This window comes from Pongo abelii, chromosome 18 (assembly GCF_028885655.2).
Source record: "Pongo abelii isolate AG06213 chromosome 18, NHGRI_mPonAbe1-v2.0_pri, whole genome shotgun sequence".
Taxonomy (NCBI): domain Eukaryota; kingdom Metazoa; phylum Chordata; class Mammalia; order Primates; family Hominidae; genus Pongo; species Pongo abelii.
In genome coordinates this window covers 59,353,319-59,425,407 of record NC_072003.2, presented here as the reverse complement: position 1 = coordinate 59,425,407, position 72,089 = coordinate 59,353,319, and the positions used below count along the sequence as shown (strand labels likewise).

Below are 72,089 nucleotides of genomic sequence, written 5' to 3'. Positions count from 1 at the left end.
TCTAGCCAACCAGTAGCACCCAATTAAAATATTTTCAAACCAAACTTTTATTGAATTCAGAGTATCTAATCAGTGAGTGATTTGAGAGATTCAATGAATTAACTAATGTGATCCCCTTTTCCACATTGCATGCTCATTTAACTGAGAGACATGCATGCTAATTTTCTTGTCATTTTACTAGTATTTCTCCAGCATTCAATTCTCCAGTTGTGACTTCTCTAAAAAAAGTGCATATATTTACATGCACATATATAGCAGGCACTATGTCAAACATTTTGAAACACTCAGTTAAGACAATTCCTCTAGGGATGTTGTTTTCAAAAAGTACACATATCAGAATATGTGATCATTCTTATAATAGTTAAAACAACATTCTAAGTGATTGTTCCTAATAATAGGAAATTGAATACATTTATGGGAACCAATTTCATTTTGTAAAGACAAAAGAGACACTGGGGAAATTATTTACATATTAGCTTTTATTTTCCTTTAAATTTGGATTATTTGGATACTGATTGCAAGATGAAATTTATCTTATGAATTTGGTAATAATTGCTAAGAATTTCCTATATTTTTTGTCATGATAACCTCATTCTTCGAGGCAGAGATACTAGATTTACTAATGAACTAAATTTTATTTTCCAAATTCCTATATTACCTGGAATTTCCCCTTTCCAATCCCCACTATATAGACATTTCTAAGCTTGGAAAAACTTGACTAACGAAGAATTTATTTTTAGCTACTTATTTTCATCTTCAGCCTTCAAAGTCTCTGAAAACTGCAATATCTAGAGATAAGAAAAAATCATGAGAAATAACACTTAGCACTATTAGAATTTGGCAAAAACAAACTATTTGAGCTTCATTTTACTTATCTGTGTAACACGATCAGAATAGTGTCTACCTTAGTGGAAAATCTAGATGACTGGTTGACGGAATGTGTGTAAAACAACTGGCATGCTAATGGTTACTTCTACAAGTAAATTGTTTTGAAGCCTAATGAAGGTCTGTGAGTCCAGGACTCATAACTCAGATGTAGTTTTGTGGGAACAAAAGATAGTTAAGTGCAGTCTGGGCGTGGTGGCTCAAGTCTGTAATCCTAGCACTTTGGGAGACCGAGGAGGGTGGATCACTTGAGCTCAGGAGTTCAAGACCAGCCTGACCAACATGGTGAAACCCTGTCTCTGCTAAAAAAAAAAAAAAAAAACATTGTTAAGTGCAGAGCACAGGGTCAAGTTCTAGCTCTAGCTCTACGGAGGTCCAGACTAGATTTCCTTCACAAAATCGTTTTTATAGGAATCTGTGCTATGAACTAGTTAGTTTCATCAAATATGCAATCCCATATTTGATGAAAATCATATATAAAAGAACAAATCTATGTGTAATGACTAGAACAACTAATTTTGTGGTTTAAAAAAATAATTATTTCATAAGTATTATTTGAGCAACTGTGTATGAGATACTGTGCTAGAAGCCAAGAATAACACTGACAAATAAGGCAGACATTCTTCTGGAATTTGTTGTTTCTGAAGCTTGGTTACCATCTTCCTTTCTTTTTGAGATTCCAAAGAAGTGAATGATACTATGTATTATAACATGAATTATTTCAACTAGAAAAAAATTATTGCAACTTTGTGAACCAGATTTTTTAAATGGGCTTCTAAGTACACTATAAATATGAATAGCACACTTTACAGCTCATTGTGAACCATATCCACTAAGTGTTTTGTAATAGATTTCACTATAGGACATCTCTTCAGGAGGCATCTTTGGCTTTGTCTTGATCAAAAACTGGATAAAGTTATGAAAGCCACATGCAGTTTGAATTTAAATCAAAACCAAAGCCAACATCCAAAATAACATCAACAAGCTGTAGTGAAGGACAAAAATCAGCAGGAATAAATTTAACAGCTGAATGTTGTCTTGCTTTTATGTGTAATATCCCTCCTTATCACTGTACACGACTATCATGTGGAATGGCTACCTGACAACATTGCTTTGCATGAAGTCTAGAACTCTCACTAACCTCACACTTGCCCTGGTGGGGCTACAAACCAAGCTAGAACATTCAGAGAACATCTGTGCCTATCGTCTTGCTTGATCTGCAATTTACTCCCAATTTCATGGCATAAAAGAAGGCAGTTGTCCTGATTTCAAATCCTGGATCCACTATCACTACTTAATCTAACTATTCAGCAGTTAAAAAAAAAAATCATTTCATTCGCAGCACGATGGGTGGATCTGGAGGTCAATGTCTTAATGAAATAAGCCAGGAACAGAAAGACAAATATTGCATGCTCTCACTCATGATGTGGGAGCTAAAAAAATGGAACACAGAAGTAGAGTGTGGAAAAATAGATAACATGACTGGGAAGGGTGAGTAGGGGGGATGGGAATGAAGAGAAGTGGGCTAAAGGGTACAAACATACAGTAAGACAAATAAATTCAATGATTGTTGCAGAGTAGGATAATGATACGTAACAAAAATGTATTGTACTCAGGTGATGGACACCCTGAAGACCCTGATTTGATCACAACATATTATATACATATAACCAATTTTCTCATGTACCTCATAAATTTGCATGCAAAAGAATGATCTGTAGCCTTCTGTCAGAATTGAAGAAGATAATGACCTTAGTTCTATTGGCATACATATATACGTATTACCATTTATTGGGCATCTTCCATGAGCTAGAAGGAACTTGATTATCTTACTTTCCATATAAGCAGAAACAGAATCAACCAGAAAATCAGTAAACATTTCCAAGGTCCTACTGCTGGCAAAGCCATGAGTAGAATACAAATGTGTTATCCAAATCTACACTCACTTTAAAAATAAATGAAAATCTCTGTTCACTCTGATAAAGGTTAAGTACAGAGCTGTCTTTTTTAATGCTGCTGCAAACTGACAGTTCTTCAAATACTTGTCTTATTACTGCTTCTTAATAAGTGCTATAATTCTTTCTAAGGTGGCCATCTTAGCCCACTCTAAAGATTTTTGTTTATTTGTATAACAATTGAAGTTGTCCAATAATTCTGTGGATTTTCTAATGATGGAAAAAGTTCTGTATTACTGGCAGTTATGAAGGAGCACTTTCACAATTTATTCCACAAAGGAAAAAAAAAGGCTATTTCCTTTGAAAACAAACCGTGACTTTTTGATGGATAACATTGAAGAGTCTCAAAGAAATATTTTCTGTTATTTTGTTCCCTGCAAATTGAAATTTCACTATTTTGTGTGTTTCCCCCACAGCCTTGCATGAGGAATCTCTGAAAATAGAGTAAATGGAGGCAAGATACTACACCCTCACACACATACTAAAAGGGAATTTGGGAAATGATAAAGCTGCTTCATGGCGGGACCTAACGTTAATTCAGCACTAGCTGAATTCTGATAGAAAGAGTTCTGGTTTCTCTGGAAAAAAACAGGTTGCAGGAATTAATGCCACTTCCTGAGAGGAGAAGTAGGGAAAGGAACAAATACTGGAATACCTACAGCGTGCCACAGATAGTGTGCTAGGTATTTTATCCACATTTTCCAGTTCAATTCTTCAAATGCTTTGGAGATAGGTATTACTATCTTTATGCACATAAAGAAACCAAGAGTTTGGAGAATTTAAGTAATATACTTCAGTTGAAGTTAAGAAACAGCAGAGCTAAAGTCAAAAGGGAGTGCAGTATATCTGACTTCAAAGCTCAAGCTTCTTCTCTGATATCAGGCCTTCTCCTACCAGTTGGCTTCAACATCTTGCCTAGAGACCTAGGATTTGTAATTTGTTGGTATTCTGCTCCTCTGCTGTTTCATTTCAATTCTTCCTCTGTAACCTCAAATTTGATTGGGAGAACTCTTTGGATTTAGAAACAAGCTTGACCTTGTCACCTTTATTTTATCTGTACCCTTTTTACCCATTCATATGAGTTAGGAAAGTGACTGATATTTGGTTTAAATTTCTACCATTTAATTTCTTTGCAAGTGATTTTGTTCTAGTTAGCCTTACCCAAGTTTTCAAGGAAGTGCAGTCCTTTGCCATTGCTGTGTAAAACAAGGACAGTTCTACAGCGTCTGTGGGGATGCTGATGACTAGGAAATTATTTTATAATGAGAAAACAAGCATTCACCATGATCAACATGAACAATATGCTGTTTGCCTTCAAGCAAGAGAAAAAGCCGCTGGCATGTAATGTTGAGACAAATAGTCAAGGGAGGCCAAGGAAAGATAAATAACACACATACATAAAACATCTACAACAGAGGATGTTCAATATCCCATCAGAATCTGGAAGGATTAACTATCTATCTATTTTTCCCTCTTTAAAAATAATACGGAGTGTGAATTTATTGTAAATCAATTTCTTTTCTAATTTTTTGGTGATTATAAAGTAAATACAATTGACTTTAAGGTCAGGCTTACGTATTTATATTTCCTATCAGCTAAAAATGTGCATGTGTTATAATAATAGTTGCATTCTTGAATGGAATAAGTTTTTTTCTCTAGAGAAACAAAGGCATTTCTGAAGTCTATCTGTAATGCAATAGAGCTCTAAAAGCAGAAGGAAAATATCTGCATTTTGATTATTCATTTAATTGTAACAGAAATGAAATACACATGTGTAAAAATGCAATAATTACAAACAGGTGTAAAATGTTAGTTTTTTTATTTCATATAATAAGAAATTTTATTTTTTTGTAAAGGACAATTTTAAAGAAATGTAGCAGCCCTTTCCTGTAGTTTTTATATAAGTTTTAAGATTCCAGTTCATTTCATTTTCATATGTGGCATAATTTCACGAAATTATCTTGCCAACCATTTTTGTTGACATTCTAATATGATGAATAAAAGCAGCAATACAAAAATGACAATGGCTTAGGCTCCCCAAATTTAAGACGTTAAAATCTTCTTAAGCTTTCATCATTATAAAACACCAATTTTATTGGTGTTTTAAACGTAAGGTTTAGTAGACTGAATATGAAGGCATAAGTGTATATATAACTGCCCTATTGCCTCAACTAGAATGTTGCACAAGGATAATGGAAACAAGTCAACCACAAAGCATATGTTAGCACTGTTCTAATCTGTTTACAAAATTCTCTTATTTAAATATTCATAACAATTAGAAAATACAAATTTGGACAGAATGGATCTTCTCATCTGTTCATCATCTTCAAGGACGCTTATTCTTCCCTCTTGGTGGGACGTAGATTATGCTGTAGTTTAAGTGAACAACAAAAAAGACGATCTCAGCCTCATACTCCATATGTTGGAGATAAAAATCAGGGACTAGGCCCGTGTATGGTGTTTCACACCTGTTAGCACTTTGGGAAGCCAAACAGGGAGGATTGCTTGAAGCCAGGAGATCGAGACTAGCCTGGGAAACAAAGCCAGACCACTACAAATAACTTTTAAAAATTAACTCAGAGTGGTGTCATGCACCTACAGTCCCAGCTACTCAGGAGGCTGAGGCAGGAGGATCACTCAAACCAGGAGTTTGAGGCTGCAGTCAGCCGTGATAGCACCACCGCACTCCAGCCTGGGTGACAGTGAAATATCTTGTCTCTTAAAAAACCCAAAAAAACAAAAAAGGATCCGAGACTTTTGCAAAAACCACACACTAGAGCTCATTAATGTTAGGCAGAGAGATACTGAAAAATCATTAGCTCTTAATAATCACAAAAGTCTAAGAAGGATTTTTCATACTTCAATTCTTTTTGTTAACTAAATTACTGTTATGTTTTCACAAAAGATACTACAAGCAGAGGGGAACTAAGATATTTCTCTCTCTTCATGTCACCCCATCTGCCTATGTGCAGAACTGGAATTATTTCCAGCTTCATCAAAGGGAAATTCTTATAAATAGGAATGACTGATTGCCCAAGCTACAGACAGTGAAAAAAGAATGTGTCCTGGGAAAGGAGGGAAGACGGGGTAGGGTGAAGAGATGAAGACAGTAAAGGTTCAGTTGTCAATTTATGAATAATAAACTGATAGGTGACCCTAGGGAGTAAGGGTCATGTTACACCACCCATAAAGGATTTCAAAAAAATTTTTAAAGCACCCTTAAATTGAATGGAGTGCTATACAAGGTGACTACTGGTAAAGTTTATGATATCTTACAGAGTGCTAGTCTTTATTCTGGCGATGTCATATTTTATATTTTATAAATATTAGTTTCTAAATTTAATTAATCCTCACAACTACTCTCTATCATAGATACTCTTATAAGCCCAATTTCACAGATAAGAAAAAGAAGATTCAGGATGGTTAAGTTAGCTATTGAATGTCATATCTCCAGTAAGGGGCTGGACCAGGATTCACTGACAGGTACAGCTGTATTTAGATACATACCTCTTTATCTTCATGCAAGAATAGAGAATTTCACAAGCTGGCCTTCAGAGAGGCAGTTTGGCAGGGGTGGCAGGGTGGGGGCAGTTGTGGGGGAGATGCTTAGCCTTGAGGCGGGAGAATAGGTCTGGAGGCAGGGAACCTAAGGCCAATTCAGTCGGACTTCCTAGAACTGAATCAAAAGGAAAACCCCATCTTTCCACGCTCAAGTAACAAAAGGATTAGAGCTTACTTCTTTTGGAAGCCCCTGCCCCCTCACCCCTGTTTTCCATTTTTCAGGTGAAAAATGGAAAGTACCTCTGATTGGCCCCCTCCTGCAATTAGCTTGGTCAGGGGCCAAGTCTTTATGGGTAACTTCCTAACTTCTCTTCAGCCTGTGATTGGTCGCCTCCCACGACCAATCAGACTGGTCATGGGCCACTCCTTCATTTACATAAGGTGTAACCAAGTAACCAATGGGATACCTCTAGAGGGTATTTTTAAACCCCACAAAATTCTGTAACCAGCACTCTTGAGCTGCTTGCTTGAGCCCACTCCCACTCTGTGGAGTTTACTTTCCTTTCAATAAATCTGTGCCTTCCTTGCTTCATTCTTTTGATGCTTTGTTTGTGTGTTTTGTCCAATTGTTTGTTCAAAACCCCAAGAACCTGGACAACTCATATTCAAGACCCTCCACTGGTAACAGCCTGGGAACAATATCTCATGTATGTAATTGAGACGGGAAGAACAGAACAGGGATCCCTCCCGGTTTTTCCCTGCAAACTCCTAATGGACTAGCTACACTCAGCCTGGAAGCTGCACCACCACAGACACTTCCTCTCACAAAATCAACCAATTAGGCCTGAAAGAAACATAGCACTTTAACGCAAACGTCCTGGTTGCCAACTGTGGAGAGTTTCCAAGAAACCTTCCCCAATGGTGAGTAATATCTTAGTTTGTCCTAACTTGAACTTTGCTTCATTTTAATAGTAAAAGTTACATTTCTTGGTGGAGATTTAAGATGCAAATGAGACATACCATGCATGTAAAGCCATGACATGAGACTGTGCAGGCACAACCGCTGAACCACCCCAATAATGTCACCTGGAGGAGGCTCAAAGGAAAAGAAAAGCCCAAACTAACCTGATTTGGGGAAGCCAGGAGCAGGTTCCTTCCTGTTGTTGTCTCCCTTTCTGCTTAAGCTGAAAGCCCCAATAAACTGCCTTGTTCAAGCCCATTTCAGACTCTTGGTTTACTTTTTGTTTTTTTTTTTTCTGAGACAGAGTCTCACTCTGTCACCAAAGCTGGAGTGCAGTGGCGCGATCTCGGCTCACTGCAACCTCTGCCTCCCGGGCTCAAGCTATTCTCCTGCCTCAGCCTCCCACGTAGCTGGGACTAAAGGCACGCACCACCATGCTTAGCTACTTTTTTTGTATTTTTAGTAGAGACGGGGTTTCACCATGTTGACCAGGCTGGTCTCAAACTCTTGAACTCAGGTGATCCGTGTGCCTCGGCCTCCCAAACTGCTGAGATTACAGGTGTGAGCCACCACACCCAGCCTCTTGTTTTACTTCTATTTACTGAGGGTCAAGATCCACCACTGGTAACATTATAAGAAGAAAACGTTGGCCAGGGGCTACTGATATAGAAATGGTGGAAAATCACTAGGGAATGTGAGTTGCTCTGCATGAAATCATCATCCACATAGCTAAATCCAAATATCTCTGTGCGCTGGGACAGAGGAAACAAAAAGAAATTGCTATAGTTTTCTTTATTCTACATAGTGAAGGAACATGCATCTCTACACTTAGGGCAAAAGATCTGCAAAGCTTTTCCAGCCTGCAGCATCCAAGACACACACTCTTACAGGAACAAACAGGAAATTAATATTAGGTAACTTTTGCCAAAAACAAACTGAGGCAAAAACAAAGAGGATACTTAGGTGACTTTCCCAAACATGAATTAGCCACTAGAACTAATGCATGTTAGCAAGAGGGATACTGAAAGATGACCAGTGATTGATAATAATGGAAGTCTTCTATGTTTTTGCAAGATCCAGGTAACAGAGCTAGTACAAAGAGCAATGATTCAAACACATATTATGTCCCATCTCAGACACAATGCTCTTTGCTGTGCCTTTTTACATGCAGCTAGACAAAAGAGCAGGAGCTAAGCTGCAAATGAATTGAAGCAATTACTATAAGCAACTGTTATAGCATATCTCTGCCTCTTGCTGTGGAAATTATTCTTTCCTCGAGTAAGCATTTTAACACTTATATAATTAATAGGGGAGAAATCTAGCTCTTAGAATAATTTCTGCCAGAGCTTGTTTGTTGACAGTCTTCCCTTCAAGGTTGACTAGAACAAAACCTGATGAGAAAAATAGTTCAATTCATGAATTTTACAATCTGAATGAATGGACTGGAGAAATAAGAAGCTCAACATGAAAAGATATTCTACCCTTTTGAGAGGAAGTAATATGGGAGACTTTGAATAAGGGATTTATTTATTTTTTCCTACAAGTGATTATTAGGCAACTTGTAGACAAGAAATGAAAATGTTTTTCTGAAGCAGCTATTAAAGTCTTCTGACGAAGCACTACTGACATTTGCAATATTTACTTAAGGTTTATAAAGCACTTTTGTCTTCTGGGATTAAAGACACTAAAGCATTTGGTGGGTTTATCATCATATTAACATTAATGACTGGTATTCAGTTGCTCATCAAAAATAAGATGGTGTCCAGTGTTCCTGTATTAATTTTGTTTCCACAACAATAAATTTTTAGCAGAAAATAAAGAACGCATTTTCTCCAAAAAACCCCAGAACTGTGAAAGAGATAGTTTATGAGTGACAGATTGTAGGATAAAACACCATAATCAGTGAAAATGCATTATTTAGGGAAAGCAAAGTCCTTCAGTTTCTGGTGGCTGCTCTAATCATGTGAATAAAATAATGGTATGCAAATGCTTGGTCTAGAGTTTGACAAGGCTGTCACTTTCCCTTATCGGACACAGTGCTTTATCACAATGCAGTCAAAAGAAAGGAGGAAATGAGGTGGAAAATATTATTACAGGATTTTTAGGGTACTTTGATAGAAACTAGAGGCAGCTGTTAAAACTACAATATTTAAGAACAAATGTGAGTAATGAACCATAAAGTGAAATATGTAAGACAGGGAAATATTTCTGGCAACACATATGCTCTACATAAATTTTACTTACGTATAAGGATACTAAAGTGTAGGCTGAGGCTACATAGAGACATTGATTAGGCAATCAGCACCACCACTTTGTTTATACATTAGTGCTTGCGTAGTACTTTCTGAAGAGTTGCAGAGTTGTCCTGTGTCATGAAATATTAGCTATGTAACTTATCTCCTTCCTTCCTTTCTATTTTTTTTCTCCTTCTCTCTCTCACTCTCCTTGTCTCTCCCTCTTTGCACTGGCTACCAGGGAGCACAGAGTGTGATATACTGAGCAAATGGCTCAGCTCTGCCTTGGAGCGAACTTATCACTTTCTTATTAATGATATCTGTTTTTCTATTTTTTCTATATCCTTGCACACCATTTACAGTGTTATACAACTGATTTTATTATGAACAATTTCAAGTACCTTTTAGAGAAACAGATTGCTAATTCAAAGCAAACATGAAACAGATACCAGCATTTGTAATTAATTTTGAATAAATTTCAAAGAATACAGCAGGATGGTGATCTGATTCTTTTCCTTTTGCTTTTTTTATTCTCTTTGCTGACTTTAACATACAATGAGGTGGTGCCAACAATGCAAACGTGCTATGTTGTGTTCAGAATCATTGCTAACAATGTTTTCGGGCAAATACGTGAGTAGCAACACATTGTACTGATGGTCGTTGTATTGATTATCACTGCACAGTTTTTTTTCTGTTAAAGTTTTCTTATTATTTTTCTGGCATTGTCAGGGGGAAATAGAATTTTTAAATTTATTATAAAAATATGCTTATCATTTGTATAGGTATTTGTCTCCCTAGACAATATTTTGAGGTTGGTGTAAAATAAATATCTAATACTTCAAAGAAAGCCCATTGAGTTGGAAAGATTTATTTTGATTTATAAAATACTCTCTTTTGATTTTTTTTATTTTAGATGACTGATACTGGCATTTTCTTCTATTTAATTGTTGTTTTACTTCTGAGCAGTGTTTTTTTAATATTCGTTGGGGGTAGAAAAAGAAAGAATATTGCTAAAGAGTTTGCTAGATGTATGAGACGGTAGGAGGAAATAAAGGCAATAGTACTTATGCTTAAGGAAGCAGAGATGTTTTTTAAAAGCAAGTGAGACTACCTATAAAAAAAAAAAAAAGGTATCTAGGAGTCACTGTAGTCATTCTATACACTAAGAAAAGGAGGTTAGAAATAAAACCTCACCTACTATTATCAAAGACGGAGCTGCTTGGCCAAGCGGCTAGCAAATCTTTCTTCCCACAGAGAATGCTGAGAAAGGAAAACACAATACCTCCAGTTTGAATTCCAAATAAAACTTGGCCCAACAGTCTTAAAACCCTAGTGGTCAAATTGAGAAGAATCTGGAATGAAATTTCATTTTAAACTCGGAAGCAAGCATCTGTCTTGCAGGAGTCAGAGGCTTGAATGCTCCTCTGGGGTGGGCTGTCACTTCTTCGTGGAAAACAATTTTAGGTGCACAAATGTGAACGCAGCCAGCACCCATGAGGGGAGCCCTTATCACTATCAACCTCAACTGTCTTGCTACCAAGAAGATGTTTGAGTGCATGTGATTTACATGAAAATCACGAAAGAGCTCATTTCGTGCGTTTTTATTTATCTATTTATTTTTAATAAGCATATGTATATTTATTACCTTTTAGGGTAGTTATATAATTCATCTCCAAAATCTAGATATATGTGAGGGTAAAATAGGGCTCTATTAGCAATGAGGGCAGGAAAAACGAACTGGAATTAACATGGGAATTTAATCACGCTAACTTTGTTACCTTAAATATAAGTTTTCATTTGGGATACAATCATTATCATCATTTTCAGTAGAAGGTTTAGATGAAGCAAACGTCAATATTCCAGAAGCAGGATCTTTAACTATCAGAATCTAAGAGGTGTGACTAGACGCTGAACTGATTCAGTATTTAGCCCAAGCCATCATCCCTAAGATTTGCTAGAGTGTCATAACTTGTTCTTGTAAGGGTGAAAGATTTCTCTAAACTACTGCTCTTAAAATTAATGTGCATATGCATAGACCCAGGGAGGGGAACAACACACACTGGGACCTGTAGGGGAGGCAGGAGAAGAGAGAGCATCAGGATAAATAGCTAATGCATGTGGGGCTTAATACCTATGTGATGGGTTGATAGACGCAGCAAACCACCTTGGCACACGTTTATCTATGTAATGAAGCTGTACGTCCAGCACATGTATCCCAAAACTTAAAACTAAATATAATTAAATTAAAAAGAAAAAAATTAATGTGCGAACGAATCACCTAGGCATTTTGTTAAAGTACAGATTGTAATTCAGGAATATTGTGGTAGAGCCTGAGATTCTCCATTTCTGACAAGCTCCCAGGTCATATCAATGCTGCTAGTGTACAAACTCCACATTGAATAGCACTTCTCTAAATTATTTTAGTCAAGTCACAAATCTTGTTTATCCCTAATATTGCCATTGAGAGCTCATTTCATCACCCTACTTTACAAGATGCTGCTAGATTCCCCCAGTGAAACTCCATGATAGTATTCAGTAAACTAGTTAACAAAGCATTGGCTACTGATGATAAATAGGAATCTTAGGAAGGCTTCTGTTAGCCACCTCTGGAGAAAAGCTCTTGAAATAACTTTTTAAATTAATTTATTTTTAGTTGAAAACTATTAATTATGTATATCTTTGAGTACAACATGATGTTTTGACCTATTTGGAAAACACTGTGGAAAACTGTAATCTAATTAACATGTTCTTCACCTCACTAACTTATCATGCATGCTGACCATAGATAATAATAATGTATTATATATCCCCAAATTGCTAAAGGAATATAATCATTTATAATGCATGTCATGACTATGGATTGTTTTGAATCTTCTTCCTAAAACATTTTTATATTTTTGCTTGTTTCTCTGATCCTTTCCTCTAGATGGTAATGAACTTACTCTTTGTATCAGAATTCCCCTTCTTTTGTTTGCAGAAAGTAAATTTCATCCATTATCGTCAATCTCAGTTCTGAGATTTCAAAACCATGGTGTCCTCTCCACTAGAAAAATGCCTCAACAATATCAACCCTTCCTCTTATGAAAATAATCTTCTGACACTACCCTGCTTTTGTCAGTCCCTTTTGGATTACTTTTATCTTGGGAAGAAAAGAAGCATATAGGAAAATTGGAGAGGTAGGGATTGGTAAGAGAACAGACTACTTATCAGTGTGGATTAAGGGGCTGCCAATTAGCTACCTCTTTGTTTAGAGACATCACATGCAGATAACCTTTATATCTCTCACAAAAGCATGCATTTGAGACCATTGGAGAAATGAATAAATGTTTATAGAGTTATCTTTATATGGTGCTCTCACCCCTAGCCAGTAAATATATCTTGACACCCTTAATCAGCAAAAGCAGGTATACTCTTTGACATATCCATATTGTTTTCAGGAAGAAGAAACACACACCTACATAAGCTCACATAAAACTCCCCATGTTTGGTACATAGAGTCAATGCCAGTACATTTATTAACTTTCTTGTTCAGCAAATATGTATTTCATTGTATGAGAAAAAGAATAAAAATATTTTTATTCCAAACAAATCAAAATAAACAGAATCATGATAAAATGAGAGTTGAAACAATCAGATTAAGGAATTTTAAAGAATTATCTGAGGTATCACCCTCATTCTAGTTCCAGTTTACTGCCAGAACTGAGATAGGTTATTGATCTGGCCTGCTCCCCAAACATCTTTGTCAAACTATACTCAAAATACTTAAGATTCTCTCAAATATACCTTATTCTGTACACTTTAAAATTAGGTACTCCCTATTTTTCTTAATGTAGGCACATTCATGGAATCTGGTGATGACTGAAAAGTCTATTTTTCATTCACTGTGTTTTCTGGACATCCTTGCTCATCTATAAAAGCCATAACTAACAGTTTATATACACTCCTAATATGTATCCACATTTTTGGTTGACCGTTACAAAAGTCATCCTAATAAAAATGAGGAAAAGATCATATCAGTGCTTCCCTACAAGTCCAATGTGCTGTGGCAAAACACCATCACTTACAAGCCAGATTAAATGATTAGAATTCAGTCAATCATGATATAAGAATAAACAAATGGAGACTGGTGACAGGACAAGATAATTGAATAGAAGCCTCCACTGATCGTCCTCCCTGTAGGAAAACCAAATTGAACAGCTAAAAAGCATCGTCATAAAAACCAAAAATCAAGTGAGTCATTACAGTACCTTGTTTTAACTTCGTATCACTGAAAGGGGTACTGAAAAAAGTCTTAAATTGCATATGCCACCACTTGCCCATCCCCAGCAGCAGCTGCATGGCATGGAGAGAGAATCTGTGCATTTGGGAGAGAGAGAACACAGTGACTATGGGACTTTGCACTTGAACTCAGTGCTGCCTTATCACAGTGGAAAGCAACACCAGACAGAAATCAGCCATCATCCATGAAGAGAGCATATTGACCATCCCTAGCCAGAGGGGAATCACCCATCTCAGCAGTCAGAACCTGAGTTCTGGCAGGCCTCACCACTGTGAGCTAAAGTGCTCTGAGGTTCTAACTAAACCCCCAAAATAGTCTAGGCCACAAGTAATGCAATTCCTGGGCAATTACTGTTGTTGTGTGGGGCTCAGGGCCAGTGGACTTTGGGGGGGGGGGGCACATGACAATAAGACACCAGCCAGGTTAGTCAAGAGAGTGCTTGTGCCACCTCTCCCCTATCCCCAGGTAGTGCAGCTTACAGCTCCGGGAGAGATTCCTTCCTACTGCTCGGGGAAAGGAGAGAGAAAAGTAAACAGGACTTTGTCTTGCAACTTAGATACCAGCTCAGACGTGATAGAATAGGGTACTGGGCAGAGTCATAAGGCCCACATTCCAGGACCTTGCTTCAGGATGACATTTCTAGACATGCTCTGGGCCAAAAGGGAATCTATTGTCATGAAGGGAAGGACACAGTCTTGGCAAGATTCAACATCTGCTGACTAAAGAGCTCTTGAGTACTGAATAGTGAGCAGTGGTGCCCATGTAGTACTCACCGTGGGCTTTGAGAGAGGTTCAGAGACATGCTGGCTTCAGGTGTGACCAAACACATTCCCAGCTGTGGTGGCTGTAAGGTGGAATGCTGGTTTGAAAATGAAGGAGGAAAGAGTAAAGGGGACTCTTGCAGCTTAGGTACAAGCTTGGCCACAGTGAAGTAGGATACCAAGCAGGATCTTGAAGTCACAAATTCTAGGATTTGGTTCTTGGATGGCATTTCTGGACATTCTGTGGGCCAGAAGGAATCCCACTGGTCTAAAGGGAGAGTCTTAAACCTGGCAGAATTCACTGAAAGTTGACTGAAGGTCTTTTGAGCCTTGAGTGAACATTGGTGGCAGCCAGGCAGCACTCACTGCAAGCCTGGGGCAGTGGTGGCCACAGGGAGAGACTCCTCTACTTGTGAAAAGGGGAGGGAAGAATGGGAAAAACTTTGTCTTGTGGTTTGGGTGTCAGCTCAGCTGTAGTAGAATAGAAGCCTTAGGTAGATTCCTGAGGTTTCCAACTCTAGGTCCTGGTTCCCAGATGGCATCTCCGGACTCAACTAAGACCTGGGGAAACTCACTGCTCTGAAGGTAAGGCTGGTTTCACAACCTGCTGACTGTAAAATCCTACAACCTTGAGCAAACTCAGCCAGAGAATTCTTCAAGATCTTATCTATGACCATTAAGGCAGTATATCTACAAGTCTGCAGGTGCCACATCTTTACTGGGCTTGGGGTACCCCTCAGACAGATATAGCTGCAGTGACCAAAAACCTAGTTTATAATACTCAAGTCTCTTCAAATACCTGGAAAGCCTTCTTAAAAAGGATGGTACAAACAAGCCCAACTTGCAAAGACTGTAATAAATACCTACCTTTTCACTGTCCAAACACTGATGAACATCTACAAACATCAAGACCATTCAGGAAAACATGACCTCACCAATTGAACTAAATGGAGCACTATTGATGAATCATGGAGAGACAGAGGTATGTGACCTCTCAGACAAAGAATTTGAAATAGCAGTTTTAAGAAAACTCAACAAAATTCAAGATAACACAGAGAATGAATTCACAATCCTATCATATAAATTTAACAAAGAGATTGAAATACTTTAAAAAAATAAAGAAATTCTGGAGTTGAAAAATGCAATGGACATACTGAAGAATGCATTAGAGTCCCTTAACAAGAGAATTGATCAAGCCAAAGAAAGAATTAGTGAAGTTGAAGATAGATTATTTGAAAATACACAGTTAGAGGAAACAACAGGAAAAAGAATAAAAAAGAATGAACATGCCTAGGACATCTAGAAAATAACCTCAAGAAGGCAAATCTAAGCATTATTGGCTTTAAAGAGGTGGCAGAGAGGGAGATTGATATAGAAAATTCATCAAAGGCATATCAAAGAACTTCCCAAACATAGAGAAAGATACCAACACTCAAGTACAAGAAGGTTATAAAACTCCAAACAGATTTAACTAAAGAAGAGTACCTCAAGGCATTTAATAATCAAACTCCCAAAGATCAAGGATAAAGAAAAAATCCTAAAAGCATCAAGAGAAAAGAAACAAATAACATACAATGGAGCACCAATACATTTGGCCGCAGACTTCTCAACGGAAATTTTACAGGCCAGCCAGGAGACAGGCATGACATATTTAAAGTACTGAAGGGAAAAAAAAACTTTTATACTAGAATAGTATAAACTTAAAGAGGAATAAACACTTTCCCAGGCAAACACAAGCTGACAAATTTCACCAACACCAGACCAGTCCTACAAGAAATACTCAAGGGAGTTTTTCAGTCTGAAATAAAAGGATGTTAATAAGCAATAATGAATCTTCTGAAGGTGCAAAACTCACTGGTGATAGTAAGTACATAGAAAAACACAGAATATTATAACACTGTCACTGTGGTGTATAAACTACTCATGTCTTGAGTAGAAAGACTAAAAGATGAACCAAGCAAAAATAATAACTACAGTTACTTTTAAAGATACAGACAGTAAAATAAGATATAAATAGAAACAACAAAATGTCAAAAAGGGAGGGGGACAAAGCCAAAGCATGGAAATATTATTAGTTTTCTCTTTACTTGTTAGTTTGTTTATGCAATCAGTGTTAAGTTGTGATCAGTTTAAAATGGATTATAAGACATCATTTGCAAGCCTCATGTAACCTCAAATTAAAAAACATACAACAAGAAATTAAAACAGACCATCAGAGAAAATCACCTTCACTAACAGGAAGACAGGAAGGAAGGAAAGAAAGGAGAGAAGACAACAAAGCAGTGAGAAAACAAAGAATAAAATGGTAGAAGTAAGTCCTTACTTATCAATAATAATATTGAATATAAATGGACTAAACTCTCCAATCAAAAAACAGAGTGACTGAATGGATTAAACAAACAAACAACCAAACAAAACCAAAAAACAAGACCTAGGATCTGTTGCCTACAAAAAACACACTTCACTTATAAAGACATGTATAGACTGAAAACCAAGGGGTGGAAAAAGGTTATTCACACTAATGGAAACCAAACAGGAGCAGGAGTGCTATACTTATATCAGACAAATTGATTTCAAGACAAAAACTATAAAAAGAAACAAAAAAGGTCATTATATAATGATAAAGGGGTCAATGCAGCAAGAGTATATAACAATTACAAACATATATGTACCCAACAATGGAGCACCAAGATATGTAAAGTAAATATTATTAGGGCTAAGGAGAGAGACAGACACTATGATGGTTAATACTGAATACCAACTTGATTGGATTGACGGATGCAATATTGATCCTGGGTGTGTCTATGAGGGTGTTGCCAAAAGAAATTAACATTTGAGTCAGTGGGCTGGGGAAGGCAGACCCACACTTAATCAGGTGGACACTATCTAATCAGCCTCCAGCAAATATAAAGCAGGTGTAAAAACTTGAAGAGACGAGAATGGCCTAGTCTCTCATCCTACATCTTTCTCCCATGCTGGATGCTTCCTGCCCTCTAACCTCAGACTCTAAGTTCTTCAGTCTTGGGACTTGGACTGGCTCTCCTTGCTCCTCAGCTTGCAGACACCCTAGTATGGGACTTTGAGATGGTGTAAGTTAATACTTAATAAACTCCCCTTTACATATATATATATATATATATATATGTCTTATAATTCTGTCCATTTAAGAGAACCCTGACTCATACAGACCCCAATACAATAATAGCTAGAGACTTCAACACCCCACTTTAAGCATTAGACAGATTTTCCAGACAGAAGTCAAAACAGGAACATTGGACTTAATCTGCACCATACACCAAATGAATATAGTAGATATTTAAAGAACATTTCATCCAGTGGCTGCAAAATACTCTTCTCAGCCCATGGATCATTCTCAAGGATAGAACATACGTTAGGCACAAAACAAGTCGTAAAAATGTTTAACAAATTGAAATTACATTAAGTATCTTTGCTGATCATGATGAAATAATACTAGAAATTAATAATGAAAGGAATTTTTGAAACTATGCAAATATATAGAAATTAAACAATATGCTTATGAATGACCAGTGGGTAAATGAAGAAATTAACAATGAAGTTGAAAATTTCCTTGAAACAAATGATAATGGAAACACAATATTGGAAACAAAACCTGTGGGATACAGCAAAAGCAGTGCTAACAGGAAAGTTTATAGCTTTAAGCACCTATATCAAATAGGTAGAAAAACTTCAAATAAACAACCTAATAATGAATCTTAAATAAATAGAAAAACAAGAGCAAACCAAACCCCAAATTTGTAGAAAAAAAGTGATTGTAACGATCAAAGCAGAAATAAATGAAATTTAAATGAAGAAAATAATACAGAAGATTAACCAAATTAAAAATCATTTTTTTAAAAGATGAAATTGACAAACTTTTAGCCAGACCAACTAAGACAAAAAAAGAGGAGACCAAATGAGTAAAATTGGATATGAAAAAGGAGACATTACAATCAATACTGCAGAAATTCAAAGAATCATTAGCGCGTACTGTGAGCAACTATATGCCAATAATTTGGAAAACTAGAATAAATGAGCACATTTTAGACACATACAACCAACCAAGATTGAGTCATAAAGAAATAATAAGAACTGAACAAACGAACAACAATTAACAAGATCAAAGCTGTAAGAAAAAGCCTCACACTAAAGAAAAGCCTGGGACCTGATGGCTTCACTGCTGAATTTTACCAAACATTTAAAGGAAAACAAATACCAATCCTACCCAAACTATTTCAAAAAACGGAGGAGAAAAGAATGCTTCTAAATTCATTCTGTGAGGCCAGTATTACCCTGGTACCAAAATTAGTCAAAGACACATCAAAAAAAAAAAAAAAAAACACTATAGGCCAATATCCCTGATAAACATTGATGCAAAAATCCTCAACAAAATACTAGCAAACCAAATTCAACAACACATTAAAAAGGTCATTCATCATGACCAAGTGGGATTTATCTCAGGGATACAAGGATGGTTCAACATATACAATCAATGTGATACATATAGATAGAATGGAGGACAAAAACCATATGATCATATCACTTGATGCTGAAAAAGCCTTTGATAAAATTAGACATCTCTTCATAGTGAAAATAAAACCTTGAAAAACTGGGTACAAAAGGAACATACCTCAACACATAAAAGCTATGCAGAGCAGACCCACAGCTGGTATCGTACTGAATGGGGAAAAACTGAAAGCCTTTTGTCTAAGATCTGGAACATGACAAAGATTCCCACTTTCATCACTGTGATTTAACATAGTCCTAATTAGAACAATCAAACAAGAGAAAGAAATAAAAGGCATCCAAATTGAAAAAGAAAAAGTCAAATTTTCCTTGTTTGCAGATGATATGATCTTATATTTGGAAAAACCTGAAAGACTCCACCGAAAAATTATTAGAACTGATAAACAAATTCAGTAAAGTTGCAGGATACAAAATCAACATACAGAAATCAGTAGCATTTCTGTATGCCCACAGCAAACAATCTGAAAAAGAAACCAGGAAAGTAATTCCACTGATAATAGATACAAATAAAATTAAATACCTAGGAAAAAACTTAACCAAATAAATGAAGAACCTGCAATGAAAACAATAAAACACTGGTGAAAGAAATTGAACTAGACACCAAAAATGGAAAGATATTCCATGTTTATGGATTGAAAGAGTCAATATTATTAAAATGCCCATACTACCCAAAGCAATGACATTCTTCACGGAAAGAAAAAACAATCCTAAAGTTTATATTTATATTTAAATATAATATTTATATATTATATATTATATTTATATTTAATTTATATATTATAATATATATTATATTTATATTTAAATACAAATATAAATATAAACTTAACCCTTTAAGTTTATATTCTGGAATCGGAATAGACCCAGAATAGTCAAAACTGTCCTAAGGAAAAAGAATAAAACCGGAAGAATCATGTTACCTGACTTCAAATCACACTACGGAGCTATAGTAACCAAAATAGTATGTTACCGGCATACAAACAGACACATGGCCAACGGAACAGAACAGACAACCCAGAAACCAATCCATACATTTACAGTGAACTCATTTTTCACAAAGGTGCTGTATTAGTCCATTCTCAAACGGCTATAAAGGACTGCGCGAGACTGGGTACGTTATAAAGGAAAGACGTTTTAATCGACTCACAGTTCCGCAGGTCTGGGGAGGCCTCAAGAAATTACAATCATGGTGGAAGGGCAAGCAAACACATCCATCTTTACGTGGTAGCAGGAAGGAGAAGAATGAGATCCAAGTGAAGGGTAAGCCTCTTATTTTTACCATTAAGTCTCTTGAGAACTTACTATCACAAGAATAGCATGGAGAAAACCATCCCCACGATTCAATTACCTCGCACCGGGTCCCTCTCATCACACGTGGAGATTATGGGAACTACAATTCAAGATAAGATTTGAGTGGGAATACAGCCAAACCATATCATGTGCCAAGAACATACATTGGAGAAAGGACAGTCTCTTCAATCAATGGTGCTGAGAAAACTGGATATTAATATGCAGAAGAATGATATTGGACTCCTATCTCTAGCCATATAAGAAATCAAATCAGCCCAGCGTGTTGGCTCACGCCTGTAATCCTAGCACTTCGGGAGGCCAAAGTGGGCAGATCATCTGAGGTCAGGAGTTCAAGATCAGCCTGACCAACATGGAGAAACCCCGTCTCCACTAAAAACACAAAAATCAGCCAGGTGCGGTGGCGGGCGCCACTCGGGAGGCTGAAGCAGGAGAATCGCTTGAACCCAGGAGGCGGAGCTTGTAGTGAGCCGAGATGGCACCACTGCACTCCAGGCTGGGTGGCAAAGCCAGACTCCGTCTCAAAAAAAAAAAAAAAAAAAAAATTTAAATTAAAATTGATTAAAAACTCAAATCTAAGAACAAAAACTATGGAATTACTTTAAAAAAAAAAAAAAAAAACATTCGGGAATCAATCTCTCCAAGACATTAGACTGGGCAAAGATTTTTTTTCTCAGTGCTGGGGAGAGTATTGGGTTGGGGGAGGGGAAGTAGGAATGGTTAATGGTACAAAAATATAGTTGCATAGAATGAATAAGATCTAGTGTTTCACTGCACAACAGGATGACTACAGGGAACAATAATTTATTGTACATTTAAAAATAATTAAAATAATATAATTGGGTTGTTTGTAACCCAAAGAAAGCATAAGTGCTTGAGGCAATGTATACCCCATTTACCCTGTTGTGATTATTAAGCATGGTATGCCTGTATCAAAATATGTCATGTATCTTATAAATATATACACCTACTATGTACCCACAATTTTTTTAATTAAAAGAATACACAAATGTATAATAACTGCTCTCTTTTTTCCCTTATAAAAGCGTTTCTTCTGCATTTCCTATTAAAATTAATGGAATTAAGTAAAAAGGAGGCAAAAAAGGTAACAATAATTCTGTACCTTACTAAGTGTGAGATGTTGTGAAATATCTCTCTGCCTAATATTTTTATTATGGTGACTGATTGTTATGATTAGAGATTAGAAGACATTTTTCAATAATAGTTGTCATTTGTTGAAGACTCCCTTACACCACAAGCTAGGGACTCTATATGAATCATTTGAAGTGCTCTTAACTTGGTTTTATTATTCTCATATAGTGGATAATGGACCTAGAGACCAGAGAGTTTAAATAGTTTCTTCTTGTCTAACAGCTTGTTAGTGGCAAGCTTTGGAATCAGACAGATTGGTCTTCATTTGAATTATAATTTCATGTTCTGGCCATGACATTTATATTTTCTTGGAAACTGCATGACCTGGATGCACCCTGTTCTTTTATGTTGTCCAAAAAAATGTGTACATTGATAATTTCTGAAATCAGAAGATGAAGAGAAAAAATTTCTACTCCCCAGAAATACTATTTTTTACAATTTAAGCATAGGACTATTCATATTTTGTACAAATTTCTTTTCCTCCATCAATTGTTTTTCTATTGAGAAATTTGTGCCATAATCATAGATAAAATTAATCACACCATTTTGAGTTAATTATTGCATTAACCACCTACATTTCTACCTTTATTTCTGTAATAATTCGATGCTACTCTTATTTGCACTTTTTACATCCTCACCTCTCTTGTATTTTTGAGACATAATATTCTAGTATTGCACATTAACAACTATAAAAACCTGCAGAAACAAAACACATAATAGATCACAACAATGAAATCAGAGGCATAGATGACTTTTCACAAGTGTCTATGTCACTTCTAGGTATAAAACCAAGCTGACTTCCTCTTGCTTTAAATAGTATCTTTGTTCCAGTTTATGAAATTGATATGCTAAAAGTCCATTTATTGATTATTTTTGGATACATGACAATTTTATTAATCTATGTACATGTATTTTTATGTGATGTGCATTGTGATTATTCCTTCCTACTCTTCTTTCTTTTCCTCTTCTCCTGCCTTTTTTTTTTTTAATTTTCTAAAAGCAATATCTCAGGTTTAATGTACTTGATTGGTTTACCATTGCCTAGATGGTAAACAATCTAAACATTTTTTAGCAGGTACTCATCAGTAAAATATGTAAGCATGTATCCCCAATTTATGCATTTTTATTTGCAAATAATATACAAGGACTTCTGCACTAATATATTCTGTATATTATAAATATACAGAAAATAAAACATTTAAAAGTTGATAAGCTATATGAAAATAAGTTGTCACATTTGCTTTCCACATTTCAAAAAATTTATTTCTCATTTCACTTTGGCTCAGAACATAATGTATAATCTCTGAACTCTAGCTTTCATGGTCTAATGCACAATAATGATACCAAAATAATGCCCTAGTTCTACCTCCTATTCATCATTTATCATCCCAGGCAGACATGTTTTTCTTTGCATGGGCTTTGACCTGGGAAAGGGAGTAAAGTGACATGGTCTGTGTGAACTTGAGCATCAATAACTCTTGAATAATAGAACATTTGGCAAATATCTCTTAGAACATTTTGAAGTATAAAAATGTTTCCTGTGCTTTAACTAAACAGCCAGGACCTAAAGGATATGTATCATAAATAAAGGGTATACTTGTGTTTTCTTTTTTTTGCAAACAATTCAGAGTAATTTTTACATCCACTGACACCTACACAATTTAACGAAAGTTTCTTAGGAAGGCAGGAAATGACCTCATTGAGCAATCTTTGGAAAAGCAATTTCCTTATACTTTCCTACCGGATGAAAAATGTGATTAATGGAACATCAGAATATTTCAAGTGAATAGCTTATTTTACATTCTTTAAAATAAAAAAAAAGCAATAACTAATATGAATTAGCTTTTTCTATAGATGTCATAAAAAGTAGGTAAAATGTTGCCTATAGATGCCTTAAGTAGTCTGACTTTCTACATAAAGACGCATTCGTCTGAAAATAGAATAAACTTTAAGAAGAAGGTATTTCAAAAAAAGATCCTCCTTTGTGGTAAGTGCCAACAAAGAACACATTTTACATTAATTGGTTGTCTCAGTCCAAACCATCTGTCTCTCCAAATGTAATGAATGCTGGCATTCTTATTGGTATGTACTCAATAGTTCAAATTGGTCTGAAATAAACCCTGCTCAAAATCTTGTTATAGTACCAGCTTCTGAGTTATGGTATGAATGTTAAGTTTCCTTTTATCAGGGTCTCTCCCAGTGAAAAATTTGAGTTTCATTCCATGTATCGAGAGCATGGGCTTCACAGAGATGCATTTTCTATTTGCATAGTTGTATTATGCATTGTTCTAACATTATATAACTCATGTATATGTATATGATATTACATAATGTAGATGTTTAGCATTTTATATATGAAATTTAATTTTATGCATTTAATTTTAATGGAGAGTGTTACTGGTTTCTGGCAATTTTGTCAGATATGTAGGGAATCATCATTAGCTCCAGATGAGAAAATTATTCTCATATAACAGATGAGAAAATTAAGGCTTAGGTGCACTGTTTGGTTTAGCCCATGACTATTTCTCCTGTGATACTGTTTTTATTCATCCTGTTGGCATCAACTATCTGATCATTTCATATAGGCCAAACTCCTTCCCACCCTAGATCTCTGTAATTTATGAAAGAGGGAAAAGGGAGAGAAAACTTTCGCCAAGCTTCCTCTCTAGAGAGTGGCATGAGGCTCATCTTAAATATCCCATCACCACAAAAATCATTCCTTCTCTCAGACCAGGTTAGATACTTTCTATGTGCTCTCATGGATACTGATTTTTTTCTTTTAAAAATAATATCATAGGCCAGGTGCAGTGGCTCACGCCTGTAATCCCAGCACTTTGGGAGGCTGAGGTGGGCAGATCACAAGGTCAGGAGTTCGAGACCAGCCTGGCCAACATGGTGAAACCCCGTCTCTACTAAAAATACAAAAATTAGCTGGATGTGGTGGTGCACGCCTGTAGTCCCAGCTACTATGGAGGTTGAGGCTGGATAATCACTTGAACCCAGGAGGCAGAGGTTGTAGTGAGCCGAGATGGTGCCATTGCACTCCAGCCTAGTAACAAAGTGAGACTCCATCTCAAAAAAAAAATTATAATTAAAATAATAAATATAAAAATATGCTCCCCCAATAGAAAGTAAACTCCAGGATGAAAAGCAGAGACTTTTGTCTATTTTTCTGGTTAAATTCAGCAATGATATTCAATTCCTAACACTGATTGAAAAGCTAATTATCAGATGCCATACTAGTAGCATAATCATAATCATGGACTGAGAAATATGAAGCTTTCTCTCAGTAGTCTTTTCTGTGCTAAAAGACAAATGGAAAACATAAAAGTACTAATTTCAACCAATACTGTCATCTATTGTGGAGCTTGTGAGGAGCTTTTGGAATTAGATAGGTTTGAGATTGGTTGGTAGTTCATCCAGACTCTGGGGGTAACATTAGACCTGTCACTCTGTTAACTCTGTAACTATTAATATCATCTTATTAGAACTATCTATTTAGATGCTTTGAGAATTTTTCAATTATTTGGAAATGGTTAGGAATACATGCCTTAATAATACAGTCATTTGATAGATAATAACTTCTCTCGCTCCCTTGTCTCCAACAAGATAGCTCATGAGGTTAAATGTAAAAAGCCTAGATTGTGGACAGCAATCATTGATATGGCTGGAATTACAAAATGAGGTTTTTGGAGAAACCTTAAAAAATGAGTGATTGTTTTAATTCGTAGTTAAGACATAATTGCAGTGAATTAAAAAAGCATGGGTTACTTGACCACTTTCCCGAAAGAACAGAAGAAAATCCACCCAACATACCAAAGTCTAAAGCTGAGGACCAAGAGGCTAACTTTGTAGAGCTACCTATGATTTGGGTAAACTATCTCCACCCAGGGATTGTTTAGGAGATCTGAATCCTTTGCTGTCTAGATCACTGCTACCATTCTGCTAATAAAAAGTAGAACTAGCAGAGGGGATTTTGGTCTTTAGGGGAGGAGAAGCCTCTTAAGGAAGAGGCTATACCTTCACCATGTGCCATTTGCTGAATTCAATTCTGTGATCTAATGGGAAACAAAATGAACAGATATGGGTCCAATGATCCAAGAGTTTATAGTTGATTTAAGTTAAACAAATTACATGTGATTTTCTAATCAATGCCTATGAGAAATAGGCATGTGATTACCTAATCAATGACTATGAGAAATCGAGGCAGATACGAATGTGCACAGTATGAGAACCAGATGCGGTCTGGAAGCTCAGGGCATTTCAGAAGCAATTAGAATCAAAAGACGGTCTCTATATGAAAAGTAAGGAGGAATAAGGGGCATTTTAGACTGAGGAAATAGTAAATGTAAAGGTTTTGAGATTGGAGGGAGCATAACACAAAAGCATGTAAAGCCTCATTCATCTTCCAGTCACTGTACATATATTATCTCATTTAATCTTCACATCTACCCTATAGGTACTGTTGTATTCCCTAGGATCAAATATGAAGATAAGTGCTTAGTGAGAGTGACTGACTTTCCCAAGGTGTCACAGCCACCGAACTAATATTTGAACTCAGATCTCACATTTTTTTATTGAAATCAAACTCAATCTCAATTAAAATGCTGAGTTTATTAGCAAACAATCATAAGAGTTTCCTTGGGCACTTTAGCATGAAAATTAGATAAATTGATACACTTTAAGCATCTAGATGAAATCAACTGATTCTGTATCTGGAAATTCCAAATTAATGTCTAAATAGTTTTGGCCCATTATTTATTGGTAGAATGAATATTAAGTGATGGTATTAAAATTAGCCAGCATCCTACGCTTTCCTTGCAAGCAGAGACTAGCTTTGAAATGATTTAAGAAGGCTGACAGATGTTTCAAAATTATCCAACCAGTTTTAAGTAGAGAAAAATAGATAACACATTCCATTTTTTTCACTTCTACATTTAAATGTTTAAAGTCCATTCTAAAATTGACTACAAAATATCTACCTTTGAATATTGAGCTATTTATTGCAAAATGCCATACTAGCACATATGGTTTATAGCAAGTAGCCTTTTCTTCTACCCAAAAGAACAGAGATGAAGTGGAGCAGATTCACAGTGACAATCTTCATGATTTTTATATATGTTCTTATGCTTGACAGCTTCTCAGATAATATTATGCCATAGGAAAGGTTTCAGTTATCAGGCCTATATGATTTATCTAACAGCTGAAAAATATGTAAGCAGAAAAAAATATGGGAATGTTTACCTATCAAAATAATAGATTACTTTTTTTCCATGTATTCAGAAGAAATGAGTGACTTTGAGTCTCATTAGATTGACAACTTCTTTTGCAACATTTCATGGTGAACTATTGTGTTTCTCTTTAAAGACTGAAAAAATGTTTCCAAATCTTTAGGAACAGAAAACTAAATATGACATAGATTGTTTTCCATGCTGCTACCAACAAACATTTCATGCTTTGTGCTCCCTTAAAGTCATGCCCAATCATGTTTTAGACAGGTTTCTGGGAAAACCACACTAAAGCCTAGCTCTATTACCAGATACTGTAGTCCCTAAGGAGAGGCCAGTGGCAGGACACTGCATATTGCATTGTTTGTGTAAGGCTGAAATATATATTATAAAACATCTGGGTAGACTTTTGAAAAAGTCATGGTCATCATTTTCCAAAGCCTCCAAAGACAAGATGTCAGCCATGATGATTAAAATTCCATTTAAATCATAAATGTTTGCTGGATTTTTAAAATACTTTTAATTCATAGTGTGGCACATTCTAAGGGGATTTTTAAAACTTTCTACATACAAGGTGATGTGGTTTGGCCCTGTCCTCACCCTAATCTCATTTTGAATTCCCACCTGCTGTGGGAGGGACCCAGGGCAAGTTTTTTCCATGCTGTTATCATGATAGTTAGTAAGTCTCACCAGATTTGATGGTTTTATAAACAGGAGTTAGCCAGCACAAGCGCTCTCTCTTTGCCTGCTGACATCCATGTAGGATGTGACTTGCTCCTCCTTGCCTTCCACTATGATTGTGAGGCATCCCCAAGCATGTGGAACTGTGAGTCCAATTAAAACTTTTTCTTTTGTAAATTGCCCAATCTTGAGTATGTCTTTATCAGCAGCATAAAAACAAACTAATACAGTAAATTGATACCGGTGGAGTGGGGCACTGCTGAAAAGATACCCAAAAATCTGAAAGTGACTTTGGAACTGGGTAACAGGCAGACGTTGGAACAGTTTGGAGGGCTCAGAGGAAGATAGGGAAATTTGGGAAAGTTTGGAACTCCCTAGAGACTTGTTGAATGGTTTTGACCAAAATGCTGAAAATGATACGGACAAAGAATTCCAGGCGAAGGTGGTCTCAGAAAGAGATGAGGAACTAATTGGGAACTGGAGCAAAGGTGACTCTTGTTATGTTTTAGCAAAGAGACTGGAGGCATTTTGCCCCTGCCCTAGAGATCTGTGGAACTTTGAACTTGAGAGAGATGATTTAGGGTATCTGGCAGAAGAAATTTCTAAGCAGCAAAGCATTCAAGAGGTGACTTGGGTGCTGTTAAAGGCTTTATTTATTTATTTATTTATTTATTTGAGACAGAGTCTCACTCTGTTGCCCAGGGTGGAGTGCAGTGGCGCAATCTCAGGTCACTGCAAGCTCCGCCTCCCGGTTTTGTGCCATTCTCCTGCCTCAGCCTCCCAAGTAGCTGGGACTACAGGCACCCGCCACCACGCCAGGTTAATTTTTTTTGTATTTTTAGTAGAGATGAGGTTTCACCGTGTTAGTCAGGATGGTCTCAATCTCCTGACCTCATGACCCGCCCACCTCGGCCTCCCAAAGTGCTGGGATTACAGGCGTGAGCCACCGTAAGTCACCACGCCCAGACGGCATTCAGTTTTAAAAGGAACACAGAGCATAAAAGTTTGGAAAATTTGCAGCCTCACAATACAATAGAAAAGAAAATTCCATTTTCTGAGGAGAAATTCAAGCTGGCTGCAGAAATTTGCATAAGTAACGAGGAGCGCAGTGTTAATCCCCAAGACAATGGGGAAAATGTCTTCAGGGCAGGTCAGAGGTCTTCACAGCAGCCCCTCCCATCACATGCCCGGAGGCCTAGAAAGAAAAATGGTTTCATGGGCCCAGTCCAAGGTCCCTGTGCTGGGACTTGGTGTTCTGCATCCCAGCCACTCCAGCATTGACTAAAAGGGGCTGAGGTACAGCTCGGGACATGGCTTCAGAGGATGGAAGCCCCAAGCCTTGGAAGCTTCCACATGGTATTGAGCCTCAGAGTGCACAGAAGTCAAGAACTGAGATTTGGGAACCTCCACCTAAATTTCAGGAGATGTATGGAAATGCCTAGATGCTCAGGCAGAAATTTGCTCTAGGGACAGGGTCCTCATGGAGAGCCCCTGCTAGGGCAGTGCAGAAGAGAAATGTGGGATGGTGCTCCCACACAGAGTCTCTACCGGGGCATCACCTAGTGAAGCTGTGAGAAGAGGGCCACAGTCCTCCAGACCCCAGAATGGTAGATCCACTGACAGCTTGCACCGTGCTCCTGGAAAAGCCTCAGACACTCAACACGAGCCCATGAAGGCAGCCAGGAGGGAGTCTGTACCCTGCAAAGCCACAGGGGTGGAGCTGCCCAAGACTATGGGAACCCACCTCTTGCATCAGCATGAACAGGATATGAGACGTGGAGTCAAAGGAGATCATTTTGGAGCTTTAAGATTGACTGCCTCACTGGATTTTGGACTTGCATAAGGCCTACAGCCCTTTTGTTTTGGCCAGTTTCTCATGTTTGGAATGACTGTATTTACCCAATGCCTGTAGTGTCTAGGAAGTAACTAACTTGCTTTTGATTTTACAGGCTCATAGGCAGAAGGGACTTGCCTTCTCTCAGATGAGACTTTGGACTGTATACTTTTGAGTTAATGCTGAAATAAGTTAAGGCTTTTGGGGGACTGTTGGGAAGGCAAGATTGGTTTTGAAATGTGAGGCCATGAGATTTGGGAGGGTCCGGGGAAGAATGTTATGGTTTGGCTGTGTCTCCACCCTAATCTCATTCTTGAATTCCCCTCTTGTGTTGTGGGAGGGACCCAATGGGAGGTAACTGAATCATGGGGGCGTGCATGTCTTTTCTCTGCTGTCCTCACTATAGTGAATAAGTCTCATGAGATCTGATGGTTTTATAAAGAGGAGTTCCCCTGCACAAGCTCTCTCTTTGCCTGCCGCCATTTGCATAGGATGTGACTTGCTCTTCCTTGCCTTCCACCATGATTGTGAGGCCTCCTCAGCCACATGGAACTTAAGTCCAATTAAACCTCTTTCTTTTGTAAATTGCTTACTCTCAGTCTCAGGTATGTCTTTATCAGCAGAGTGGAAATGAACTAATATACAAAGTAACACAGGTTTACATTTTCTACTTTGTATGATTATTCAGGTTACTGTCTCTTTCCTCCCGTGTGAATTGCTTTAACTTCTCTCTCTTTGTCAAGGTTCTTTTTGATGCAAGAAACAAAAACATAATTTGGCTAGCTTAATCTTTTCAAGCAATTGATTGAAAGGTCACTGGGTAACTCACAGAATCAAATGTAAAGCTGAACACTTGAAATGGTTTGGCTCTGTGTCCCCACTCAAATCTCATCTCAAATTATAATCTCCACGTGTCAGGGGAGGGGGCTGGTGAGAAATCATTGAATTATAGGGGTGGACTTCCCCATTGTTGGTCTCTTGATAGTGAGTGAGTTCTCATAAGATCTGGTTGTTTGAAAGTGTGCGGCACTTCCTCCTTAGTGAACTCACTCTCTCCTACTCCATTATGGTAAAGAAGTGCTTGCTTCCTCTTCCTTTTCTGCCATGATTGTAAGTTTCCTGAGGCCTTCCAAGCATACTTCCTGTTAAGCCTGTGGAACTGAGTCAATCAAACCTTTTTTATTTGTAAATTACCCAGTCTCAGGTAGTCGTTTATAACAGTGTGAAAATGGACTAATACAACACCTGAATACCTGGGAAGAGAAAACTAATCACACGTTGAAATATATCTGTAACAAGTACTAATGCACAATCTCTTTATAGCATTGGGACATCTGGTGTGTGTCATTATGTTAACAATTAATTGTAGGAATTGTTTTAGTTTAGGTCTTGAACTCACCATAGTTGGGAGATGGAGGAAGGGAATTATTATAGGAGTCTCACTAGCACAATATAGAATGTAAGAGTGGAAGATTCCCAAATGACAACTGAGGTGCTGTTACAAAAAAAGGAGACAAAGGAAAACAACGCTCATAAACATCGTTTTGATTTTGTTTGGTTTTTGTTTTTTTCTACTCAAATGTCCATCAGTCATAAAGTGAATAAAGTCTGATATATGCACACAATGGAACATTATACAGCAAGGAGACTATGCCTTCTATAAATGCACAAAAATATGGCTGAATCTCAGAAACATAATATTGAACAAAAGAAGCCAGACAAAAGAGAACATCCTGTATGATTTTAATTATTTAAATTGCAAAAATAGGTGAAACTGATAATGTTAAAAGGCAAGATTTTGGTAACTCTTGAGGAAAGAGTAGGAGTGACTGAGAAAACACATCAGGAGGTTCTGGACATATTGGTTATGCTCTGTTTCTTGATCTGAGTGTTCATTTCAAGGACTGTGTTTTTTTGGTGAAAATATGTTGAGCTACAAAGTTATCCACAAAATTTGGTGTGGACATTTCCTGAAGCAAAAGGAAAATTCAATAATACTGATCCTGTCTTTTAAAATTTTTGATAGCTGGGCACAGTGGCTCACACCTGTAATCCCAGCACTTTGGGACCCTGAGGTATGAGGATTGCTTGAGCTCAGGAGATTAAGACCAGCCTGGGTAACCTAGTGAGATGCCATCTCTACAAAAAATAAAAAAAATAAGCCAGAAATGGTGGTGCACACCTGTACTTCTAGATACCTGACGGGCTGAGGTGGGAGGATTACTAGAGCTTGGGAGGCAGAGGTTGCAGTCAGCCGACATTGTGCCATTGCACTCCAGCCTGGGTGACAGAGTGAAACCCTGTCTGCAACGAACAAACAAACAAACCAATTTTGATACTGTGTTAATCATGGACTTTGATCCATTAGACAAACCTGACAAAAACAAGAAATTGGGAAAGGATTCCCTATTTAATAAACGGTGTACATGTACCATATTTTCTTAATCCAGTCTATTATTAATGGACATTGGTGCTGGGAAAACTCGCTAGCCATATGTAGAAAGCTGAAACTGGATCCCTTCCTTAAACCATATGCAAAAATTAACTCGAGATGGATTAACGACTTAAATATAAGACCTAACACCATAAAAACCCTAGAAGAAAACCTAGGCATTACCATTCAGGATGTAGGCATGGGCAAAGACTTCATGACTAAAATACCAAAAGCAATGGCAACAAAAGCCAAAATTGACAAATGGGATCTAATTAAACTAAAGAGCTTCTGCACAGCAAAAGAAACTATCATCAGAGTGAACAGGCAACCTACAGAATGGGAGAAAATTTTTGCAATCTACCCATCTGACAAACGGCTAATATTCAGAATCTACAAAGAACTTAAACAAACTTACAAGAAAAAAACAAACAACCACATTAAAAAGTGGGCAAAGGATATGAACAGACACTTCTCAAAAGCAGACATTTATGCAGCCAACAGACATATGAAAAAATGCTCATCATCACTGGTCACCAGAGAAATGCAAATCAAAACCACAACGAGATACCATCTCACACCAGTTAGAATGGCGAGCATTAAAAAGTCAGGAAACAACAGGTGCTGGAGAGGATGTGGAGAAATAGGAACACTTTTATACTGTTGATGGGACTGTAAACTAGTTCACCCATTGTGGAAGACAGTGTGGCGATTCCTCAAGGATCTAGAACTACAAATACCATTTGGCCCAGTGATCCCATGACTGGGTATATACCCAAAGGATTATAAATGATGCTACTGTAAAGACACATGCACAAGTATGTTTATTGAAGCAATATTCACAATAGCAAAGACTTGGAATCAACCCAAATGTCCATCAATGATAGACTGGATTAAGAAAATGTGGCACATATATACCATGGAATGCTATGCAGCCATAAAAAAGGATGAGTTCATCTCTTTGCAGGGACATGGATGACGCTGGAAACCATCATTCTCAGCAAACTATCACAAGGACAGAAAACCAAGCACCACATGTTCTCTCTCATAAGTGGGAGTTGAACAATGAGAACACAAGGACACAGGATGGGGAACATCACACACCAGGGCCTGTCGGGGGTCGGAGGCTGGGGGAGGGATAGCATTAGGAGAAATACCTAATGTAAATGATGAGTTGATGGGTGCAGCAAACCAACATGGCACGTGTACACCTATGTAACAAACCTGCACATTGTGTACATGTACCCTAGAACTTAAAGTATAATTTAAAAAAAGAAAAGAATGTATTGCATTAAAATGTTATTTGTTTTGAATGCTGGATATTTGGTGTCCCTTAAATTTTGTGTTCAAGGGAAGTCTCTCATTTGCTTTTTATCTTAGACCAGGCCCTATGCTCACCACAGACAGAATAAAGGCCAAAGGATGCTATAAGACTGAGTCAAAGTCACAGAGATAATTTCCTCCAGTGTAAAGTATTTTTTTTTTTGATCAGTTGTGGATCTTTCCATGCCTACATTCTGCTTTGATATGGATATATACCCTGAAATGAGTCTCACGACCTTCCATATTTTCCATTATTCAGCCAAGTCATAGCTTGCATTTCCAAGAGAAAAAAAAAATTCAAAACCCCGAACAAACACACAAAAAACAAATGCCTTCTTCCTCAAGACTCATTCATGTCAAAGTGAAAAATTGTTTTTTTTCTCTAAATGCCAGCAAATTAAGGAAATTCAGTTACAATAAGGTCCAAGATCAGAATAGCTTTTTAAAAAAATATGGACTCTACTATTCAATTTACTCAAAGAAATTTACATTTTAAAATCATCAATGATTTCAAGATTAATTATCTTCCTTTAGGGAGATAACAATAGAAGGCAATTATAGCCCAAAGTGGCAAAACAATGAACTTATTATTTTTTCAATTATTGCTTAGTATGTGTGTTTTTTGCTTTTTTACCTTTTCTTTAACAATAAGATGTATTTAATGTAATTGGTTCTTTTCTTTGACAGTTTAAAGATCTATTGAGTACTTTTGTCACTCCTTTTGCCTTGGTTTTTCTTTTGGATTGCCTATTTCTGATTAACAGAAGGTTGAAAGTCTCTGGCTTGGAAGTCAATCAGAATGCCGCTGTTTAATAATGGTACACTGAACAGTTGACACATTGCCGGGCTAACATCTTTTCGACAAAATGATTACATCTACTGCACATCAATCACTTGACATAACCAAAATAAAGCCAGCTTAATAGAACAATATCTCATGATAAATACCTTCCCTTGAAACTTCCCATCTTTGCCTTCACACTTATATATTGATAAATGATGTTCCTTCACCTTGATGTTCCTTTCCTCCAAGCAGAAGCCCCATTGTCCTGTGACAGCCTCCTGTTGAATTCACTGCAACACCTAGATGTTTAAGGCAGTTTTCAAACAAAGTCTTCTCTGTCTCTGTGTGTTAACCAGTTAATCAATAAACATGAAGATGTGGCGATTCCTCAGGGATCTAGAACTAGAAATTCCATTTGACCCAGCCATCCCATTACTGGGTATATGCCCAAAGGACTATAAATCATGCTGCTATAAAGACACATGCACACGTATGTTTATTGCGGCATTATTCACAATAGCAAAGACTTGGAACCAACCCAAATGTCCAACAATGATAGACTGGATTAAGAAAATGTGGCACATATACACCATGGAATACTATGCAGCCATAAAAAATGATGAGTTCATGTCCTTTGTAGGGACATGGATGAAATTGGAAATCATCATTCTCAGTAAACTATCGCAAGAACAAAAAACCAAACACCGCATATTCTCACTCATAGGTGGGAATTGAACAATGAGAACACATGGACACAGGAAGGGGAACATCACCCTTCGGGGACTGTTGTGGGGTGGGGGGAGGGGGAAGGGATAGCATTGGGAGATATACCTAATGCTAGATGACGAGTTAGTGGGTGCAGCACACCAGCATGGCACATGTATACATATGTAACTAACCTGCACATTGCGCACATGTACCGTAAAACCTAAAGTATAATAATAATAATAAAAAAAAAAATAAAAATAAAAATAAAAAATAAAATAAAATAAACACGAAGAGATAGCCCAAAGTTTAGAAAGGTAGCTGTTTTCCCTTATCCAATGGAACAAGTAAGACACTGTTTTTTACTTTCTGTCATCTTTATACTCACCAGCAAAATCATGAGCTAATATCAGAATCCCTGTCATTCTTAGCAAGTTTCACAGGTCCCAGGTGAGTGTGAACTCAGTCTGAGCTTCCACCTTCAATGGTTTGTTCCCTTAATGGAGTGAGACAAGCAATATTTATTTCTTGAACACTTATAGCAAGGCAATCAAAAGCAACTGTTGGAAATGCACAAGACAGGCTTAATAATGGAGACATCATTTTTTGATTGCTATAGTGCTTCTTTGTAAGTCAGTTTTTGCTATCTTCTAAATGAGTTAAGACATTTTCTTGTATAAATTCTGTATTACTCAGCTCTTGCTGTAAAAAGTGTCACCCCCAAAATCTGTAGCTTTTAAAAGTAAGTATTCATTATTGCTCCTGAGTCCACAGGTCCTCAGGGTTGATTTGGTTTGGCTCAGTGTTGCTTCAACACTGGCAGGAACTGACTGCTCTAGTATGACTTCACTTGCATGCCTGGAGATGGGATGGCAGTCAGCTTGGACAATGAGGTGACTGGGCTACTTATGTCCCATCTTCCCACAGACAAGCTTCAGCGTATTTACATGGCAATGGCAGAGTTCCAACACACTCTAAGAAAGCACAAACCACAACATTGCATCTGACACATTCTGTTGGCCAGAATAAATCACAAAGACAGTATAAATACAAGGGATGACAAAATAACATGCTACCTCTTGATGGGAGGAGATTCAAAATTGCATTCCATGGGGTCTGAATATAGGAAAAGGAAAAAAATATAACTAATTTTGTAACCAACCTATGGTAAAACCAATGGCGCCCAAATAGTCATATAATAAGAAATATATTTGCATAAATTTTAAAAAGTATTACTCATCTTAAAATTTACTTTATTTTGGACAACCAGTTCAGTATAATTATTTCTCATATACATTGTTATATTTTTTTGAAATTCCACTAGTGGCTTTGTTTTAATTGTTGGCTATCTGTTAGGTGGAAAGCAACATCATAGGTATGAACACTAAAATATAAATTTCTGCTTTGGTGTCCCATTTCAAATTCATATAAAAAAATTTTAGTTGCGTAAACATTAGCGTTAGGAATTTAGAATCTTAAGTAAGCTGTATCTGAGAGAAACAACAATGTACATTCTATTTCAAATGACATATTCTTTGGTATAAAGAGTGAAGTGTTCATACATTACAAAACACAAAAATAAATATCCTATCTGTTCACTTTGGTCACCATCCAGTCGTTTTGATTTGTCTTCAGAAAGGCCAAAGGAACATGTTATACTCAGAAATTTATAGCAATTTCATAAAGGGACAGTTTAAAAGAATACAATTAAGATCAAGGAATTTAGCAAAGTTCATATTAGCAAAAACATGTTTAGAACAATTTGGTTTATACGAGGGTTAAATAAAATAATGTATGTAAAGCACTGCTAGCGTATCTCATATTCATCACTCAACAAATGGTGCTATTTTTATTCTAGAACTTAGCATAATATTCATTTTTTAAAGGCTAGCATATATTTTTGAACAAATTCTATGAACAGCATACGTATATCACTGTAATGCACTTATGATATTTATTTTTCACCAGTAAATATTTTCATACTCTACTGGCAATAACAGCCTGGCATTTTGTAATTTAACTGTTTTTTTATTCTTATTTATGTAGTTTCATTATTTTCTGTCAATTTGTTCCTTAGAGGAAGATTGTTTTCAGGTAGAAACTATGCTATTATATTAGTAGGTTAAAAAAAAAAAAAGAAAGAATACTACAATTTCATATATGTATTGAGTACTAAGCAAACTATGTAAAGATGAGAAATGATAATAATCCCAAGGTTTCAATAACCTACAAGAGGAGACACAAGAAGTTAATTTATTATAAGAAAAACAATGAAATAATTGTCAAAACAAATAGTTTAAAACTTAATTACTATTTCTGTATTTTAGTCATTTTTTTCTTTAAGTAGGCTTGTGAAAACTTCAAATATTGATATTGAATTTTCGTGGTTCAGTACCATGAGAAGCAATTCTATAAAATGTATGACAAATTTTTGTTTGTTATTTTATTCTTTCCTCTGGGATCAAATCATCAGCAAACAACACAACAAACTATTGAGAGGGTCATATAAATTGTCTGCAAACAGAAAAGGGAAATTCAAGGCATCATTGTATCTGACACCATCACAAAACCCTTTTTGCCTAATTGAGGGTTTACAGTGAAGAAAAAATACATGTCTTAAGAAAAATGGCTAGTCAAGCTAATTTGGAGACTTGGAAATATTTTGTAGAATTATTGTGGGATTACATAAGATTATTGTTACAAAGTGCTTAAAATAGTACATGCCCAAAATACGGACTGAAAACAGTATTATCACCATCATTATTAACATCCTTATTATCACCATTATTATCTTTAAAATGTTTAGATTTTTACAGAGTTCAATTTCATGAAAGAAGTGCTATAAAAGCATTTGAATTTATCTCTTCTATCCACAGCTTTTTACTCTTATCCACACGTTTTAACTGAAGTTGATACAGGGGAAGAGATTCCTAAGTATAAGACCTTAACTAGTTGTAATTGTAATAATAAATAAGGCCATGAAGAGACAAAGTGATACTGCATCTTCAGCTAATGTTCTCTGTGTGCTCAGCCATTTCCAAAGTAGCATAGTAAACCTCCAAGTTAGACAGAGCTAAACTTTTTTTTTTCAAAGAAAACAATACTATGTTCTCTAACACTTTACATAAACATTTACTTTTGTAGTCTTTTCCCATTTTCGAATTGCATAAAGACCTAAAGCCAGATAAACGCTGACCCCACCTTCTCCCATTCAATTCTGTGCCATCCTCCTTCTTCAGTTTTTCACAAATACCCTTTCTCTGGGATGAAAAATGGAACACTCATGTGCAGCCTCGGATCCCTTCAGAACTGGGTGTCTCTTAGGTGTAAGGCTCTTTAAGAGAAGAAACTATGCTGATTGAACTTGCTTTGCACAGTGTGTACAAAGTAACAGAGCTCAGAAAGATACTTAATCAATACTGACTAAGGATGATAATTTGAGAGGTGAAGGAAAATCTATGTGGATTTCTTTGGAAAAGCCTGAACCATCAGAAACAAGATATCAATTTAGAGTTTAATATGTTGTAACAAATTTACACAAAAATGTTTTAAGTACTCCACAATCATGTCAGCGTATTTTTGAGTACCACAGTGATTTGGACACTGTGTTTGTTGCTTGAAATGTAAATTTCATTAAGGCACACATTCTGCTCTGGAGGAACACTGGGGGCAGTCTAGTGATATTTTCTGGGATTTTTTTTTATATTTTAACATATTGAAGAAGAATAAGAGGACGTGATGAAAATAGCGCCTTTGAATTCAAGGACAAGATGTTAATACAAACAATCAAATATTTATCAATAAGCATTTCAAGGAATTAACAAAAATATGCATTATGTGTATTCAGAACAATAATCTATTAGCTAGTACTATAGCAATCAAAAAATGATAAGCCTCCATTATTAAACATTTCCAATAAAAGGAACATTTCCAATAGTCCTTTTGATTGTCTTACTATAAGTGTTCAAGAGATAAACATTTTTCTTTTCACTCCACTAGGGAACAAACCTTGAAGGTGGAAGCTTAGACTGAGTTCACACTCACCTGGGACCTCTACAACTTGCAAATGGCAGGGATTCTGATATTAGCCCATGATTTTTCTGGTAAGTATAAAGATGACAGAAAGTAAAAAGCAGGTGTCTTGCTACCTAGTTCCATTGGATGAGGGAAAACAGCTGCCCTTCTAAACTTTGGGCTATCTCTTAGCATTTATTGATTAACTGTTTAATATACAGAGACAGAGAAGACTTTGTTTGAAAACTTCCTTAAACGTCTAGGTGCAGGAAACTTAGATAGTTCATGCATCAGTCCTTCAGATTTTATCCATCTTCATCCACTGGGCTTATGATGACTGCACTCAAAGAAGCCTGGTCTACATATCATGACGCTAAGTTACTTGTAGGATATAACTCTACAAAGATCGCACTACTCTGTTATCTTTTTAGGCAGAAGAAAATTTGTTTAGCTTCTCTTAACATCTTGGTAAGTTTAGAATAAGTAACAACTTGAATTTTCTCAAAGATTAGGTTCACGTTCTACACACTTTGTTATATAAGATTTCTTTTCCTTCTTCATTAAGTTAGTTGATTGTCTCCTGGAGAATAACAAAAGAAAGAATAGTGACTTTGTCTCTTTGTCTTCCTTTTTCTTTCTCTCTTTTCTTCTCTCTATATAAAGTCACACTAGTACTTTTCATATGGATTATTTCAGTAAAATTTCACACCAATAGTTTAAGTTCAGTTTTCCATTGCATAATTGAACACTGCAAAATAACATCAGCTGAAAGAGAATTAAAGTCTATTTTCACACATATAAAGTAAGTTTGAACATACTCCAGAGCTGACTTGTTGACTTCATAGTGATACCCGGGACTCAAGCTGTGCCATCTTTCTGTTCTGCCATCCAGTGTCTCATCTATTTTCAAGACCACTACATGCTTCAAGATGGATGCTGAAATTCCAGTCATTAATGCCAACTTCCTTCTGCACAGAACAGAAGTGGAGAAAAAGCAGAGGGGCAAAGAGGGGTCCTCTATGTGAGAGAGCACCTTTCAATTTTAACCTGCACAGAAATTCCATGCAACATTTCTGCTAACATTACATTAGCCAGAACACAATCTCTTGACCAGACTGGGAAAATAAGCACATTTCATCCCTGAATAATATCACAGTTGTATTCCCAAGGAGGAGGAAGAGAATGAAACAAAAGACTTGGAGACAGACAACTAGCTGACACCAACCCCAACAAACCAGTGAGCTTATCCAAGTATCTAAGAAGAGAAAACAGAGATTAAATTTTCAAACTCACTGTATCTTTTCTTTGCTCACTCGTTCTTTAGGGCAGCTAACAATATTATTGATTTTTTTTTCTGAGGTATAAAGAAAGCAATGTCTAGTGCCATGGTAGATATTGTAGATATTGTACTTGCTTTCACATTGCCTCCAGTACAGTAGCAAAGTTTGATCAAGAAAAAGGAAAATACAATATAATGTGATATGGTCCACGGAAGGGTAGTGGACTATGCGAGCAAGCAGACAAGAGCTATTCCGTTTAGATGCCACTTACTCTGTGAAATTTCTGATCAATTAAGAGTTATAATTGGGAATTGCCCAAGTGAGATCAAGAAATGTGAGTGTTCGAGTACAGAGACAACTCATGTGACAGCTCAAGACCACAGAGATCATAGTATTGAGGAATTTTAGTTCAATGTGACAATTGCCATCAGAAAAGTAACAACGGACATAGGAATAGAAAAGGCATAGACAGAAATAGAACTTAGTGAACCACTTAGATAACTTTCTTTTTCAGAGTGGAGCTAGCCATTGGGTGCAAACAGAAAAAAAGGACTAGATTAGCTTTGCCCTAAAATATGAAGAATTCCAGAACCAATGAATGGCACAACTGGTCTACTAAATAAAAACTTCATATGCATTTCCAAATTCTCTTTTCTAAATAGGATGATAATATTTTCTGAATTCAAATTTAGAAAACAGCATGAAAAACAGAAGAAATTTTATCTCTCTTGGAAAATCCAATTTCATATTTCTGTATTTATTGAAGAGCCTTACTTCACATGATATGTGTACTACTTAAAATCATATATAGGATTTACCATCCCTCCTAAATTCAATTTACATAGTTTCTAAAATAATTTTCATATCTTTACTGAGTTTTGTAAATCACCTCTGAGAACACACAGACTAATATTCTTTGTGAAGCTACTGGAAGAACAATACTCATAAAAGAAAGCTATGTTAATGAATGAATTGTATTGGAATATTTTTTAACTTTATGTTTTCCATTATTTTAATCAAGCAAGTGACAAAGAGAATCTCCATACTCATTGTGCAACAACAACAACACCTGCAGAAAAATGAGGACTATGGCAGTTCGCAAATGTAAAACATCGAGTGTGTTAAAATGAGCAATATTTTATCAAGACCGAAAATAACTCCTCAATACTGCAAGAGGAAGTGTTTATATCGTCATTCACAGGAGACAAATATATAATTATAACAGATCCTGAAATCCAGTCAACATAATCACTGTAACTTAGTTGTCTGGGGTTAAAAGGAGAAGAAGAAAAAAACTGTGATTATATAATTTTCTTTTTCAGAGAGAATCATTAAACAGAAAAAAAGTGCTCAATTGAAAAAAGAAAACAAAAATTCTTACTAAAATGGAATTGTTTTTGTGTTAATTATGTCCAGTGAAACTTCTTCAGTGACACTAAAATGTACATGCTTATATGATAGATAATTATAACGTCCCCGAGAATGAGAACATATGAGCTTTATTCAATATGAGTTCTGGTATCAAGGCATCAGAATTATTTTGAAAAGAGTCCTTACTTTGTCTTTAAGAAATGATAAAAGAGACACACATTAAATAAGATACTGATAATCTCAGAAAAATAACTTCCAAAGTATAAATGGTTCTTAATAATTTTGACATAAGGAAAGTACTTATGTTTAGATTTGTCCGAACTGCTCACTGTGACATCAAACCAAGCTGTATATCAAATAATTCTTTAGCCACTCTCAGAGAGCCTTTGCTCTCTTGATTAAAGCTATAGAGCATATTTATGCTGCCTCCCTTCATTTATTAATTTTATTTTCATATCTTCTTCAAATAGTTAAATTCAATTGGGAATCTGAAAGTGTCTTAGGCTTATTCAGACCTGAACTACTTCAGAACTGAGAAATCTCCAGCATTAAAGTGAACTGGAAAACTAGACTTCCATACTTCAAAAGCAAAGTTGAAATTTTGATACAAAGAGAGTTGATGAGGGAGTTATTTTAAAACATAAAACCTATTAATATGCAAGTTCTTAAATAGTCATTTTCTATTTTAATTGCAGTCCTATATCAGGTCAACCAATTGGAGAGTCAATATTTTATGTGTGCATAAATGGAACTGTGGATAAATTGGGTATCAAAACGGTTGTTTAGAATACTGTTTAAACAAGTACACTTCAATACATTTATTTAATTTTTTAATTAAGCCACATTATTAATATATCTTTAACACTTTTTTGGTGTAGATTTTAGTTGTAGGTCCTAGGTAAGTATATATCAGTGAATCGAGAGATATACTGTAGTACATAAAGTGGAGAAATAGAACTAGTATATGTAAATATGCTCTGGGGAATTATAGAAGAAAAAAGAATTCTCTGAATTAGTGTACTTAGGGAAAGTTTCCAGGAATCCATTACCCACCCTTAACCTCCACTTACCCATCCACCAATCTATCTTTAAAAAATTATTGATTGACTTGACTACTCCAGATCATTTCTTAATGCTGAGTATATATGAGTTGACTTCAAGTATATTTTATGGAAACATGGAATTAAAAGATAAAAATAAAAAATATGTACTTTCTCAACAGAAACTCAATCCAAATCAAGACAGTTTTTAAGTGATGATACCTGCCGTTTAGTCTATTTCTAAAGAACTGAGGATGCTGGGAATTTAACCATGTCAATGACATCTTTTATACATTATTAATGGAAGAAAAATGGGCGTTCTTTAAAGATTCTTTAAAATTAGGAAAGAAAAAAAAAATCAGGAGGAGCCAACTCAGGGCTGTAAGATGGATACCTCATGATTTCCTATCGCAACCATCCCCATATTGCCCTTATTTGATGAGAGGAATTAGCAGGAGTATTGTCATGGTGGAGAATGGCTCTCTGGTGAAGCTTTCCTGGGTGTCTTCCCAGTAAAGCTTTGGCTAACTTACTCAAAATACTCTCTTAATAAAGAGATGTTATCATTCTATATTATCTCTCTCACTTCCTGAGCTCTGCCTATGGCTGGCACCTTGTGGTAGCAAGCCTTCAAGATGGTCCCCAAATTTTACTGCTTCTTGGCATTGATGTGCTGTGAATTTTCCTCCTAAATCACACCAGCGTTGGTCTGTGTGATAAACAGCACATGGCATAAATGAAGCTATGTCACTTCTAAGACTACAGATTCTGTTGTGAACACTCTCTCCTTTACACACACTCTAGTACTTGCTTAACTTGCAATGTTGTATAGCCCTATGGAGAGGCCTATGTGGTGAGGAACAGAAGCCTCTAAACAAGTCAGCAAGGAACCAAGGTCTACCAACAACCATGTGTGTAAGCTTAGAAACTGATTCTCCATGCCCAGTGGAGCCAACAACTTAAATGCAAACTCAATGGAGACGATGAGCCAGAACCACACAGCCAAACTGTTCATATTCAGATTCCGGATAAACAGAACTGTGAGATTAAAAAAAAAAATTATCATTTTTAAGCTGTTAAGTTCTGAGGTAATTTGTTATGCAGCAGTAGCAAACTATTTATACCCAAACATTTGAGTACCTGAATGCGGAGTACTGCTGTGTCAAAAATCTAAAAATGTGGGAGGGGCTTTGGAACTTGGAGGTGGAACTTGAGAAGAGCATTAGTAAAAGCCCTGTTTCTTAGTGAAGATGTTACTAGAAGACTTGTAGTCTCTGATAAAGCTGTAAATGAGGGCTTTAGAAAGTCAGATAAGTGCTATTGGAAACTGAAGAAAAGGCATCCTTTTTAAGTAGTCACAGACATTTTAGCAAGACTGTTGCCTGCAATTATGTGGGATATAATAAAGGTACCTAATGAACAAGATAATCTAACTAAAGAGATCTCCAAACAGAATGCTGAACCTGCCATCTGGTTTCTTGGTACTTATAGTAAAATGTAGGAAGAGATAGATAAAATACAAGAAGGACAGTGAAACAAAACACATCTAAAACTTGGGTTTGAAAAGTATTAGCCTCTACAGATAGCAAAACACAATCCGAAGATAAAACTGAAAGTATGACTCTAAAATCTTTCTTTAAGACCTCAGAAAGATCAAACATGGTATCACAGAATACGATTAGGTCAGACAAAAAATCTTTTAAAGGAATTGAAGGTGTACACGTATCTTCTGTATGAAACAATGAGCTTCTAGGACGTTTAAAGGCACTGTCCTCAGCAATCTTAGCAGAAGCTAAAGGTAAAGGATTATCACACAGATACTTGTGAGTGTGGGTTTTTTGTTTCTGATTTTGTTTTTGCTGATGAAATAGATCCCAAAAAGATTCACAGAACATCCACAAAGCTTTTACAAGCACTATAAATGCAGAAACAGTCAGTTTGAACTGAGTCGATAGAGTGCAAAATGAAAAACTTTTAGACACTCCAATTTCTACCGACAAGAAGCAGAATGAGGAAATGACTCAGCTGCAAACATGTGGTGCCTTTCATGATACAGGAAGAATTACTGAGAGTTCTGAGCTTTAGCAACCTTCTCTAACATACGGGTCTGACATAGAAGATGAGATTCTAGAATTTGAGCTGATGCTTGATAGAACGATAACTTGAGGTACCTGGAGAAAGGATGCATATATATTGCATGTGTGAGGGAAAGGAATCATTGGGGGTCAAAGGGGAGATTGTGGTCACCTGTCTGCAAGGTGACGACTGCAAGGACCCGCAATTATCCCTGCTTTTTGGTACTCACAACCTTGTATAGACCCTCCATGATGTTACAGTTTGGTTCTGTGTGATCCAAAGCATATGGTAGTATCTCACTTCTGAGATTAGATTATAAAGGCTTCAGTTTCTGTCTTTGGTGTTCTCTTGTTCTCATGTTTCTCACTCTTGGATTCCTTGTTCTTAGGAAGCCAACTGCCCTGCCAAGTAGCCCCATCATGACCACATAGTGAGGAATGGAGACTTCCAGTCAACAGCCAGCAAGGAAGAAAGGCCTGCCAATATGAGTATAGGTGATCTTGGATGCAGAATCTCCATCCCCAGTTGAGCTATGGGATGACTGAAACCTTAAGCAACAGCTTAACTGAAACTTCATGAGAGACTCTGAGTCATGACCACCAATTTAAGTCATCCCTGGTTTCCCAAACCATATAAACTGCATGCTAATAAATGCTTAGTGTTTTAAGCTGCTAAGTTTGGAGGACATTTGTTAGGAAGCAATAGGCAATTAAAACACTGTCCTGACCTCTTTGAAATGCCTCATCTTTTATTAATGGTAAAATGTAATACCAGGTGCTATGGCTTGAACAACGGGCAAGGCAGGTTTGGGGAAAAGAAAAATGGACAAACAGATAGAACAGCCTCCAACTGGAAATCTTTTTAAGGCAGTTTATTCTCTGCAACCAGCTCTCTTTAAAATGCTTAAAGGTCTGTCTTTATTCATAGAAGTGAATTTGTTAGGGAAATAATCCAGAATTTTCTGGTAGATTTATTCATTAGCTGAGAGTGGCTCCTGTTACATTCAGTTTACCTGTATATTTCTGACCCAATATGAAATGTTATCCTGGGAATGTACTTGAGTCTCTTTTGAGGGGTTTAATTCCTTCATGGTATTGATAGAAGTCATCTTTCATGGACCTGGATGGAAGTGGAGTCCTGGCAAAAAAAATTGTTATTATGGAACTTGACAACACATGTTTTAGGCATATTAATACCAAATGACAAGTCAAGTTATTACCATAGCTAGACATTGGTTCTCATGTCCTGAAATTGCATATCAAATATCCCTTAAAATATAACTAATATTTCAGATCCTATATTTATTTAAATCATATGTGAGCACTCACATTAAATAATGAAAATGGCATTTATCTTTGCCTTCTCTACACAGCTGAGAACACAACGCAACTGAATGCTCAAATAGTTCATGCATTGAGTTTTAAAAGTAAAATTTTGCTTATAAACCCCTTAAATCATAAAGTATACTCTGTGCTGTTCTTTCCAAATGCTGAAATAATTATTTTTAAAAGAATAAAAGTTCATTTTAAGGGACAGAGTAATTAAGAAAAGTAATATAAAAGTGGGTGTTGGGGTTGGTGGCAAGATGAGCTAAGTGTGCAGGGGAAGGGAGAGCTAGGAGTGTAAGCAGAACTCCAGGACTGACTGAGGCTGTGACTTTGAATGTGGAAGTAGTGCACAGAGGTGACTCTCAATGTACACTGATAATGTTGGTTCAGATTGAGTGGAGTTTGGGGTGTTACTAATTTTATAGTCCATTATACTACTCTAAGGAAAGCTGAGGCTGGCAGTCATTATTGGATGAGTTCAACATTAAAAGACTGAGAAAGAAGTCATATTGATCTTCACATTTAGATATAGCCACCATTCTTAAATTTGGTCTACTATAAAATGTTTGATTTTTATATCTGTGAAATATAAATTATATTAATGTGCCCACTGTTGTGCATGCTAGCTATAACTCTATCATTTTTCTCTCTTACTCAAGAAATTATTATAGAAATACAACTGTGTGAGCATGACATTAGATGTCTTGCTTGCTTTCGTACTAATTTATTACAAAAAGGAATAGTCCTCTAACATGGATACTGTTACCACCAATAGTCACATTTCTCAAGATCCACATCATTGGCCTGGCATGATGGCTCATGCCTGTAAATTGCAGCACTTTGGGAGGCAGAGGCAGGAGGATTCCTTGAGGCCAGGAGTGTGAGACCAGCCTGGTCAGCATAGCGAGATCATATATATATATATATATATGTATATATATATATATATACACACAATACATATATATATTAGAGTCAGTGTACCTGTAGTCATAGCTACCCAGGAGGCTGAGGTGGGAGGACTGCTTGAGCCCAGGAGGTCAAGGCTGCTATGAGCTATGATCAGGCCACTATACTCCAGCTTGGGCAAAAAAGTGACACTTCAGCTATTTAAAAAAAAGACCCACATTACTAGTAAAAACCAAGGTTGTAACCCTTCAAAATACAGAACAAAACAAAACAAAAACACAATTTTGTTCACAAGGCTATCAAAGTGGTGGCCAGTTAAAAACAAACAAAAAGAGGATCCAGCGACTGACCACTGTGATAAAAATCAGAAGGGTGTCAATAGGCAACTTAACATCTTGTGAGGTTAAACTGTTATAAAAAAAAGTTTATATGTCTCAAGCTATATATGTTTCATTTCTTTCGCCCTGGTTAGATTGAAGAAGTATCTAGAAATGCTACTATATTATTTTCCGGATGTTTCTGGTTGGAAACAATAAGGCTATGGCCCGTAGTCATAGCTACTCAGGAGGTGGAGGTGGCAGGATGGCTTTCTAAGTAGCTAGAAATGTTGGAAGGGGCAAAAGGGAGAGCATTCATCACGTATCTTTAAGCATGGATTTAATAAGTACATTGAAGTGAAACTGATCATTGGTTGGCAGAGGGACTGGCAGAGGGAAGGAACTAAATACGTGTAGAATATGAGACCTCAAAAATGGATGGCACCAACTAGAATTCCTACGGCAGCTGATTCTTTTGAAAGACGGAGAAATTCAGCTTTTTTTCCTGAATGATTTAGAAAGGTAATGATAACACAGTTTAAAACTTAGACTGCGGAATGGCTCAACCACTTATTTGCTCAGTGCGGTTGAGCAAATGATTTAAATTCTATGAAACTCACTCTCCTGAGCATAACAAGTGGTTGTTCCAAGTTCTAACATTTGTGTAAAGTGCTTAACAGAATGCCTGACACATAGAGAGCATTCAAGAAATGATAGCAGGAACATTAGTACACAAAGTTGCTAACAGACCAGAGATGGGGATTGATGTCACTTGCATCCAACGCTATTTTTACATCTATTCTCAAATTCTAATTGAACTATTATTTATTGACCTTTCATGCATGGAACATATTAATTTCACATATGTTCTTGCTAATCTTACAGCATGCTGCCTGAATATCAATTTTCCTTATGATCTCTTTTTGTCAGAATTGCTAACAGTAAATGTAACTACAACCAGCTCATTTTTTCCAGTAATATTCCTTCTGTTATAATTTCTGAACATTTCAGTGTTAAAGATAATTGCCTCACCTCATAAAATATTAACATTCTTTTTTGTGTGGCTAAGAATTGTCTTCAAGCAAACTTCTTCCTGTCATTAATTAAAATAATGAGTAGTATAATATTAAGTGTGTAATTCTCTGACAAGTACTTAAATGTTTGCCAAGAAGTCCCTTTTTACCAAAAACATCTGGAAAATAATTTGGTAAATTAGAAAGCTGATACTTTAATATACTACAGGGTAATCCCCCAGTCTAGGTAGGCAAAATGCCAAATTGGCGAAGCTCTTGCCCCTGGCATGGTGCCACGGCTTCCTCATTTTTCTTTTCTTCATGTGCTATATGAGGATTTTGCTCAGCCTCTCTCTATTTCCACCGCATTAATTATCAGACAAGAAAATGACAACAAATATATTCCAACACAGGTTAATGTTTCTGCTTGCGACAGACAGTGTTTCACACAGAGACAGTGATCATAAATATTTTAGGTACTCTAATAGACTTGGGAACAGCCGTAGTTAGTAAAAATAGTTGCATGGCTCCTGCCCCAGAAGTAAAAGTAAGTTGCTCCTTCTCATTGGTTTTATGTCCCCTGCTAGATGCATTTTAATGGGCATTCAGGTCCCCTGAAAAGAAGCCGCTGTCCTTTCCTTCTTTTTTCCCCCTTTCTCAACTTTATGTTTTCAGGGTGTTGAATAGTATATTAAGAGCTTGAAGCTTTAAAACTCAGTCATCCAACACTTTGTGTAATGAGTTGCTTGATTTGTCCAGGACTTTACTGTTCTGATTACAACTCTACACGGCCATATGATGTTTTACAGTTTGTACAAGACTGTCGTATTCCTAACATCCTTGCTCCTCAGATGTACACAAAGAAGGGTTAATTTTCCTATTTTTCTATTGAGAAAACTGGAGCTCAGAATTCTAAGTGGTTCCTCCCAAAGTCAAGAGACAGAAAATGCACAGATGTGCTTATTAAAATGTAAGATTTGCATGAAGATAATGATTCTACGTATTAGATACACATAAGTGGAAAAACAAAGAACTGGACTAGAATTCAGATCTTTTTGACCCTGCATCCAGAAATCTTCTCACAGTGGCACCTTGAATTACAAACTCCAGGAAGAAGAGAAATAGTGTATGAAAATAGTATATGGAAAGACTTTCAGATCATATCCAAATATGTCTCACTCATTAAGTCCCAGGAAAAATATCATTGAAGACCTTTTTTCTTTCAAATAAAAACAGTTCCATATTTCTCAAGATCCCTGCAGAATTTTTCTCTTTTATAGTGTAGGACATTTTCTACTTTGTAATTTCATTATTTATATGTATATATTTTACTCATGGTACATCAGAAACTCCTTGAGAATATTTGATTAATTTGTCTCAGGAGCTTCCAAAGTACCTTGTACTGTGCCCTGAATATAAAAGATGCTCGTTAAGTATTTGGCAATAAATGTATTAATTTATACTTATATTCTCCAGCTGCGATCCAGGCAGGAGGAGGAGTGTGAGGCACTAGAGTTGGCTCCTTAATGTAATTATCCGTGTGCTTAATCATTACATTTAGAAAGTAGAAGCACTGAGGCATAAGTCTGTCTATGAAGGCAGTGACTATGACTGTACTCTTTGCCCCAGTATTTCCACCACCTACACAAGATAAGACCCATAAAAGAGATTCTGTAAGTTTTTTTCTGACATTTTATTTATTATATTCATTTTTAATAGGGAGAAATATTTATCTGATGTCATTACTGAGGTCATCTATAAAACCTCATATAACATATGGGTGAAACTTACCTTTCTGCATTTATGTGTACTTTACTCAAAACTACAAGTCAGTTGTACTGCTACCATGATAGGCACCTCCCTTGACTCTTGCTATTACAATTCAAATTACCTTTCACTTTCTTGTCAAAGACTAATTACCAGAATGTAACAATCATATATATGTATGATGTAATCACTTACTTTCTCTAACCCTCGGTGTATTAAGTGCTTCATGTGCCTGATTCCATTTCAATTTTAACATCATTATGAAGTCAGAATTCTTTCTTCATTTTTCAGCTCAGGACACCAAGAGGGTAAGTCACTCTCCTGAGATCAAAGAGCTAGTAAACAGTGTGGCCATGCCTTTTTCACTGCACTCTGCTACACAGAAAATTCAAACTCAGCACATTAGCTTAATCCATTAGCTTTTCACAAATCCACTTCCCCAGCAGCACTACACATCAGGGTTAAGAATCATCACTTCCTTGTCAACCAATCATCTAAACCCAACTCATTCTTGGCCCCCAGTCATCCAAAACTCATCTTTCATCATCCTCCTCATCTAGTTGCCAAGGATCCTTTCATTTCTAACTCTCAAGAGCCCTGAATTCATCCTTCCAATTCTTGCTCAGTCATCTTAAGTATGAAGACCTGCAAAACTTATTGCTCCATGGTTACACTAACCCCCTTGCTCCCAAGAAAATAGAATAAACCTGCTCCCTCTAAATTCCTTCTTCAGTTTCACAGTTCCTAAAACAGGATATCATGCACTGAGATGGGCCAAATTGCAAAGGAAAACAATTCCTTTCAGCAAGATTGCAACATCTTCCTGACCAAAGCCTACCTCATTGCACCTATAAAACCTTTCTCATTCCCCATGATTGGAAGACACACCATGTGGGTGCTCTTTCTGTTACAAGAAACTTAAAATACTTTTTTTCTTATAATTTGAGTCAAGTGTAATTTTTTAAAGTTTGATAGCAGAAGCCATGATCTCGTTATTTTTACTACATACTGCAACAACATCTTTTATAAGTAATTTTTAAATGAGAGACAAAATTTAGTATAAAAATTCTAATAATAGAAGAGGAAACAGAGCTAGGATAAATCACTATCTGTGTTTTTTCTTATGGCCATTTGACTGATCTTTCTCTTTCTGTCATGTACCATAAAAAATAAACAACAACAACAAAAACAACAAATGAAAACTCTTAGTGACCTCCCAGTGTCCACAAGATTAGCTCTGAATTCCCCAGCCAAGGTCATTATGCTCCCTTCTTCTCTATTAGCCACATATTCAGTCCTTCCCTCCAACCCCACCAAATCCATGCATTATGCCTGCTTAACCATTGCCTCTTGCCTCTTCTTGGTACTTTTAACAAAGAATTCCTTTTCTCTATGTCTTAGATAAAGTTCTCCAGGAAACAGATTATGAGATGGATATTTGGACCACAGGAAGTTTACTGGAGCATGGTCTATGGGACAAAAGCTGAAAGGAGTAAGAGAAGTAGAATTGAGTAGCAGGAGAAGTTAAACTGTGAAACCATTGAAACAGAGACCTTAGAAAATCTCATTTTCCATTTTTCTGAATTAAAGCAAAGAAACCAGGACTTTGTAGCCAAAACCGACCTGTCATTAAATGTGGTATTTCTCTGGGGGTTATGAACGGTGGGTCTTGAACAAGGCACCTTTCTTTGGCTGAACGCAAGCAACAGAGATTCAACTGTAAGCCATCAACAGCCAAAACTCCAGACAGATGGAAGGATAACTTCCTTGGTCTAACAGATGAGTCTGAGTAAAATACCACAGTGTCCCCCTTAGCCTGTAAAGCCATTCTAGGCTCTTTACACAAGACAAATATGGGGCAAACACCATTGCCTTTGTGAATCCATCCGTAATCACTCATCTAGAGTTGTTCTTACCATCATTGGTCTACTATATATTTTATGCCTCTAGAACAGTATTTGTCACAAGCCTCACTAGGCTATGAGCTTTATGAAGATAAGTTCTGAATCTTGTTTATCACCTTCTCTCCAGTGCCCAGCATAACACCAGGCTATAGTAATTAATGAATATTGAATAAAAGACCCACTGAGCCAGCAGCATGCGGGTTCTCTACTGAATACTTCCCTCCTTCATATCTCAAAGATGTAGTGGAAATTAAGTCACTTTCATGTATAACTAGAGATTATCTGCTGGTGTTCTGTCCTGGGGTTCTTGCCTGAAACATTTTGTTGAGGAAGGATTTGTATCATTTACCCAGAAGAGAAGGTAAAATAAGAGAAAGTTGTAGTAGGAGTTGCACATAACGTAAAGTTAGGAGAGCTAAGCTCCAGTCCAGATACAGCCATGTGCTACCTGGGAGCTCTTAGGAAGTACTAGCTCTCTGTATACTATGATTTCCTAAATAATACGCGTGTAGTTTAATCATAGAATGAGCTAAAAGAAAACTTCTGGAACTTCCAATCTTTATTTTATATCACCAGGATGAAGTGAGGAGTGTTGAAGGAATGGACTATATATCTATAATGGCAAAAGGAAAGGAGTAAAAGGGAAAATAGCGAAAGAAAAATGAGATTCGAAAACATTACGCATACATCCTGTATCAGTTTCCATGTGCAGGGGAACATTTTTAAGTAAAAGATTAAACGTTCTAGTAATCCTAAATGCATTCTTAAATTGATTTTGTTTAAAATGTCTTTGGCTGGGTGTGGTGGCTCACGTCTGTAATCCCAGCACATTGGAAAGCTGAGGCCAGTGGATCACTTGAGATCAGGAGCTCGAGACTAGCCTGGCCAACATGGTGAAACCCTGTTTTCACTAAAAATACAAAAATTAACTGGGTGTGGTGGTGAGTGCCTTTAATCCAACTACTGAGGATGCTGAGGCAGGAGAATCATTCGAACCTCAGAGGCAGGGGTTGCAGTGAGCAGAGATTACACCATTGCACTCCAGCCTGGACAACAGAGTGAGATCCATCTCAAAAAAAAAGTCTTCTAGAAACCTCATCAATCTAATGTCATTTAATTTTTCTATTATGAATATGGCTAAACCTATAAAAAGAGGTACTAGCACACATTTTTACTAGACTGATTCCCAGCAACACGTATTGTTGTCAACCAAAAGATTTTGGAGTCCAGTTAGAATATTGCATGTATAAATACCAGTGGTATTTGTTGAATTTTGTTCTCCTTCAAGAGGTATCTGTCCATGGCTTTAGCATTACAACAGAGGAATCTGTGAAATATTTCATCTCCCTTTTGATTTCATTTGTGGTATTTTTGCTTTGCTGCCTAAATTATATTTCATTGGCTTTTGTTTTTAAAAGATCAAAGGGGATTTCCATGTGTGGGAGAATGCTGACTTTAGCTGAAAATGTTTGAGGGTTTTTGTAGTTTACTGTTTCAAGTCAAGATAGAAAGTGAAGTGTAGGGTGTAGTAATCCCAGAAATGAGGAAACTATGAGAGAGAAATCATGAAACTGTGAAAAGAAACTCCTTCCAAAGTATTGAATGATTCCTAAACTGTGCATATGCAGAGTGAAATTTCAAACAAAAGCAATAGCTATAATTGAACAGTTTCAGCAATTGCCACCATAAAATTTAGGATTTAAGTCTAGACAGTTTAACTGGTTAATTAACCAATTAAATACTCTGCAGAGGAAAATAACAGAATCCAGTGTCTCTAAAATGTATTATTCACAATGTTTAGTATGAGATAAGAAAAAAAAGATATATACAAAAATAAAGATATATTTATCTTTTCATATATATATAGATAGATACATATATAACCTATAATTAAGGAAAAAAGAGGTAACTAGAAGCTGCCCCAAATTACATAGATATTTTAAATTTCAGATAGGGCTTTAAAGCAGCTATAATAAGTATATTAACAACTTTTAACAAAGATAATCATAATGGGTGAAAATATGGAGACTTTTAACAGTAAAATGGAAATAATAAAATATAATAAAATGGAAAAGTATAACATTTGAGGTGAATAATTCATTTGAAAGTCTTAACAGCAAAGTGGAGAAGTAGAGGCAGTAAAGAAAAGGGTCAGAAAATTCGAAGAGAAATGGAAAGATATTTATAAATTTTATAAAGACAAAAAGAAAGATAAAAGAGAGATGAATGAAGTTTTAGTTTTTAGTGACCTGTGGAATAATATCAAACCATAGGGATGGAGTGGAGTGACAGAAAGACAAGAGAGAGACAGGGGAGGGAGAGGTGAGGGAGAATGGGATAGAAAAATATATGAAAGAATAATTTTAAAATATAGATATAAAAATACACACACACAGACACACACATTTTGTCATTTTCTTCCATCTTAAAGGGATTAAAAGTAATGGCACACCCTTAGCAAAAAGGATGCATAGCATTCAGATTCAGTTTTCTAAGTGCAACCCTTCTTTAAACTAAGTTAAGGTGGCTTAGAGGAAAGACTGAATTCAGGGCTGGGTCAGGGAAAGTAAGCAATAAACTTGATACTCTTGATATGCCTTGAAGTAAGGAATATATAAAGAAAGATAAATACATATCCAAGTGACACAGAAGCCAGCTTAAAGGGACTTGACTGACCAAAAACTAAAGACAATTTGGACATCAAAATAATAATGAGTAATGGGCTATGACTCATTGAGTAACAAAAGGATACATGAGTTCAAAATTATATAGATAAATAAGTGAATAAATAAAGAAATGAAAAAGAAAACTCTTCCTTACAGTTGAAGTTTAACTAATAAATACAGAGCGAATGGTGGCTTTGGAAAACTATCAATGGAACTAAAGCTATTGAGTACTTTCTCAAGAAAGAGATTATTTGAATATTTTTTGGGATATCTGTCCACAAGTGACTCATTAATTACAAGGAGAAAATCGTAACTTCATGAGAGATATAACTCAGACACTCCAAGTGTCTTAATCTGTTCTTGCTGCCATAACAAAATACCTTAGACTGGATAATTTATAAATATTAGAATTTTATTTCTCTTGGTTAAAAATGCTGGAAAGTTCAAGACCAAGAAGCTAGTAGATTCAGTGTCTGATGAGGGCTCATTTCTGCTCCATAGATGGCACCCTATTGCTGCATCCTCACATGGTGAAAGGGGTCAAAGAGGCAAGGCAGCTCTCTGAAATCTCTTTATAAGGGCATTAAACCCATTTATGAGGGCAGAACTGCCATGACCTAGCCCCTTTCCCAAAGCCTCACGTCTTAATACTACTGCATTAGGGATTCTGTTTCAACATATGAATTTTAGAAGGACACACACATTTAGACTATAGCACCAAGTTCTCAAAGTTAATATCACCAACATTGGGACTAACGGATATCATGTGCTTATGATAAAATACACCGAGAAGGATACAGCACTATCTCTGTAGTATTCCTTCCAGAAAAGCATATAGGAATCTAATCATTAAACGAAATCAGACAAACTCAAATTTAAGACATTCTTTGTAGTAACTGTCCAGTATTCTTCAAAATTCATAGTCAACAAACTTGAAGGAGGACTGAAAGGCTGCTCCAGATTAGAGAGTAAAGAAACGTGAACACTAAATATGCTATGTAACCCTGCATTGGATCCTGGCCCAAGAATAAAATAGTATACAAAACATTACTGGGATAACACACAAAATTTAAATATGGACTGTAGAGTACATAATAGCATTGTATCCACGTAAATTTTTCTAATTCTGACCACAGTACTGTGCATATGTAAGACACTATCTTTATTCTTAGGAATTACACTAGGAAGTATTTAGAGAAAAAAGGATATGATATTTACAACTTCTCAAATACTTCAAAAAATGTGTGTGTAAAATTAGATCTGCAGCTTAGTTTTATATGTGTAACATTTATTTTACATATATATTCATACACAGAGAGCAATAAAAGCACTTGGTGAATCTGGATACAGTGTTTACAGTTTTCCTGTAAGCTTCCAGTTACATCAAAATTTAAAAGTATAAAATTTAAAAGCATAAATTTAAAAGGCAATTGCTGAAACTCTTCAATTATAGCTATTGCATTTGTTTGAAATTTTACTCTGCATATGCACAGCTTAGGAATCATTCGATCATTTGGAAGGAGTTTCTTTTCATATTTTTATGATTCCCCCACTCATAGCTTCCTTATTTCTGGGATTACTACACCCCACACTCCACTTTCAATCTTGACACATGTAAAAATATCTATCCATTTAATGTGTATTATATAATGCTTTATGCTATGTATAAGCTTGTATGGGTTAAAATGATTTTATTTCTAGATAAATACATTAGCTACTTTCAAAATTAAAAACAATGCAACAATGATTTGGTGCAATGTTTTCTTTTCTTGTTTCATCATTCAGAGATGGACCATATTAAAATACATATATATGTTTGATTAGTAATCCATATATCAAATACTAGGAAAGCTTTAATTCAATAACAATGATTCCAGTAATATATTACATGGTTTGTAGCTTGCCCTAATTCACTCTGGTATTAAGGGTGTACCTTTTATTCAATTTGTTGTTAACAGTATCCATTACACATTGGTCACATTTCCAAAAAGCATAAAATATGTAATTCAATAAGCTTTTACTGTCTAACAAGGAGTCATCATAGGTCAGACTTAACCACATTAATTTTAAGAAGGTCAAACTAAACAAAAATAGATGGCTGACAGAGCAGAGTATGAATCTTAATCTTGCTAACCAGGTGAACTTGCACAAGTCACTTAACTTCTCTGAGACTCATTTTCTGAATTTATAAACTAGAACTAATAGTGAGGTAAGAGAGAGATGGTGAAGAGGTTGGAGAGATAGGAGAAGAAAGAGAGGAAGAAAGGAAAGGGTAAAGTAGAGGGAGAGAGTTACAGAGAGAGGGGGGAGAGAGAATCTACCCACAATTTCGATGAGAAGGGAGAAGACAGAGAAGGTAGTGTAGTGAGAAGATAAGCCAATGAGAAGACAAAGAGACTAGGAATGGCATAGAATAAAGATAAATGGTGAAAAATAGAGTATAAGACAGTAAAAGGCAGTTTAAGAACGGAAATGTTAAGTGTTCTGTTTCAAGGGTATACATTATTGGAAAATAGAAATAAACCATTCCTCTACACTACTGTATTCCCAGAATCTTCAATATTCTCCAAATCATTTGTGTTAAATGGAATCAAGAAATTGAGAAATTGCTAAATTCCCTATCCTGACTAATTAGGTTGGGATAAGAATGACTGTATATAGAAACACAAACCGTAAACATAGATAGCCTTGAGAATGCAGTTAACCCATTAAATTCCAGAAATATTGGTGGTTGATTTAAACTTCTATGGAACAGCGGACAGGGGTTGAAATAGGGATATGTAACTCTCAAGAGATCAGGAACACATACCTGTCATCTGGACCATATTGTGTTTAGAAAGAAAAAAGTATGCTGTGAGCATTGTCTTAAAATAGTGGAATTTTACCATGCAAGAAAGAGTCATTTTATTTAATTTTTTCTTAATGTCTCTAGAAAGCATAATGTAGAATTTTTTTTACAAAGGTTACAAAGAGGCTAAGTTTAGTTCATTAAAATAAAGACTATTTTGACAATTAATCATGTACAAAATTATTAGGATGTTGGGGAAAAGCTGTTCCATAAATTGCTTAAAAAGAACAAAAGGACCACTAGTTGCCATTACTGCAGAAAGGATTTAAGAGTGAGAGAGGAAAATGAAGTGGCAGATCTTTGGAGCTCCTTCTAAAAAGAAGTGTAGAAAAGAAACAAAGCAAAGGAAAAACATTAGAAAAGGAACAAACTGTACCATTTAGTAATAACTGGTTCTGACTTGAATGCAATTAAGTCTAAATGACAGAGGAGGAGGGCAAGAATCTTGCCTTCAGAAAATTCTGAAAATAACAGACACTGGGAAGTAATGATGTAGGAGTATGGATATATAACATTTGAATCAGAGAAATGCTTATAGCCTAACAGTGCCCCCAGGACTGATTTTATGGTATTAATATGAGTTTGAAGCCAATAAAGCAAAAAATGTGCACTGAGAGATGTGAGAAATGAAAGTGAAAGTTGTCATATATCTCTATAACGTGGGCAATGTAACGATTTGTACACATCTGGGAAGATATGCAATGTTTTATATATTTTCTATCACTCAACAATGATTTGTTGGATACCAACTAGGTTTGGGGTCTTATAGTTGAAATGAGGAATTAGATATGGGATAGATTTTCAGAGGTGACTGTAGTTAGCCAATTAAGCACATAGTCATACCATTGTTTGGTAATAACAAATATATTTGGTCTTATCTGTAGATGCTAGAATCAATTCCTACCTTCCCTATTCAATAATTCAACTATTGTTTAACAGCATCCTTAAGTTTTCTTTTGGAGAAGTCAGAATATAATAGAATATTTTCAAAATTGTCTTACTTATTTTGCTATTACTCAAGACTATAAATTTAAATGGCTTTTCTACATCCTTTTGAGGTCTTATTCCATAAAACTCTTATTTTACTATCTTTCTGTCACTCTCCTTCATTCTCTTCTCTCACTTTCTCTTTCAGAAAATAACTATAAAGAAATCTCTTTTATCTTTCCAGATTTCCACATTCTCTTCCTTCTCTAGAGTGAAACACTCCGTTCTGCCTTCTTCCCCTTCTTAAATTGGTGAACATTTTCTAATCACTCAAACTTCAAATTAAAGAGCACTTTCTCAAGGTGGACTTCAATGACACCTAGACTATGGCATTCTTCTTTTCCTAGTGTTCAAACTAGACCAAACACTCATTGCACACTTCCTTGCAACTACTTGTTAAAGCTTGTATTTCAGACAAGAATGTCAGTGAAGCCAGGATTGGTACTACTGTCTGCTCATTCACTGTGTCTTCGTTATGGTTCATTCACTGTATCTTCATTACCATTGAGTATCATATAAAGAGCTCAATATTTATGTGAGAGGTGATAAATTATTGAATAAACAGATAGCTAGATTTGTGGATTAAAATATAAATTAATAAGTCTAAACCTACCAGGTACCAATAGTAATCTAGATAATATGGGAGTGAAATATAGAATTAAATTGGATGTGGCCCCTTACCTTAAGATGATAAAAATTTCTATCAAGAGAGGCATGTGTTAATGACTAAAATCAAGGCAGGAGAATAAAACACACATTATTTCAAAAAGTATAAGCAAAGTACTGCTGGCAGTGCAAAGGAAGGAGTGAGTCTAACTGGGAGCATTAGACAAGGCATCACAGAAGGATGCCTTCAGTCTAAAAAAAGGATGAGTTCATGTCCTTTGCAGGGACATAGATGAAGCCGGAAACCATCATTCTCAGCAAATTAACACAGGAACAGAAAACCAAACACCGCATGTTCTCACTCATAAGTGGGAGTTGAACAATAAGAACACATGGACACAGGGAGGGGAACATCACACACCAGGGCTTCAGTCTTTAAGAAATACTAGGAGACTGATAATTTTGGGGGCAGTGAAAATACTGTCGCAAGCTGTAGGAGCAGCACCAACGAAGGCTCAGAAGCTTGGTTAAAGATGCATTAATCAGGACTGTTGGGTCTAAGCTTTGTATAAATACATTCCTATAAAGTAATTTAATCAGAAAAAAACAAGAGCATAGGGAAAAATAGATAACTTTAGCGATTAAGCCAAAGAGTTTAGAATTTATATCTGTAGGAAACAGCCATACAACATTTTGAGAAAAATAGAAGTTACTTTTTAAGGATAATAGGTCTGGCAGCAATATGGAGAGTTACCTATAGAGACTGAAAGTATCCAAATTAAATAGGTCATTTAAAAAATAATAATGACAAGAGATGATGATAAATGTAATGCCATCAAAAAAAATCATATAAAGTTCATACAGCCTACTACACTTGAACCACCATCCTCAATGTATTTGTAACATGCACATCTATTTAGATGTAATGCTGATAAGCCATTTACCAAAATTTATATCCTGAAACCGAATTTAAAAGGAGACACGTATTCAAACACAAATTAAAACAATGAGCTCATTATGAATATCTGTTAAGTCAATCAATATTAAGTTTATACATGTGTCTATGGCTTATATATGGGAAGTCTCTATTGTATCAAAATTTGTCTTTAATCCTATAATGACTTGTTTTGAGATCAATAGCCAATAAACTGAAATAACCTGTTACATTGGTAGCTTGAAAATTTTCATGACATATATATTGACTTGGGAACTTATTTATTTAGCTTTTCCTTGTGCATGTTTTTTAAGTTATTGCAGGGGTTGTGTGTGGGGGATATTAAAAGAAGGTGATCGAAATGGCTGAATTTATTTTGAGGTCCTTGGATGTGTTTGTTTGTTTGTTTCACCCTGATTAAGCTGCAGCTTGTGTTAACCTTGGTGAATGCATATCTTTTTCCTGATTTAATTGCAATTGCCTGGAGCTTCAATCTGCATCTACCACTGTGACAGCTTATAAAATAACAACAAAACAAACCCAAACCCACGTCAGCTGGAAGGAGGAGGGAAAGTGAGAAGTGGGAGCTTTCCATTGTGAGCACATTATATATTTGTTAACACAAATCTTTTCCTTTCCAGATGATATCTGTGTCTTCTTTCTCCCAAGCAATTTAGTTTTCATGTACAGAACAAGATCAGGATGTGTTTTTTTCAATCAAGTTTTCTAGATGTTACCAACAGTGAAATGGAAGAATAACTTAATTTACCCATAAAAACTTAAAACAAAACTACAAAGATGCTTCATTTTAAGCTCTCATGCTTAAACGCTTCAGTAACAAAATAATTATTTGGATTTTAAAAGTTGCTTGTATGCACTCCTGGTATAGCCGGCTTCTTTGATACACAGTCTATACCTGTGCCCTGTAGAAACCTGCCTGAGGATGGTACAGGATTAGATAGGCAGAGAGGACATTTTTAACTGTGAGGTTCTTATATGAGGCTGGTGAAACAGCCCAGTCAAGGTGAGGAGTAAACCAGAAATACTGTGGAGAGAAGTCAAAGTGGAAATTTAGACAGAGAACCCTAGTTGCAATTACAAAGGATGAAAAAGTGCAGAAAGAATGAATGATAAACATCTAGGTTAAATACTGGGGAGTATAGATGCAAAGCAAATTAGTTTTTATGGACTGTTCTCAAAGAACGGTCAAGAAAGACTGTTAACTTTAAGAGAGACCAGAATTTCCAACAAATTTGATGTTTTCCTAGCACATTGGGGTTCACCCCACATAGTCACATAGAAGAATCACTAAAATTATGTTACTATTTTAGTTATTGCAAAAAATAATTGGGCCTTCCTGATCACCACCACCATCCTTCTGAAGTCCTCTCCTTCCTCGGCCCCTGAGATAGTGCATTAGCCTTGATTCTTGTCTCCTCTCTTCTAGTGGCTAATCTTCTCAGATCTCCCATATTGAGGATCTCAAGAAAAGTACAACCAGCTGTCATGTTGCCTTCTAGGTGCACTTGTGGCATCTCAGAATCAACATACCAATTGCTTGCTTTGTTGTTGTTGTTGTTGTTTGTTTGTTTGTTTTGCGAGATGGAGTCTTGCTCTGTCACCCAGGCTGGCATGCAGTGAAGTGATCTCAGCTCACTGCAACCTCCGCCTCCTGGTTTCAAGCGATTTTCCTGCCTCAGCCTCCCTAGCAGCTGGGATTACAGGCATGCGCCACCATGCACACCTAATTTTTGTTCTTTTAGTAGAGATGGGGTTTCACCAGGTCATCCAGGCTGGTCTCGAACTCCTGACTTCGTGATCCACCTGCCTCAGCCTCCCAAAGTGCTGGGATTATAGGCGAGAGCCACTGGGCCCGGCCTCAAATGCTCGTTTTCTTTATCTCCACACTAACTTCTTTTCTTGATCTCTGAAGCCATTTAATAGCATCTTTAGCACCCAGGATAGTATTCTCCTGATCACTGTTTGGCTCCTTCATCTTTCTTGCTCACTCCATCCATGGTCATCTTCTATCCCTGTGGTTGAATTTCAATAACAGTAGCACAAACAGAACAGCATTAAAGATAAGGGTTATACTGAGAAATAAAATCAAATCTAAAAGTTCCTATTATTTTCCCTTAGATGTAAATTTCTCGTATCTGGGGAATTTCCTGTGTGGGATTTGAATTCTTTTGTTTAAACATACTCGTTTTAATTTGTTTACCTGTATGACAGATGTTCTTACAGATTTCCTTCCAAAAAATATTTTGTTGTGCCTCTTTTAGTTGTGTGTATTTGTGTTGTTTCTGTGTGAAAAGTACATTTTTATCCCTCTTGAAATTTGTGTATTTTTCTCCTCACCTAAGTCAATTAGCTACCGCCTAAGCAATTGTGAAAGAAAATGGGTGTAGAGCTCCTGACAGGGTCTTGGAGGTACATTAAGTGCTAGATAAGTGCTGTGGGTGGTGAATGTCACCAATGCTGTTGCTATTATGGTAGGTATGCTTTAAGAAAGAGTGATGTTGAGACCAGCCTGACCAACATGGTGAAACTCCGTCACTACTAAAAATACAAAAAATTAGCCAGATGTGGTGGTGGGCGCCTGTAATCCCAGCTTCTCGGGAGGCTGAGGCAGGAGAATCGTTTGAACCCAGGAGGCAGAGGTTGCAGTGAGCCAAGATCCCACCACTGCACTCCAGCCTGGGCAACAAAAGCAATACTCCATGTCAAAAAAAAAAAAGAAAAAGAACAAAGAAAAAAGAATGATGTCGATTAAAGGGGGTGGACCTGGAGAAATGATATTAGATGTAGGAATATAGATACCAGTAAGCATAATCACTGACAGTTGGACTTGCAATGCAGAAGATGATTTAGTATCATTATTATATAACAAAGTCAAGAGCTCATAAGATAAGGACATATGTGACCAAGCAAAATCTGTTTATGCATCATTAATACTCACCAATGGGACTCATTTAATCATGGTCCAATTATTGATGCAATAAACTCTGGGTCATTTAGAAAATAAATGTAAATTTATCTTAACTTGGTTTAAGAAGACAATGAAGCATGCATGTCATTTGGAAAGGTTTCTGTTAAATATTGTTAATATTTTAAGTTAAAAAGATGCATTTAACTGAAGCAATGTAGAAAATTTAGAGAAAAATTGCTACACAAATATTAATGTCCTAAGAGAATGTCACATCTGAGAAAAGAAAATACAAAACAAAGCCCTTTTACGAGAAGTTGGCAGCCTGTATTTCTACCTGCTTTGCATGACTGCTTGGTATGCAGGTACCAGGTCACGGATGCAAGATGTTGAGGACCATTATACAATGTAAATGTTTATAATATAGCATAATTACAAACACACCTGTAGTAAATAACTTTGGGAGGTTCTGCAGCAAAGATGCTGAAAATGCTCAATAGAGAAAGCAAGAAATAAACTCTCATTTTAAACCTACCACTGGATGGGATCCAATTTGAGTGTTTCTTAAGTTGAAAGAGCTTTTTGCAGGGCTATGAAACAGAAGTTTGTGTTTAATGCATCCTATACTCCCCTTCTTCCCCACCACCTCCTTAGCTCCCAATATCAACCAGTCAGGTTGCTCGGGGACTGAATCTATTTCATTGCCTTGTCTTCTTTTCTAAGAAATGCCTTGTGTTTAGCTTTAAAGAAAAACAAATAAATTAGGTATTTACTCAAGAAGTCAAGCAACTATAATTAACCAGTCAAAAATTATAATTAACTATCGTAAAATCTAAGTCAATAATTTTAGTGAAGTTTTTCAATATTAAACTGACATTTATTATCACATCACAAGTTAATGTATTTGCTTCTTTAGCTGTATGTTTTGCATCCAGTTTGTCTTAATGATATTCCAAAAAGAAACTTGATCCAAGATGGAACATTCTAACAGATCTAATGGTGGCCTTAACTATGCACTGGAGAAGATTCTCTGGAGACCAACATCATTGGAGATTTGGAATGCATTTTTTAAGACCTAGTCTTGGATTATATAGGATGAACAGAAAACTCCATATTTAGACAGCAATATTGTATTCTTCCTTCTTTCACCCAACTTCATTCCATTTATGTTATTGAAATGTGTTTCAACCTTATACTAATGGGCAAATTGAGAAAAACTCTTTGAAATGACATCTGTACTACAAGGATATTTTTGAAGAACTGTTTTCATTACAACCTATAATATCCTCCTGGTACCATTAGATATTAGAGAAATTGAACAAACAGAAACGATGAATGCAAGGTTTTTTTTTTGTTTTTTTTTTTGGCACATGTGTTTTGTTTACTTTTCCCTTTCTTCCCTCTATAGACATTTGAAAAGGCTTACAGTCCCAGGGTTAATTACAAGAAAGTTTAGAGCCCAATTTATGGCCCATCGCTGAAAAGGGTGCAGGTTTTCAGGATAATAATTGCCGTAACTAGCATCATTCCCATTTTTATTATCTCATTCTAAGTCTCATTTTCCATTTGTTCTAATTTCTTCTCTCTCTTATTTTAGATTTTGTTTTTATCTTAGGTGTTTATATGTAACAGGAGACACACAATTATGTAAATATTTTCAATGTATTGAAAAAAGAAAAATATTATCTATCTTTTGCCTTGGCCTATTCCATCTCTTCTCATCAAATGAGCAAGCTGAATAATAAAAGTCACCCCCCAAATTATTAAATTTCATCCTCTGGAGAAATAAGACCAATGGCATAACAAAGAAACCATGTTTCTGTTGTGGAAAGTCTCAGAAATAGATGTTGTGAATACCTAAGCCAGAGCTGACGATAGCTAATTATTTTTTTTCCCCAGCTTTTAAGTTAACATTTCAAACCGAACTCTCTTATGGGTCAGAAGTGCTCACAACGGAATCAGCAAATGCTGCACAGCCCAGCAAGGCTGGATGTTGATATACTTTTAAGAGGGAGAGGAAAATCTTTACCCCATGAACTCACTCAGGAAGAAACACAGCCTGAGGCTATATCAACAGGGAATTAATGAGCCACAGGACATAAAGTCTAATAGAGAGCAAAGCATATTAATGAGCTCAAAGCTCTTGTTCACCCTCAACCAATTAGTCTGAGAAGACCTACCTAGTGTTCCTATCTCTGATTCCTCTTCAATGCATGATTCACGTTGCTGCCAGAGGGTCACAGCATTCCACATTTCAGTTCACTGTAACCTAGTGAATGAAGTCCAGAACGATTCAACTAGCATTCAAGGCCATCCATAATTAGATCTAAAGTTACCTTCCTACTTATCAGATATCTCATATCACTTTCAGCCATGCATTTTGCCACATTGTTATCTGAATATATCATTCAATTGCAAGTTCTTTTGGATCTTTGGTACAGAGTGATCCTTTAGAACAGAATATCCTTTCCATCATGCTCTGCCTGCTCAAACCCCACTCATTCCCCAAGATATAGCTCAAACGTAAAATCCACTGTGAAGACTACCTAAATGTTTTTGTCAGCATCTCCATAGATGGAATTTGTACCCTGGAAAATAACTAAATTTGTAGTGCCTAGCATTTTGATAGATAATAAAATGAAGCTGATAATTTAGTGGCGCTAATGTTAGTGTTTAGTTCAAAGGTTTTCTTGGAGAATTTAAAAAGTATCTAGTACATTTTGTCCTTAGTATTGGATACATATTAATTACTTGGTAAGCATTCATACCAACAAGTGACAATTTATTAACTCTAAATCTGAGCTCTCTAACTCCAAGAGCTATCCTTTACAGGTGAGCATACTTGTACTGAGGTATGATGCTACTCTAGTACTGCAAACTCTGTGTTCTCAGATTGGTTTATTTACTCTCTTAGCCTCTTAGAGACTCATCCTTAACAAATGAACATATCGGAGCTCTTTCATACTGTGTTTCAGACAATTGCAAGACCTATTCAAGTCTAAAGATGCAGATACAGATGGTCATGGAACAAGGAAAAATTAAGTAGTGCAAAAGCTTGTAGTGCTGTACCAAGCCACAGGGAATGGCTAGCACAAGATGGAATTTATCAGATTTGTTGGGAGTTTTGACTTTACCATATGGGTTCAGACAAAACTGAAATGCAAAACAGAATTCTAAATCATTCAAAACTGTGAATGAAAATTGCCAAGTTTTACTGTCTCAACTATGAAATGGTGAGACCATGAGAAGCAAGAGAGTTGTCTTAGAGGGAGAAATAACTTCATTCTCTTCAACTTATACTTAATGAGCACTTACTACGTATGTGACATCTGCCAAAGATGATGGGAAAAACAAAGATAAAACACAGAAGAAAGCTTTCCTTTTTGGCCATACCATAAATTAAACTGTGGTGAAATGAACTCCACTTTTCGAAGGAGGATATGTTTGTGGTTTCCTTCCCTCTTCCACTCAATAATTGTGATATCCTGGACAACACAAATCTTGGTTGAACAAACAGTAGTTGTATGTCTTCTTTGAGTCAAGTGTTTTGTGTATTTAGTGATCCCAAGATTGAGTATGATGATTACACCTGAGTTTTGAGAGGAGCTAAACGGCCTGATTATTATGAACATTGTATGAAATATTTTAAAAGCACAGCCATAGACAAATACGGGGTTATATATACTTCGGTTGGTGCAATAAAAATATTGAGTGATACCAGATTTCACCCATTGACACAATATGATTTGTTATCACCAATATCTTTGCCTTTTAAAAAAATTTAGCAAATATTATTATTCTATTATAGTATACATATGTAACATACATACATATATTTTCCAATATATAGTTATAATGTGATTTATTTCAAATATTTCTACATTTTTTTTACCATAAAAACAATCATGAAAACTATACAAACTATTTTTATTATAAAAACAATGCCACTTTCTAAATGGCACAACATATAAGTGTATCTCCATATTTTCCCATTTTATTTATGTATATATTTATAAATCAGTAAAGTATTTACTTCACAAGTTTTAGATCTATAGAAAAGTCAGTAGAACATGAGAGTTCTCTTACATCCTACGCATGGTCTCCCCTGTTTGTTAACAACTTCAAAATGAATTGGCCAGTATTGATAAATGACAATTTACTAAAGTTCATACTCACTTCAAAGCTTCTTAGTTTTTTGTTGTGTTGTTTTATTTTTTTTAAGAAATGTTTACTTTGAGGGATAAATAGATCCACATGCAGTTGTACCAAATAATAGAGAGATCTTCTGTACATTTACTCAGTTTTACCCAATGGTAATATCTTGGAAATCTGTAGAATAATATCACAACCTGGATATTGACATTGATGAAATTGAGACGCAGAACATTACCATCCATACGAGGATCTTTAACCCTTTGATAGCAATAATCACTTCGATCCCACTCCTACTCTCTCCTTGTCACTGACAACCACAAATTTCTTTTCCATTTCTGTAATTTTGGTTATTTCAAGAATCTGATATTAAGTAACATTTGGGGATTAGCTTTTTTTTTCACTCAGAATAATTCTTGGGCTATTCATCCAAGTTACTGCCTGTTTCTATAGTTTACACTATGTTACTGCTGAGTAGTGTTTCATGGCAGAGATGCACCACAGTTCATTTATACATTGAAGAATACCTAGGTTCTTCTCAGTTTGGGTTATGAAACAGCTACTGTAAATTTATATATAGACTTTATGTAAACATAAGTTCTCACCTCTCTAGAATAAATATACAAGAGTTCGATTCTACGTTGTATGGTTAATTTTATGCTTAGTTTTTAAGAAACTGCCAAATTTTTCAGAATGGCTATGCTTATTAACTGAATGACAAAATAATCTACACATTGACCCACCGTGACATGGAGTTTACCTATATAACAAACATGCACATGTACTCCTAAACCTAAAATAAAATTTATAATGAAAAAAGAAATTGCCAAATTTTTCAGAATGGCTATGCCATTTTATACTCTCACAAGCAGTGTATTAATAATCTAATTTCTCTTCATCCTGCAGACAATTTGGTGTTATCAGTGTTTTTTGTCTTAGTAATTCTGATTAGTATATAGAGATATCTCATAATACTGTTAACATACATTTCCTTAATGACTCATCATTTGAACATTTTTATGTGCTTATTTGCTATCTGTACATACTCTCAGGTGAACTGTCTCTTCAAGTTTTCTGCCTATTTTCTAATTAGATTATTTTTGTACTGTTGAGTTTTGAGAGCTCTCTGTAGTTTCTAGATTCTGCTCTGTTGTTGGATATGTGGTTTACAATATTTTCTTCCATTTTGTGCTTTCCTTTTTTTAACTGTTTAACAGGGTCTTTCGCAGAGCAAAGGTCTGAAGTTTTATGGAATTGAATTAACCCATTTTTCCTTTCATGTATTGTGCTTTTGGTGTGCAGACTAAGAACTGGCTTAGCTCTGTATCTCAAAGATTTTCTGTTAATTTTTTTCTAAAAGATTCATAGTTTTACTGATAAGTTTGTAAGGGTGTGAGATTAGGTTGAGGTTCATTTACCACCCCCTTGTAGTCCAGCTGCTCCAGCATCAATTTTGATGAGACTACCTTTACCTCATTAAACTGCTTTTGCACTATTACAAAATACTAGTTGGGTATATTTGCATAGGTCTGTTACTGAGTTCTCTGTTTTATTCCATGGGTCTATATGTCCATTCCTTCACAAATACCACACTATCTTGTTTACTGGAACTGTATAAGTTATGAAGTTGAATTAACTGATCTCTCCTACTTTATTTTTTTTCAAAATTGTATTAATTATTTTAATTCCTTTGTCTTTCCATGCCAACTTTAGAATAATCTTGCCTATGTCTACAAAAAACCCTGAAGGATTTTAAAAGCAATTGCTTTAAATTTGTAAATCAGCTAGGTAAGAATTGACATCTTTACTATGTTGAGCCTTCCAATCCACGCATATGTGTGGTATCTCTTTTCATTTATTTAGATTTGCTATTCATTTCTTTTTGTTCCAAATTAAGTTAATTATTTTTAAATGGGTATATAAAATTGTATGTATTTTTCATGTACAACATAATGTTTTGAAACTTTTATACATTGTGGAATGGTTAAATTAACAAATACATTTATTACCTCACATAGTATTTTTGTGATGAGGATTTAATATCCACTCTTATCATTTTTTTGTAGCTAATAAATGCAAGCTAACAAGTGCAGTTTTGTTGTATAGACTATATCTATAGTGTACACATTAATTAGCTCCTCCTTATAAGTGAGAACTTCCAGTATCTGACTTTCTGTTGCTGAGTTATTTCACTGAAGATATGGCCTACAGTTCCAGCCATGTTGTTGCCAAAGACATGATTTTATTTTTTAAGCCTCAGTACTATTCCATGATATATATACACACCACATTTTGTATCTAGTCATCCATTTATAGACACGTAGGTTGATTCCATATTTGCTACTGTCAATAGTGCTGTGATAAACATACCAGGACAAGTATCTTTTTGATAAATGATTTTTTCCTTTGGGTAGATACCCAGTAGTTCAATTGATGGATAAAAGAGTAGTTCTATTTTTAGCTCTTTGAGAAATCTCTATAGTATTTTCCATAGAAGTTGTACAATTCACATTCCCTTCAACAGTGTATAAACGTTCTCTTTTCTCCACCCTCACCAGTGTGGGTTACTTTTTGACTTTTTAATAGTAACCATCTTGACTACTATAATATGGCATATCACTGTGGTTTTAATGTGTATTTCTCTGATATTAGTGATGTTGAATGTTTTTTCATGTATTTGTTGGCCATTTATATCTCTAATTTTGAAAATTTTCTGTTCATTTCCTTTGCCCACTTTTTAATTAGGTTGTTTGTTTTTTTTCTGGTTGAGTTGCTTCAGTTTCTTGTAGATTCACTGGATATACAATTTGCAAATATTTTCTCCCATTTGACAGAATCTTTTCACTCTGTTTATTATTTCTTTTGCTGTGCAGAAGTTTTTTAGTTTAAGTCCCATTTGCCTACTTTTGTTTTTGTTGCATTTACTTTTGAGGTCTTATTCATGAATTATTTGCCTAAGCCATTTACTGAGAGAAGTTTTTCCAAGGTTTTCTTGTAGAAGTGTTATATTTTATTGTTGAATTAATTTTTTGTCATTATATAATGATCTTTTTAATCTTTTTTTTACTGTTGTTGATTTAAAATCTGTTTTATCTAAGTATGCTTACTTCTGCTTTTTTTTTCTTTTTGGTTTCCAGTTGCATGGAGTATCTTTTTTCATCCCTTCATTTTCAGTCTATGTGTGTTTTTATAGGTGAAGTAGGTTTCTTGTAAGCAGCAGAGAGTTGTTTCTTTATCCATTCATACATTCTTTTAGTTGGAAAATTGAATTCAGCTACATTCAGAGTTATTGTTGGTAATAAGGAGTTACTCCTGCTATATTGTTACTTGTTTTATGGTTTTGTAAATTCTTTATTTCTTCCATTCTTACTGTCTTCCTTTGTGGTTAAGTGAACTTTCTATGGTAGTACATTTAAATTCATTGCATTTTAATTTTAGTGAATCTATTGTAAATGTTTACATTGTGCTTATCATGAGGCTTACAAAAACATCTTATAGACACACTAACTATTTTAAAGAAATGACAACCTATCTTAGATCACAAAGAATAGAAATAAACAAATTTTAAAGAACTAAAGAAAGCCCTACACTTTAACTCTATTCCTCTCAACATTTTGAATTTTTAAAAATCTCAATGTACATAGTTTTATATTTTATATTGCTTATTCCTTTTCACAAACTGCTATAGCTATTGTTATTTGTTATTTTTAATAAATTTGTCTCAGGCTTTTTGCTATAGTTATGGGTTGATTGCACACCACAATTACAGTATTAGAACTACAGTATATTTGTCTGATACTTAATTTTATCAGTGGGTTTTATAGTTTCAAATGTTTTCTTTGTACACATTAATGTTTTTTTCTTTAGATTGAAGAACTCTCTTTAGCATTTCTTATAAGATGAGTTTGATGGTGGTGAATTCTCTCAGCTTTTGTTTGTCCGAGAAAGACTTTATGTCTTCTTCATATTTAAAGCATAACTTTGTGGGATACAGAGTTACTAGATGGGAGTTTTTTCCCCAAGACTTTGAAAATGCTGACATACTTCTTCCTTGCCTATATGGTTTCCATTGAGACGTCTGTTGCCAGACAAATTGAAGCTCTTGTATATGTTATTTGTTTCTTTTATCTTGTTGCTTTTATAATCCTTTCTTTGTCTTTGACCTTTGAGAGTTTGATTATTATAGCCCTTTGGGTAGTCTTAACGGGGTCAAATCTATTTTGTGTTCTCTAACCTTTTTTCTGGATATTCCTATCTTTCTCAAGTTTTGAAAAGTTTTCTGCTGTTATTCTTTGAATAGGCTTCCTACCCCTTGCTCATTCTCAACTCCCTGCTAAAAAACCAATATTTAATTTAATCTTTTGAGGTGATTTTCTATATCTTCTAGGGAATCTTCATTACTTCTCAGTCTTTTTTTTCTTTTTTCTCTTCTGTGTATTTTTAAACTGCCTACCTTTAGGTTCACTTATTCTTTCCTCTGCCTTATCCATTCTATTTAAAGACCCAGATAAATTTTTCAGTTCATAAAATATATTTCTCACTTCTAAGATTTCTATTTACTTTCATTATTATTTCAATCTTTTTGTTAATTTTTTTCTGACACATTTCAGATTTGCTTTTCTGTGTTATCTTGGCAATCACTGAGTTTCCTTAAAGCTGCTATTTTGAATTCCTGGTGAGAGAGCTCACATGTCTCCATCTCTTTGCTGTCAGTCAGTGGTTCTTGGTTTTGTCCATTTGGAGAAGTCATGGTTCCCTGTTTGCTATTGTTTCTTGTGGATATGCATCTATGTTTTTGTATTGAAGTATTATTTATTCCAGTGTTTTCTGTTTGGCATGTTTTACTTTTTGTTGTATATGTTTGCTTAGAGATTCTTAATTTACCAGTTAGATTTGTCCATTTTTCCCCCCCTTTTTGGTGCTAGATGGTGCCTTAAGCCCAGGTTTGCTTCAACTCTAGTAAACTATCAGAGCACTTCCCATGCCAAACGAGAGGAGGTCCCAAAGGGGATATCCCGGCAGAGTGGTAAGGCTTGCTAAAGGTTTCTACCCAGGGGACCTGTGGAACCTGCCATGTACAGTGTTGTGCTGCTGAACAGCAACTCTAATTTTGGCATTGCCTTCCCCCAAGTTATAGAGTAGTTTCTACCATTGAGGAAGGTAGTCTCACTTTCCCCTTTGTCTCTGGCTGTCCTTAGAGTACTTCTCCTTTCAGTGCACATTATGGTTTCCTTAGATTGAGGCAGGGACAAGCCTCCGGCCAGTGAATTCAAGATGGTAGAAAAATTGGTTGCCCACTTCAATCTCAAAGGCCACACAGATATGGATGTCTAGTTCTCTCAGCTTCTGCTCAGAGTTTTCCATTTTTCTGTGTTCTTGAGAAT

The 72,089-nt window shown here is 35.9% G+C and overlaps 1 long non-coding RNA gene across 1 annotated transcript; it reads left to right on the top strand.

Moving 5' to 3' along the window:
• The first annotated feature begins 20,219 nt into the window (after nucleotides 1–20,219).
• On the top strand, nucleotides 20,220–45,392 carry LOC129050825 (uncharacterized). Its single transcript, XR_008514651.1, has 3 exons — nucleotides 20,220–20,381; nucleotides 38,567–38,670; nucleotides 44,737–45,392. It is a non-coding gene; the product is annotated as an uncharacterized LOC129050825 (long non-coding RNA).
• Nucleotides 45,393–72,089: the final 26,697 nt, after the last annotated feature.